The sequence below is a fragment of the Euprymna scolopes genome, chromosome 6 (genome assembly GCF_053919585.1).
Source record: "Euprymna scolopes isolate OS-2025 chromosome 6, ASM5391958v1, whole genome shotgun sequence".
NCBI lineage: Eukaryota > Metazoa > Mollusca > Cephalopoda > Sepiida > Sepiolidae > Euprymna > Euprymna scolopes.
This window is the reverse complement of record NC_136487.1, coordinates 74,516,725-74,586,406: the sequence shown is the minus strand read 5'-3', so window position 1 is coordinate 74,586,406 and position 69,682 is coordinate 74,516,725. Positions and strand designations below refer to the sequence as shown.

Sequence of the window (69,682 nt, the reverse complement as noted above, 5' to 3'; positions counted from 1 at the left end):
TTATATATATAATGATTAAATTAAAGTTTAAAATAAAAATCTCAAGTACCATACTTCAATTGTGTTCTAAACAGAAACATGTCATATCAAAGAACCTACTATCAATTTTATATGTTGGATCTTCCGGCTTGTATGGTAATAAAACTTTTCAAATGCATTTGTGATGTTAGGCTATGTAAAGTGTTGTATTTATTTGCTTCCCCACTGAGCAAATTAGGCACAAGGCCGTTTTTTAATGTGGAGAGAGGTGGGAGGGAAAGGGGGACCAACTCCCGACGGGTGGGAAAATGGGAGCTGGATAGTGAGAGTTGGTATGAAGGGTTTCCCCTACATTGGCCAAGGTCTGATATGTGGTGGTGGGGGGGCATATATGGTCTTTGCTTGCAGTATCCGCCGGAACAGATGGTATTTATTTGCTCCCCCACTGAGCAAATTAGGCACAAGGCCGTTTTTAATGTGAGGTAAAAACCAGCTCCCCTAAAAGTAGGCAAAAAGGGGGCACTCTGGTTACCAAAAATAATAATTGTCCCAGTATAGAGGGTTTCCCCTCCATTGACTGGTACAAATTATCTTAAGTGCAGCATCTGCCGGAACAGATACTACACTTTCATCTTGGCCAAAAGGCCACAAAGGTCCCCCCTCGTTGGGAGGGGGCGTGTTCTAAGGCTATGTAAAGTGTTAACTTTGGTTAAAATCGCCTGTTCCTTCTGTTGCGACTCTGTGGGTATCGATGTTAGTCCCGCAGACGACAAAAAATAAAATAAATAAATAAAATAAAATAAAAATAAAAAATTTTTTTGAATTGTAAAATGGGGAGTTGAACAACCAAAACAAAGATAAGACAGAGAATAAATTTTATACAAAATTTATTTTCTCAAAATCGTAAATAAGTGAAAAGAGAATACCAGAAAGTTCCTTGTTAATTAAGAGTCTCTTCGTGCGACTGAGGTAATAAAATGTTCTTTATGAAATGAGGTAGAAAAAGTTCCTGTGACTGAGGTAATAAAATGTTCTTTATAAAATGAGGTAGAAAAAGTTCCTGTGACTGAGGTAATAAAATGTTCTTTATAAAATGAGGTAGAAAAAGTTCCTGTGACTGAGGCAATAAAATGTTCCTTATGAAAGGAAGCAGAAAAAGTCAAAGTTCTAGGTTAAAAATAACCGGTCCTTTTTAGGAATAATAAAACAACATAAAAGTCCATTGCTTACTTCAGCCAAGAATCAGAAAAGGGTAAAAAGTCTATTTCCACGTCGAGAATCAAATAATGGGTGCGCACAACGCAAGTTTAGCATCAACGATGGCAGAGTCAAGCTATTTGTTTATGGCGTGCTGTCTGTGCTGGCGTCAACTGACTCTTTTTGGTGCATGATGAGTTCTTTAAAGATGTCAACCGGCTCCTGGAGATCATCGAAAACCATTTAGAAAAATGCGTTTATTTTCGAACAACGACTGGACAAAAAGTCAGAGTCTGTGTCACATGGGGTGCTTACAACTACGTCCGGGCGAAAAGACAAAATCTTAGTTTTGTTGCTTGCAGAATTTGCGTGGGTATAGAAAGGCAATGTGCGCGTAGCTGAAACGATCTTCATACAGCCGCACGCGTGCAACTGTGTTTTACAGTTGGAGAGCACACACACACTGCGCACCAGTAGTAGATCCCGCTGTCGTTTGCTGAGGCGACGGCGGGGCTACAATACTTCTTTCATCAGATTATTTCAGATATCAATTATCGATACTTATTAAAGACATTTCGATACAAAACTTACAGAAGAAAGCTGCCAGGCACATAAAGTACTTTCGTGTGAAAAATTAGAAAAAAATCTGCCATACTGTTTTCAAGTCCATCGGGAACACACACACACACACACACACACAGAGTTCCTTTTATATAATAGTAAAGATAATTTTATTGTTTTTTTTTGTGTTTTTTTTTTTACATTTACTCAAATTTTTGTTTAAGAAAAATTACAGTACTGGCAATCATGAAAGATGCGATTATTTTTTGTTTCAAACAAAAAATTGCTGTTTTTTTAACTACTTTATTTCATGTAACAAAAAAAAAAAAATGTAAGTAAATGCAATAGATAATTTTATTTCATTTTTATTTATTTGTTTATTTATTTATTTAAAGAAAAGTTTGGCAATCCAAAATAAATAAATAAAATAAACAATAAAATTATATATATTTACTTTTTAAATGTTTTCGTTATCTATATATCTATAAAAGTGAAAGTGTCTGTCTGTCTGTCTGTCTGTCCGTGTACACTTCCCTACACAATAACTCCGTCAACTTTCAGTCTACTAACTCGAAATTCGATATACAGGGTAGTGAGATTTGGGAAAATCTTTGTAATCCGTTTTCGGTCAGAAATTTGGCTGTTAAGGGGTCAAAGTTCAATGATTTGACCTTTGAGAACTCTATCAAACTCCTCCGCCAATTTTGGGTCTAAACACTTGAAATTTTAGATATAGGTTCCTTGGACATGGATCTAACTTAACTTGATTTGAGCCCAAATCAATGTTAAGAGGTCATAATAGGGGTCAAAGTTTTAAAAACAATGACCTCTGCGGTCTACCAAATTACTAAAGACAATTTTTGGTCTAAACATCTGAAATTTTACATAAAGGGTATTCAGAGATAAGGCAGGCTTGGATCGAAAATTTGAGCTACAAATATATAAATCTATGTATGTATGTTTGCATGTCTGCCTAAAACTTTTGATAGAGGCGACGGATTTTCACAAGATCAGTATCGTTTTGGAGCTCGACCCTTCAGACGACAAATACCGAAAAATTGGCTAAAAGCATTAATTTCTTTACCCTCAACTGGGCATTTTTCTACAAGGAGGGGTTGCTTTTTTTCGACAATATTTTCGAAAGTCATCCTCTCTTTTCGATTGTCTAGCCTTAATTTAAACCGATGTCACTTCCGGTTTGGCAGTGGTTGTAACAGCAAAGACGTCACGTTTTTTTTTTTTTACCGTTCTTTTCCTCCTTCGCGGTACGGGTTCGAGCCTGCCTTCCTACTACCATTTTTTTTTTTTTTTTTGCTCAACATACACCTCCAAATACCCAGGCAACGCCGGACACCCATCCTAGTATTAAATGAAGTAGCTGGCCAATTTGAAATCTTAACTCGTTGTTCTAAAGGATATAACTCTATTTTACTAGGAAAATGATTTTGTTTTTAGCTACTTTATTTAATGTAACTCTTTTATAACATAAATAAAAAAAAATGTAAAATGCGACAATATTGTGATTTTTCTTAAAGAAAACATTCGAGTAATTGTAAGAAAAAAACGATTTTTTTTTCAACTACTTTAGTAAAATAGAATTATCTCCTTTGATTACATTACATTATTGGTTTTACTTGAAATTCAATTTTCGAATTTCGCTCTAATAATGACGAAGCACCAATAAATCAAAATAACCAAAAAAAGAAACAAATAAAAAAGGGAGATATCTCCAAGTTTTACATTATTTAAAAGGCGCTTCTGCACTCTTGGGACGAAATTTCGGAGGTTGTAATACTGAATTTCACATGAAAACAATGGTGCCTACGTATTCTTCATATTTTTAAGATGATTATATCAAATAATTACGAAAATCAATAAGGTAGAAAATTATTTATTAAAGAATATAAAAAGTAAAATTTGATGAAAACGATCGTAAGACACAGGAGAGTTCAAAAGGGAGGTAATTTTACGTTTTGAATTAAACAAGATGGCAGCAAATTTTCATCTACTAACACGATTAAAGTTGCTTTGTTTAATAATTCAGTAATATTCGACTGCATAATATTACTCTAAATACTGTTTTTAATTTGTGGTCTTGTCTTTACGTTTTTTCCTTTCGCTTAGAATTTACCCCTTCCCCCTCCAATAAACCTTACTTTTTTTACGCCAATGCCCGGTGGTAGGGAGGGGGGATTCCAGTTACATGTGGCATATTTAGCTTCTTTTGACGTTTTTTCGTTATTGGAAAACAAGATGGTCGCCATTAAAAATGATAAAGATTACGTTGGATACTGAATATCTTCAAATATGGATAACTGTGTGTTTGCGCATAAAATAAATGCGATATTCGTTCTCAGCGTACCCAAAAACTTTTAAAAGTCGACAAATTAAGGTAAATGCCGAGGGGTCGGTAAACTAAAAATTTACCGAAGCTACTATTGTAACTTGTTAGAATTGACAAATAAATAAATAAAATCAGTTGAAACGACTGTTTTTTATCTGAAAATTCCATCTATCGACTACAAAACATCGTCCCAATTCTGTAGAAGTGCCATTTTAAAAGCTGTAAAACGTGGTAAAATAGTGCTTCCCTTTGTTATCGATCACCTGCAGAGTACTGCAACTTGCTTAGCCTGCTCATTACAAGAAAATCTTACTCGTCCGTTCCCAAGAACTGGAAAAACATGGAAACTCTTTTCTACCTAGGGATGAGATTTGTGAGTAAAACCCTCTGAATCTACGCTATGGCATAGAAGAAACTTCAGATCATGGCAACTTTTGAGACAGATCCAGGACTTGGAAATTGACAACCCCAAGAACTTCTTTGACACTCATGTGTAGCAATCACAAATAAAGATCTATTTTCTCTCATGGTGTTTTATTCTTTATTCCGTGCTTTGTGTGTGACAACTAACTATTTTATTAGGGGTATGCGAACTACCTTGCATAACGAGTTATGGCTTAGCTGTCAGAAATAGGACCAAAAAGAATGACAAACACCTGAGTTAATGATTGATATGTTACAAAGTTACCAAAATAGTAAATCCCATTTTGGTGGCATAAGCCTGATAGAAGGTTCCTTAATTGTCGATTCACAGGCAAGGTCCATGATTACAATGGAAATTCGGTCATTCAAAGAGTGAGTTCTCAATCTGAGTTTTCTACAGTTGTTGTAAACATAGCAAGATATTTAATTCAATAAATGGAATTCCATAAATTAAGTTCATGTTATTCAACAAGGAGAATTATGCTATAATATTGGGGGTGAAACCTACCATAAAGAATTGAATAAATACATAATGTGAGCTGCAAACGGTGCAGGAGGGGGGGCGTGTGCAAAATACGTTTAAATATGATATTTTAATTTGTCCAAATTTTGTATATATTATTATAGTCGTGATTTCAAAAGTAAAAATAAAATTATTTGGGTGCCATCAGCTAGAATTAAATCGAAAGCAAAACTGTAGCATTCAAAGCTGGTGACGTTACCACTGCACCAACGTCACCCACATATGAACTGATTAAAAATTTAAAATAAACTCAGATGAATCTACAAAATGTATAACGATGTTTTCAATTTTGACCCTTTAAAAACTATTTTAACTGGCTAAAGACCCATGAAAGAATGCTTCATAGAAATTCCAATCCGTTGAGGCCCCTTGTACTGCTCTGCAACTTTTAATTTCAGAGGAGATAGAGTTTGAAAATATGGAGACAGACAGACATACAGACTTTTATATATATTAGATTTGGTGGTAAATTCCGCTTAATTACCTTCAAACATTGAAGAGTGGAGTAAGAATTGTGAAGAAGAAGGGGGAGGAGGAAGAGGAGGTGAATAAGGAAGGTGTGTGTCACAGCACGGTACAAATTTCTGATAGGGGTGCCAACAAGCAATCCTCTAAACCTGCTTACTGACAACCTTTCTATGACTCAAACATTGGATGACGGTGGTGGCTGCAAAGAAAACGATCTTAAATCTGCGAGGCATGCAGAAAGAGCATTCTTCTGGAACTGATCTGTTAAGTAAAGGTCTCTAGTTATGTTAATTCCTCTTTTTATAGAACCTTAAAGGCTAATGTTTGCCTTCATATTAGAAATACTGCCCAAGGCGTGTCGGTTATTCTTTAAACTCTTGGACAACAATTTTGAAGAGGCCTGTAGCATTCTCACTCCATGGGACTTTAGGTTTGTGTATGACACTGAGTATGTTCAGTGATTCATGGCCTTTTATCCGAGTAGTTTGAATGAAAAGAAAATGAAGTCTCAAAGTCGTGCTATTTGCATTCAAAGAGATCTTGTCGAAATAGATGCAGCTCAGATCAAAGATAGCCACTGTTTCACCTAGAGATTGTCAAGTGCTGACTTTGATGTCATCTAAGCATGTAAGAATGTTTGAGGGTAAAGATGTAGTTCATATTTTCCCCTCCCACCACACCCAGTCATCACTGGGAAGAAGTACACACATTATTACCATACTGACCTTGCAACCTTTGTAATTGGATCAAAAACTCATATACACACCATTAACTTTTCGATTTCACATTACAAAAATAACAATTTCTAACTCATTTCCTGTTGGCTGAGACCTGACAAACTGATTATTCCGGAATACAATCTACGTGCATAAATGAACACGCTCGACATTTACAAATATGGCTGCTCTCTCTAGATGATGCAATCGTGAAAAAATAAATTAATCCAAGTACAATCATATCAAACTCCCATTATCATAATTTTTGGTACTGATACACTAACACATGTAAACATGAACTATTTGCAACAACCACACCTCCAATAAAAATTACCCTGAAAATAAAGTACATTACATTTAACCATGTTTACCTTATACGATTTCCAAGTGGCGATTTTTTTGTCTACTTTGACTTAGTTCAGGCCGTTCCATTTCTAAATATAGTTTTTTTTTCTGATAAGACTAAACAGTGCCCCCCCACACAAATTACCATACACTGAACCCTATATTTTCTGGATTTACACTATATACTTATTCTACAAACGCAACTCCTTCCTTGTGTTTTCCTTTTATGCTCCCTGAGCAGCGATGTTTTCCTTTTACTGAATAAATCTCTTAGTAAAAGACAGTTTCTCCCTCAGAATAATGACAAATTGTAAAACAACACCGGTTTACGGGGATGCTGAAAACGATTACCACAATTAAATTTGTTTTCATGATATGAAGATATTACTAGGTGTCCAGAAAGTGGGAGCTCATTTTATGTCATATTTATATAGAAAAGTGATCCCCGACTTTGTAAAAAAGTCATTTCTTCATATCATGAAAACTAGTTATCTGCCTCAAATTTATATGTGATATTCGTTTTCAGCACCACCAAAAGCCTGTAAAAGTCGACACTAAAGATTTTTGGGGAGTTGGAAAGAAACTCTACACTGACCATTTTTATTTTTTTAACACCATACAGTTCTACATCTAACAACCCCCTCCCCAATACCATACCCTGAACCCCATATTTGCTGTATGTATGCTATATATTTACTTATTCTACACACGCTACCCCTCCTTTGTATGTTTACTTTTACACGAGTTGTACTTTTTTTTTGCTTTGAAGAAAGGATAATTTTTTTTTATCTTACTTCCAACTTCAAACTTTCTTAAATAATTACGAATTTTATAGGTTTCCCTCTATGCTGATTCAGAAAATATTTATATTTAATAGATATAACTACTTTACGACATATAATGCAGTTATTCAGTTATTCTCCCACTCTCAAAAAAAAAAAAAAAAAAAAAATAGACATACTCTGAACCAAATATTTTATGCATATAGGTTAAAAACTTACTTTGTATAAGAGAACACTTATTTGTTATGTCTACATTTACACCAGTTTTTTTTTTTTTTGTTTTTTTTTTTAAATATAAATTTTACCTTAGATACTGCAACCACCAAAATTTTTTGTTGGTTCAGAGTATTTGTGCATGGGAATCCTGTCAGCAATTGTTAGGGTTACATTTTGAGCTACTTTTTTGAAAACCCCACCACCCACTCACAAAATGGACTGACTGTATTCCGAAAGCCGTTCTTAACACGAGGTTGGCCAACAACAACAGCTGTACTTTAATTTTTTTTATAAGTTGGGGGAGATGCTTTCACCAGGCAATGACGGTTAACAGGTCCTGCTAGTAAATAAATACCCAGCAGACAATGGGCTTTTCGTAATAGATTGTAAATAAATTATAAAATTCACAAAAGTTATTTTAAGAAATTGAAAACTGAAGAATAAAAGAAAGACAATGCTTTTGTAAACCACTTTAAGATGCATATACTTCTTTCTAAAAATCATGTATTCTTTATCTGGACTTGTTCTATTATTATTTATTTCGGACAATAATATGTCAATCCTCAAAGAAAATAGACATATATTACATTAGGAGTGGTCCTGAATAGCAACATTTAATGAACTAGTATTCAAAACAAGATGTCAAATGACTTAGACATAACAAAATGAAGTATCTCATGACTTGTTGGGCTGAGAAAGAAACTAAGTTTTCTATGTCAATGGGAGATATGCAATGGAGATTGGTAATAATGGAGGTCTATCTACAAAAATCAGATGAGACACAATCCTGATATTTCTGTAAGGAAATTTTGATATCGCCAAGGGCGAAATATCTCCCCTAAAACCTCTGCTTACTATGTTCACCCATTAGTTTGTAAGAAGATAAGAGAATTTTAGTTTCTTTTTGTGATTCAATTCTCTCCAGAAATAAAAACCATTAAAAACTCTCAGCAAATGTCTCCTTTTTATATGAAGAGAAGTTTTATTTGTCTAGCACTACTAATGACGAATCATGGCCATATAGAAAGCATAGTCAATCATCAAAGAAAAAGAAAAAAAAAAGGTAATTCATATATCATATCTATAATGGGTATTTAATCTTGTTGGGTTAGGCTTATAAAAAAGATATAATGAAATGTGAAAAGTGTGTGATAATAAATACCCCAGAAAAGATTTTTTAATTAGTGAAAATGTTACACGTTATTGTCTCAAATAATAAAAAGAACAAGATATAAAAAAAAATTAAATGATTTTTTATGAAAATATTTACATCTTAAACATGGTTTACAAAAGCATTTCACCTATTTTTCAAAGTTTATATATATATATATATCTTTTTTAAATATACACATGTAATACATTTGTTCTCATTTTCACATTTATACAGAAAGAAAAAAAAAAAAAAAAAAGACTTTGTTAATAAATAAAATAGTTTTAAAATCTAAAATATTCTTTATTTACAAAAATTTCATAACAAAAATTTCATATAACAATTCATCTGGTCCAGTGTTTTTATATACGTTTTATTCCTGGTTCAAAATTTTTTTAAATCAAAACTCAGGAGCGAACTAGTGATTTGAAATGAGGGTGGGTGGGGGAGGGGGAAGGGACAATATTTTCATGTTATAAAAATTAAGTAGAAATCTACTCAAATGTATGAAAGAAATGAGGGACATTAAAATCCAGTTTAAAATATTTACATTTCATTTAAATTATGAATAATTTTAGTTTGGATCCAGAAAAAGACTCCTCATGAATTTAAAAACATGAATTGTGGTTAAAAAAAAAAAATGCTGGAAATTGGTAATATTTTTTAGTTATATTACAATTCAAAATTAAAATTGTAAAAAGAGAGGGGGAGGAGGGGGGGGAAGCATGTACCCCACCATATTTTACTCAATTCTTAAGAACACATTAAGAATATTTTGAAACAATTCATTTTTTTTATTTTGAGGCTAAAAGTTGCATAAAAAGAAAAGTAAATCCGAAAGGATAAAAAATTTTCTATGAAAGTCAAAAGTTTTCAAAACAATTTCATTTGAAAAAAAATTATTTTTTTTTTTAGTAAATCTAATATATTGCTAGGAAAAAAAATATATAGAGATAGATAACACCTTTCACCTACATTAAAAAAATATGTTTCAGAAATATTATCTAAAAATGTTTTAAACCTATGTATAGTTCCTACCTTATATTCATTGAATTAGACAATTTTTTATAAGAAAAAAAAAGTCTAATTCAATGAATACCAATAAGAAACTCAAGATTATAGGTCAGATTAAAAATTTTCGTCTTTAAAAGAACAGAGTCTATGAACAAAAATAATTGACATTTCACAAACCGGCATTTATTTTGTTTTTTCTTTTTATGGGAAATGAAGAGATTTTGTTAAAGTGACTGTTAGTTTAAAAAGAAAATATCCTGTAAAACTTGGTCTTCAAACTTCAATTCATTTGGAGAGAAATTAGTATTTCGGTTCTGCTCTGAAAAATCTTTAACCCTCAATGAATTCTGGGGTGTGGTGCAAGGCTCTGGATTTTGGTTATCTTCTTCAGGCTTCAGTTCAATTGAGTCAATTAAATCAATTAAGGACATTGAAGATTGCCTAAAATTAGATCAATAAATAGAAATTATCAAAGAGGTGATACAGATAGACATTTCTGGTGCTAGTGGCTATAACTTGTCAAACAAAAAAAACAAAAAAACAACAACAAAAAAAAAATTTTGTTACTAGAATTTATACCAGCTTGTGACAAACAATATGTACACTGCAAAATCAGAGTGCTCTTATTTTATTTTTCCTTTTCCCCTCTCTAAACTTGGTCTAGTTACAGAGATAAAGCTGTCCCTCAAACAAAAATCACCTCTTTATCTGTTAGGTTTCAACCTAAAAAGAAAGAGTTACTTTCCTTGAACCAAAGATATAGTTATTGCATTTGAGTAGAGCAGCGTCGACCATGACAGTTTAAGAGGTAAACAAAATTATGCCCAATCACTTTAATCACTGCCCAAGACTTTTGGCCTCTACATTATCATTTAATGTGCAAGTTGTTAAATAAATGTGTTAATGGTTATACTTTATCTGTTGATCATGTTTTGTGTGGTTATGTACCCCGTTTTCCTCCTCCAACAATGTTCAGTGAATTCGGCTGTCTGGGTTTTTTTTTTTTTTTTTTTTTACATAGACGTCACCACTTATCAAGGCCGATAGGCCACTCAAGGATAAGGGTTAAAGAGTGTAGAGTAGTCAAAAGGACAATATAGTAATGAAAGTTCGGTAAATTTGTTAACCTAAGTGGAACGGCTCATCAGAAACTTGTTCACGTTGGACTTGAAGACAACCATATTATAGAAAGCTGGAAAGCAGGAAAACGGAAGACAATTCCACAGGCGTGCAGTTCTAAGGAAGAAACTTTGATCATGGAATCTATGTTTAGGTTTAGGTACAGATAAAGAGTGGGGAAAATTATTGATAATGTTTTCAGCTAGTCTAGTGTTTCTTGTGAAAGTTTGGCAAGGGGGGACCATAGATTGAAGCTCAGTCGAACACTTTCCATGAAAATAACGATAAAGCAGAGACAAACTCGCAACATCTCTTCTGTATTACAGAGGTTGCAGCGAAGAGAAAAGGACATCTCCCACCAAGCCCCGAAGTCTATTTTGAACTCTATCAAGGCAGGACAAGTCTTTTCTAGCAGCTCCTGCCCATATGTGGCAACAGTACTCCATCCTTGGACATATCTGGCTCTTATATAGATAGAGAATTGCATCAGCAGTGAGATATCTACTGGATCGATAGAAGGATCCGACCATTTTTCCAGCGGCCTTGGCAACAGATTTGATGTACGTATTCCATTTAAGATCAGGAGTAAAGGTCAAGCCCAGAAGCCTGTCAAAACTTGAGGCCTCCCCAAGACGAGAGCCATTCATTTCAATTGATGCCAGATGGGGATCAGAACGTTGATGATGTAAAGATAGAAGCTTGGTTTTAGATGCATTAAAAGTAACTAGTTAGTTGCTCTGTGGTCACTCCAGTGAAGACCCTGGACATTAAAAGGTCCTGTCCATTGAATCACCACTTTCACCACGTTACGAAAGATTGAAAGGGCAAATCATTCAGCACTAGTCACTAAAATCTGTACCGTTGGGGAATAAAGGGCAATAAGAAAAAAGAATAACACTTTGATGACATTTTGGATAAAATAATTATTCGTTGAAAAATTGCACACTGATTCTTCACAAGTCTCTGCTTAATCTCTTGATATTCGTGTCTGGACAGCACTATTTGGTCTCTCATAGATGTGAAGTCCAGTGGAAAGAGTAGAGGGAGTTCTGTAAGCTCACTTATGCGTTAAATTATATTGATAATTAGCAGAGGATAGTTCACCACCCCCAACTTGATAATACATTAGCATTCTAACTTATCATTCACTAATTCTATGTGACGATTCACCCTTTTGACACTGGAATAGTCAACGGATCTACAACACGCCCTTTCTTTGCTTCCTTTCCATCTATTTTCTATTTCCCCCTGCTACTATGACAGAGGCAGTCCCCGAAATATGGTTCCTTAATTTGCATTAACATAACCATTCTTTGTTAACTTGTTATCAAATTGAATCATGACAGGGATCCGGGTAATTCACTTACCAATCCCATCTTATCTACGACGAGGCATATGGTCCCCTCACTTTGACAAGCAATTCTTACCACTTAACTCACTTTCAGAAAAAATCATCAATGGCATCTTGTTTTCAAAATCGGCCAAGGATTTAACACCCTGGTTACAATAACAATAATAATAAAAAGCAGATAGCCAAATTTTCTGAGATGTCAAGACCACCCTTCTTAAAGAAGATTAACATAGCTGAACAAAGGGCTATTATTATGGTTATCAATATTAGCCAATTTTTCTTTCATAAATTCTCGAAAAGTGAATTTATTATCAAATCGATATTTCTCTTCAAGAATAATGAAAAAGAAATTAAAGAAAAAGGCCTCCTTGAGGAAGAAACAGGATTTTGTTATCAATTCCAGTTTTTATGACTTCTACAAGCATTTAACACAGTTCCAACTTATTCTTTCCTTCCTTTCTTTTTCTGTTCTTTTCTCTTTTCCATCTTTGGAATTTTGATGTTTGTATCTGTGGCATATCAAACCTTTTTTTAACACGTCAACATTGCCACAGTTATTAAACAGATAACACATATAATCAGACATAACATTATCCCTTCATCTTGAGTGAGAAATGTGAACAAATCAAATCACGAAAGAGTAGAGTGTTCTGAAAGATGGAGGTCTTAGTATAATTGTGAACTATTACAAAGGTATGGAAGGAAATCACAGTAGAGGTAATTACAGAGGCTTAAAGTTGATTGATCAAGTCCTAAGACAGGTTGCGAGAATAATTGAATAGTAAACAAGTCAGATAAGCATGGATAAAAAGCAATTTGTTTTATGTTTAAATAAAGTATCACTGGTGCTAATATTTATCTGTAGACAAATGCAAAAAGAACCCATATTTTTCTTTTGTGGATCCGAACAAACTTTCTGATAGAGTGCTAAGAGAGGTCTGATGGGCTTTGCATGAACTACAGGCAAATGAGTAGTTAGTGAAGATCATTTAAGCGATGTACAGAAATACTCAAAAGTTATGTTAGAATTGACAGAAGATTTAACGATAACTTAAATGTTAAAGTGAGAGTACATCAGTGTTCTGTAATAAGTTTTGCTTTTCATTGGTGTCTTAGAAGGATTGTACAGGGAGTTTTGTACGGGTTGTCCAGAATATATTCTCTATGCTGATGATTTTGTACTTGCCTGCGAAACAATAGAAAACCTATTTTTCAAGTTAAAGACTTGGAAAAATGCTTTGGACAATAAACGTCTAGAAAGTGAATGTTAGCAAAACCAAAGTGATAGTCAGTGGTTGTAGTGTTAGAACGCCCCCCCCCATCCTCCCCAAGAGGAAAGTCCCTTTGCTCAGAGAGTTTTCTTTTTTTTTGTGGTAATTATAATTATTGGTTACACAAAAATGCAGTAGAATTACTGGTAAGTCGAGAAAGGATAACCAAATGGTGTACAAGAAATATAAGACGAAGGAGAACATGGATATGAAAAAGATATATATGGACTAGCAGCGGTACCTGGTGTTGCCCGGATATGGAAAGGTGTGTGCGTGTGTGTGAGGGGTTAAAACAACAGTAGGCAGCCACTGTGGAGCGAGGTGTTAAAAAAAAAAAAAATGGTAGTAAGCAGGCAGGCTTGAACTCGTGACACGGAGGCTGACATCTTACTGATGCTCCATGATGTGACCAGAAGTCAAAAGCGTTCAAATGAAGTGAAATCAACGCCACCGATACGATGATTTTCAAAAATGGCTCAAAAAAAAAAAAAAATCGACCTCTCCTTGTACAAAATTACTCAGTTTAGGGTAAAGGAATTAATTTTGGCAAATTTTTCGATATTTGTCATCCAAAGGGTCATGGTTTAAAACGATACCGGTTTCCTCAGGTTCTATCGCCTCTGTCAAAGGTTTTTGCAAGATATACAAACACACGCATACACTTTGCTCATTTTATATGTTTTATTTTTTTTTATTACTGTTTTATCTGTTTGGCTACATGTTTCAGATGTTGGACCATGTTTATGATCTAACAGCCCTGTTAGATCATAAACATGGTCCAACATCTGAAACATATGTAACCAAAGAGATAAAACGGTAATAAAAAAATAAAATACATATTTGCTCTGCAATAGTATTGAGCACTCTCTTCAGGTTTTTACTAATTACCAGTTTTACCATATATATATATATATATATATATATATATATATAATAATTTTTTTTTTTACTATAATAATTAAATACCTACAGACACTAATGTTTCATCCTTTCGGGATTCTTCAGTGCAGGGTGTCACGATTACTACCAGTCGAACGATTCGAACCCCGCGACACGAGACATCTCTGGCTCGATTAGCGGAGGCCGTATCCATTCGGCTACCATTAATCATGTGAAATAGCGTTGAATTTTAAACATTTTAATTTAAATGTTCATTACGTCAGACAGACAGTGATCAAATCGTTATACGATGATCTACGCATAAGAGCTAAATTGACCGACTTTTTAATTCAACAGAAAGTGCTCAACGATAAGAAACGTATTTCTTAAAGGGGCTGTCATAATTATTTTTTTTTATTTATTTTTTTTTTTTTTTACTATAATAATTAAATACCTACAGACACTAGTGTTTCATCCTTTCGGGATTCTTCAGTGCAGGGTCGGGGTACCCGGCTTTGCCTGGGTATTTGGAGGTGTAAAAGAAAAAGAAAAGTTCTGGTAGGTAGCCTCGAACCAGAACCTTTGAGGTCAATGGCCTGATAATTTACCACCACGCTACACGGACAACTGAAAACAGGTGAAATTAAAGCATTAAAAAATCAAATGATTAAAAAGTGACGTGACAGGTGCGTAACTTCACACCATAGGAGAATGAAATGCACTTAACTTTATCTGCAAGCCAGTTTCTACGTATGTTGTTTGTTTCCCTACCAAGATGTTAGGGAAAACCAACTCCCCATAAAAAGGGGAGTGAGCAATTGTCTGATATAAGGGATTTTCCCCACATTGATCAAACCTCGTTGCTTTCTGGACGTCCTGAGCATGAGTGCCAGGGAGACTCATTTTGCTATGGGTTCAGTTTCACATATACAGAAAAGCCAAATAAACATGTGGAGACTAAGAAATACTGTGAAAATAGCGTGTAAAAGTCACCCAAATAAAAGATACACACCACCCACTTTCGTAAATCTTAAATATTATAATCTAAGTAGCATATAACAGCCCCCCCCCCCAAAAAAAGGCTTTTGCCAGACATACACAAAAAATGCACACACACACTAACATGCATTTTGCCTTTTATATATATATATATATATATATACATATACATACTAGCGGGGGGTGCCTAGCGTTGCCCGGGTGTTTGTAGGTGGCTGGGGTAGATGAAAACAAAAATAAAAAAAAATTTTCGTAGGTAGGTAGGATCGAACCAGAAACCTTGAAGTGAAGGTAGAAAATAAAGTGTGAAAAAAAACCTGACACGTTACCAACTCAGCCAGCAAGGGAAAGTAACAGAAAAACGTTTGAATTTAAGGATTAAAATAGAAATCCCGCAGTTACCTTTTACTGCAAGGCAGATTTTGGGATTTGTTTACCCAACTTTGGCTGGTTTTGTTTCCCCAAGATGTTTGGGAGGGGGGGGGCGAGCTCTCATAAAAAGGAGATTGTCCAAATTGAATAGCAATTGTCTGATATAAGAGGTTTCACCCGCATTGATCAAAAGCTCATTGCTTTCTGGACGTTCCCGGCATGAAAGCCGAGGAACCATTACCATTTCAACTTAGTTTCACTTTATTTATACGAAAAAGCCGAACCAATACAAGAGGGGCAGAAATAGCAAGAATTTCGTAAAAGGCGATGTAAATAAATCTAGATGCGACACGCGTTCGCAAATCCTAGATATTACGATCTAGACGATATATAAACAGTTCTAAGAAATAATGATATATAATATCATACGATGATAATGATGCAAGTAACTGATCGCACAAGGTGCAGCTTCTGCTTTGAGTATGTGTAGGTTAGATTTGTTAGAGTCTAATTAATATAATACATTATCTTCAGTAAGGTCACAGTTCCATGTTTTCTCTTATAACTGTTGGTTGATGTTTGTTCAGTTTGTTGTTTGGGAATATATGCTATAATGCTTGCCATTTTATTTTCACATTTTGTACACGAAAGTTTAAAAGTTATTGTCATTTTAATTGTTTCTTTTACAAATATTTCAATCCTTTCATTTCCTCTAATGCCTATACAGCTTAGAAGTCAAACCAGAATCATAACTACTGGTGTTTTTAAAATATATTTGTATATAAAAGTATATCGAAGTTTAATAGTGGTCATTATCATCTTAGTCACCTCTTATGAGACTATGTAATCATATTTATTGCTTTTCTTTTATAAAGTTGATCTAGCTCATCACTCCACTCCTCTCAATGATGCATTAATTATAGGGGATATAAAAAAAAGAAGAAAAACTAAGGAAGTTTCCAGAGCATTATTGAAATCATTCTACAGGATGGAGTAAACGGATTAATAGACTCCATTCTTGCCGACTTGCTTGATAGTTTGGAAATGTGTAATGTCAACTTTGTTAGAATAGGCAACACACTCGTGTTAACATTCAAGAAAAGAGGTCTTCACTAAGGCAGGAGGGGAAGGTGTAAAAAGTAAAATGAGGGGAAAATAGATAAAGAGAAAAAGATGAGAAATGCATATACTTTTCAGTTTGGTTTGTTTAAAAAAAAAAAAAAAAAAAAAGAACAAGAAAACATCTGTTTTAAAATTATTCAATTACTGGAAAACTTACTTGGAAGTGAAACTGCAGTTAGATTGTACACTACAGCACTCATCAGCTATGGTTGGAAAGTCTTCAACTTCATGGGAACTAATAAAATAAAAAGGAAAATAGTTTCTAGTAATAGAACAAAACAGTACTTTAAAACTTACTTATTCTTCACATAAGGAATCTGTCATGCACATAGAACAAAACAGTACTTTAAAACTTACTTATTCTTCACATAAGGAATCTGTCATGCACATTCATGAAACAGTTGACAAACAGATAAAAATCTGATGACCTCCCCATGTACCAAATTTTCAATTTTGACCCTTTAGCAGCCTGTTTTTTCCAGACACAAACTCTATTAAAAAGTTTTCCACGGGTTTGAATACCCTATATACCAAAAGTCTGTAGGATAAAATTTCATTGACTATTTAGGTTGAGAAATGTCCTCTCACACACACATTTTCACTTTTATAGATATATAGATTTATGTGACTGAAAGATGTAATTAGATAATTCCTATTTCAGTTATGGGTGCTAGTGCACTTACTGATCCATGCTATTTTTTAAATTATATTTCCAAGTTTAAAGTTTAATATGTTTTTTTTTATTCAATTGTAAGGTTAAAGGTCAGAATAGGTACAAAACACCCTCCCCATGTTAAGAATGGCTTTTTAAATAATAAGATTATTTCAGCACAAATCAATAAGTGCACTAGTACCCAGTTATGTAAATTATTTAGATCTGAAAGAAAACGCACTCATCCTGAATTATTTTGTTTTTTCACTAATGACAAAGACGTTCCTTATTCGCATAAACAGCAACAGTCATTTTCTTTTTTTTCACAAAAACACATGCAAATGATGTGGCATCTAAAAACAATCTCTCAAGCAAAAATCTGTCTCCTTGTATTCTGCCATTTTAAACTCCCAAAACTTGTATTCTGCCATTTTAAACTCCCAAAACTCTAAACTTGTATAACAACTTTAACCTTATATCTAAATGGATCTAAGTTTGCATATCACCGTTTCCTTATAATAAGCATATGTTAACCTTATTTACTTATTTCTATGTTTCTCCGCTACAACAACCAAGTAGAAATATGCCTCGTCAACAGTTGTTTCTTTCTATTGTCAAAACAATGAAGACAGTAACATTATATAGAGCAAAATAAAATTACATTTTTGTCTGGGTGTAAATCAACAGTAATAATGGAGACTCAACTATAGCAATATACTCCTCTAGCAAACGACGAAGCATCTCCAATGACAAAGAACCATCAAACATAAGTTTTAACCAGAAAACAAAAAAAACAGCATGAAACAAAAGTTTATAACAAAACTTGTACAGGGTGTTCAAAAAGTGACTGAAGAGTTTTGAACTTATCATCTTTTTGTAATTTTAACACAATCTGACTAAGATATTGGGAAATTTAAAAAAAAATGCAAAATTCAAACAATCTTTATGAAAAATAATGTCTTTTAAATTTAAATGTTCCCGATCTTAAGCTTCACATATTATCTCTTGCTATGGCAATGTCAAATGGCGACCATGTTTCCCAGACTTGACTAACCTTGACTTTTTCTTGTGGATATATCTTAAAGAAAGAGTCTATGTTAACAAACCCTAAAACCCTGCAGTAATTGAAGGAAAACATAAGAAACGCAATATGGGAGTTAAATCGCAATCCAGAGATTCTGCAATCTGTCATGAATAATGTTTTGGAAAAAGCATGAATATATGAAGCTGAAAATGGACAACATTTAAAAGACGTTACTTTTCATAAATAAAGATGGTTTGAATTTTGGAATTATTTTTTTTTTTTTAATTTCTCAATGTCTTAGTCAGATTGTGTTAAAATTACAGAAAGATATCAAAAATAAAAGAATCTATTTAAGTTCAAAACTCCTCATTGACTTTTTGGACACAATCTATAATATAAATCTCACCTGTCTGTTTTAATGTATATTTTCCTAAAACTTTCGACAAATATCGAAAAATTAGCTAAAAACATTAATTCATTCATCTTCAACTGGGCACCTTTCTACAGGGACGGGGTCGCTTTTTTCTACAATATTTTTAAAAGTCATCCCCTCTTTTTGGTTGACTAGCCTTAATTTAAACCTTCGCTTTGTGGTGATTGTTACTTCTTGACAGAAGACCATCTTTCCCTTGCTTTATTGTTGATTATTCATTCATTTTCATGTACTTTTGAAATATTGTTAGTTTTTTTTTTATTTATATATATATATATATATATATATATATATATATATATACACGCACATTTATACAAACATACATATATACATGTGGAGATGTGATCAAGATGCATCAATTTCTATCTACTGTGGGAATGAAGGTGGCTCTTCAGACCAGCCCTGCTCTTATACAGTCTGTTGCAATGGTCACACTTAAGCTGAGATTGAGGGATGCCAACTGGTGCTGCTCTACTGTGGACGTTCATGTGACGCTTCAGGCCTCCACTCGATTTACAGACCACAGAGCAAACAGAACATCTGTGCCCCGCAGTGTTTTCCCCATCAAAGAAAGATTGATCTCCATGTGATCGCTTACGGCTAGCTAGGCCAGCTCCGGATAAAGTCATTTTACCGCATAAATCACATGTGGTTCTGCACAAAAGCCTCCGACAGACCTGATAGATCTGACAGATTTTTCTTTGGATATCACGCTTCTTTTTTGCATGCTCATATTTTTTCTTCTCAAAGGTATCACAGCCATGATAGACCAAGGAGCGACACTTTTTATGATCATTTGAAGCACTTTCCCAACTCAACACAATTCCAAGAGCTTTAAGATTATCTTTGATGTTATCCCTAAAGCGTTTCCTAGGTTTATGTTGTGGACGCTTTCCTTGTGTAATTTCACCATAGAACAGGTGCTTGGGCAATCTCTCGTCGTCCATCCTTGTCAGATGTCCAGCCCACCTCATCTGGTTGCATATAATCAACTTCTCGATACAAGGTACGTCATCTCGTATGAGAACATCGATATCAGGTATGAAAGAGCTCCACCTGATGCCCAGAATGTGACTTTTATGTGTCTACTATAAGTTGTCCAGGCCTCAGAAGCGTAAAGCAAGGATGATAAAATACAAGATTGATAGACACTGATCTTTGTATGAAGAGTTATACCCCTGTCAGACCACACTCGCTTCTCTAAACCACCAAAAGCCTTAGTGGCACACTGTATTCTGTAGTTGATTCAGCATCCAGGGTTCCATCTCTGGCAAGAGTACTACCCAAATACACAAATGTGTCAACCACGGCAAGTCTCTGGTTGTTGACAAAAATATTTGGTTCCACATACAAACCACCGGGTGGATGTGTAAACATGACCTTAGTCTTCTTAAGGCTAATAGTAAGCCTAAAAGACATACAGGCCCCTGAAAACTACCCTGTATATCCCTCTCACTATGGGCTACAAGATCGGCATCATCCGCATAAAGCAATTCACGAACCAGGTGCTGAAAGGTCCTTGTAGAAGCATGAAAACGATGAAGATTAAAGACCTTACCTGTGGTTCTGAAACGCAAACAAACCGCCAGAAAACATTCCCTAAAGGCATAGGAAAGCATAGTTGCAAAATAAATAGAAAAAGTTAGGTGCTGGGATATCACCCTGCTTCACACCATTGTCAACCGAAATGGGTTCTGATAGGCATCCATTGAAGTTCAGACGAGTCTTTATATTAGTGTGGAGCTCCCTGAGTAATCATAGAAATTGAGGTGGGCATCCCAACTTCCCCAGAATTATCCATAGGGCATTTCTGTTCACTGTATCAAAAGCCTTAGTCAAATCAACAAAAACCTGATAAAGCGGAACACGGTGTTCAGTATATTTCTCCTGCAACTGCCGAGAAGAGAAGATCATGTCCGTGGTTCCTCTACCCGGATGAAAGCCACTTTGGCTTTCTGGAATGACGGATGGACAAATATACTTTAACAATCTATTGAGTAGAACTCTGGAAAATACTTTGCCAACTGCTTCCAATAAACTTATCCCACGATAACTTCCACAGTCGGTCCTGAACCCCTTTCCCTTGTACAGTGATATAAGAATTGCATCAACCCAATCCTGATGAACGGGAACACCCTTCCAGACATCATCGATAAGATGAAGAATTTCATGAACAAGCTAATCACCCCCATGTAAGAGGACTTCCACAGGAATACCATCAAGCCCTGGAGCCCTCCCAATGTTCACTTCCTTTATTGCATCTCTAATTTCATTCTCAGATGAGAACTCAGACATTTCATGGATAAGCTTCTGTTGTGATAAAAATTCATTGATGACGTCCTCATCAACATTAGAGGGGTTGTCAAAGATCAGAATAATGCTCATCCAACGAAGGAGAATCTTGTTAGAATCCTTTATAAGGGCAATTCCATCACTTGAGAGTAGGGGAGATGTAGATAGTGTTTGAAGACCAAAAGCTTTTTTAAGCAAATGGTACATGCGTTTGAAGTCTTTACGATCAAAAGCCATCTGGATTTGGTTGGCAAGTTTAGCCCACCACTGATTCTTCATTTGGCGGAATCGCTTTTGGAGAAGACTCTTGCTTGCTTTAAGTGAATGTTGGACAGATTCTCGACCTCCATGAGAGGCAGACAACATTTTATGATGCAAATCACTTTTAGCACTTAAGAGTTGAGTAATTTCAGAATCATCATCAAACCAATCCTGATGTTTAGATTTGCGGAAGCCAAGAACATCTGCACTTATTTCATAGAGTGTATTTTTAAAATGCGCCCATGACCCATCAAAATCAGTAGAATTAACAACAGATCCAAGCTTTTCACGTACACTTGGATCATCCAGCTTGGACACATCAACCTGCCTGGGAATCTTAACACCACCCGACCTACATTTCCTCCTTATACAGATTTTTAACTTCCCACGTACCAAAAAGTGATCTGTGCCACATTCAGCTCCACGCATAACACGCACACTACAGACGTCCTGCAGATCTGCCTTCCTGGAAATAATGTAATCAATCAAGTGACCTTGTTTTGAACGAGGATGGGTCCAAGTAAACCTATGGACCTCCTTGTGGCTGAAGAAAGTGTTATAGATAGCAAAGCCAAACTGAGTGCATAGATGGAGAAGATGCAGACCATTACTGTTGACTTTACCTACACCAAACCGGCCGAGTGAGTCCCAGGTGTGATGATCCTTGCCAACCCTTGCATTTAAATCACCCATGAGTAAGATCTCAGATAAAGGAATAGAGGAAATGGTACGACTGAGATCTCGGTAAAACGCTGTGATGGTGTCTTCATCATGACCCATGGTAGGGGCATACACAGATAAAATTGTCATATACCTACTGTGTGCAAGAGGGAAACGCATCATCATAATTCTGTCACTTACACAGATTGGCTGTTCAATCCTCTTCACCAAATCAGAACACACTACAAAGCCAATTCCACCTTCTCGTCTTAGCCCCGATGGTTTTCCTTTCCAAAAAAGTGTATCCCAAGCCCACTTCCACCAACTGATCCTCACCACTCAATCGTGTTTCAGACAATGCCGCAATGTCTATGATGTACCTAGCGAGCTCTCTTGCAACAATAGCTGTCCTACGCTTAGGCCTTTCACTATTCAGAACATCTAGCAAAGTTCTCACATTCCCCATAGCAACAGTTAGGTTATTCCTCTCCTGATAAAATTTTGATTTTCCTTGTTTATTATTTTTCTTCAACTTTATCTTGTTTCACCTGCATATATAGAGCAGCCGCCAACCGCAGGAAGCCGACCAGCTAATAAAAGGGTAGACAATTTATAGGCCACCTATATAGGCACCCTACCACTGGTTGCACTGTGACAAACTGAAATAGTGAGGTGGCAGAGTGTGCATGTTTTATTATCACAAAGTTTTAACCTCTCCAGCAGCTGGACATATACATAAGCAAACAAACATGCATATATATATATATATATATATATATATATAATCTCCCTAAGGCAGTAGGTATACCCGCATACCCGATGATATGAACGCCTCTGTCTTGCATAGTTCCAGGTCACCCTTGGGCAAGGTGTAGTACCTATTAGTCTCCCTCTCAAGTTCTGGAGGGTTACTATATTGTGAGAACTAGGGATATATATATATATATATATATACACACACACACATACATACATACATACATACATGAATTGGATTGATAAATGTGAAACTGCATAGCTGGTTCCATCATTATATCTTAAGTTGCACCAGTTTGAGTATCTGTCACACCTTTGCATTGATTTGCTGTTTATAAATTTAAATTCATATATACACATTAAACAATGCTTTAAGCAAATTACTTTAACCTATTAAGAAAACTTGTGTTTTACTTACTTGTATGTTTGTGGTGGAGTCAATGGTGATGTGGGCATCAGTGGTTGTAGTAGTTGTGGATCAGTTTTGTTTGTTTCAAGGATTGGTTCACTCTTTGAGAGTTTTTCTAAACTATTTAAAGGTAAATTGTTTGTAATGAGTGAAACACCATCTAACCCTTGGATGATGTTAGTTTTAGATTTAATCTGCGAATCAACTCTCACTCCTTCACAGCCTTCCCTAGGGTAACCTGTATGAACGAAAAAAAAAAAAAAGAAAAGTATTTAACAAAAATGATTGCTTTGCATTTATTTTGCCATATACAAAAAAGATACTTCCCACTATCGAAAGAAATTAACCAAAATGATTAAAAAAATAGACTTGTTTTACAACTTCCATTTTTTTTATTTCTTTAACCTCTGCCAAGTCAGAGTTTATGTTTTTATTAATGTTTGCATACATACAGCTTAGTGACCAACTGTCACCAAACTTGGCCAAAATATAGGTCATTCTCTAACTTGGAATTTGTTTAATTTGATGATATCTAGGTAAAAGGTCATTGTTAAGGTCAGAAAAAAAAAAAGAAAAAACAGTGAAAATCATATTTGCTGACAACTTCAGTTCTGTTCACTGTAGAGATTCATACTCAACCTATATTGTAGCCAATAGAGTCCCATATCTTATATAACTTTGATTTAGAAAAGTTAGGCCATGGTCGAAATTGACAAAATTTCAATTTCCAATTTTTTTTTCCAAAATTTAATGGTCAATAAGTGTAACCATCATGCAAAATTTCAACCTAATCAGATAAATAATTTTTTTCAATCTTTCCATGGCACAACTTTGGAAATACTTCACTTTGGCACATTTTTACATTGTTAGGTGGAAGTATGAAATCTTACAACTCATGTTCTTGTTTTAAATATAAAAAGATAAAAGTAATGGTGATTACTGTAATTTAAAACAAACAGGTATATATTTTCTGCTTATATATAAAAAGCACTGTGTGTGTGTGTGTGAGAGAGATTTTCCTTTTTTTTAAAATTTCACACAAATGTATTTTCTTTATCTTGAAGTGTTCTAAGATGGTTTTGTATTAAAATAAGTCAACCTAATTTCAACCTAATCAGATAAATAATTTTTTTCAATCTTTCCATGGCACAACTTTGGAAATACTTCACTTTGGCACATTTTTACATTGTTAGGTGGAAGTATGAAATCTTACAACTCATGTTCTTGTTTTAAATATAAAAAGATAAAAGTAATGGTGATTACTGTAATTTAAAACAAACAGGTATATATTTTCTGCTTATATATAAAAAGCACTGTGTGTGTGTGTGTGAGAGAGATTTTCCTTTTTTTTAAAATTTCACACAAATGTATTTTCTTTATCTTGAAGTGTTCTAAGATGGTTTTGTATTAAAATAAGTCCAATAAATATTGAAAATCGAAAAAAAATCCCATTAAAGAAAGAGCAGTCTGATTTTGACCAAAGTTAACACTTTTATACAACCAAACACCAAAGTGCATTTGAAAAGTTTTATCACCGCACAAGCAGAAGGACCTAGTGTATAAAATCAACAGTAGGTTCTTTCATAAGATAGGGATGCATTTGAAATGAGTGTTTCTGTTTAGAGTACAATTGAAGTATGATACTTGAATTTTACATTTTAAACTTTAAGTCAATATACAAAAATTTCATAAAATCAATGGTAGGTTCTCTACAGTGCAATGTATTGTGCAATAATGCATTGTGCAAATGTATTGTGCAATGAAATTTAATCAACGCAAAACAAAACATAGAATGCAATGTCACAACAGGTCAAAACAAAATGGGCGAAAGAATGAAGTCAGCAAGTTAACCAATGTCTTTCTTTTTCTTTTCTTATATAAAGTAATATTTAGTCAACCGAAAACAAATGTCTGAAGATTTTAGTTTGGCTATTCATGAGAGTGGACAGATTCGGAATAAAAAAAGGTGGGAATTAATAATCACAGAGAACTTATCTCTTAGAAAAGAAATAATTCGAATGAGATGAAATATCCCTGGAAATAAAATATTCAAGATATCAAGATAGCATACCAACTATTCCAAGTTCTTTGTCCTCCATCTCTCTATCTTAAAAAAGGAAGAACGAATGTGGGGAGAGTAAGGGGATAAAGAAATATGTGACGTGATGGGGGCATGAAGGGGCTCTGTTTGTCTGTCATTTCTGCTACATTTAAAATGTGGGCATCTGAGCTTTTTTGCTTTTTCCTGATCGAATAAAAATCTAATCAAGAAATGGAGTGGGAGTGGGGGTCTTATTATCATGCATTTTAGCTGACTCTTGTACCGGCATCAACACTCAATCGTGCTTGTGCATATCTCTTTAGGTATCCTTATTCTTTCATGTTTTCTCTATACTAAACACATAATTTATAATTCTCTCTTTAAATATTGCTAATTCTGTTTCATATCACCATCGCCAAAAGGACCATATGAAATCACTCTCTAACACACATTGATAGAGGATAGAATTGTCACTTAAAGACTAATAGTTTAAAAAATTAAAAATCGAGTTTTAAAATTAAAAAAAATTTTTTTAATTCAAAGTTTTTTCTAATAAAAAACAAACTTACTCATTGACGATGACTTTTCAACAGACTGATTCAAATCTGGCCTCTTTAAAAGAGCTAAGAGACGATGTTGCTCCTCTTCTAAAAGAGCCCTTTGTTGTAGGAGAAACTGGCGTCGTTCCTGATTACTCATTGAATGAAAGCAATCTGTGTCTGGTGTGCCTGGGACCTTGATTCCTTTACCACCATGGACAGATCTAGTAGGTGACACAGAGTTTGACAAATCCTTGTCAAAGTTTGCAAACGACACTTTACTGACTGTAGCACTACCTGTATCTTGTACGGCAGCCGGAGGAGCCGAATGCAGCGCTGTTCGATGCCGTGTAAAGTCTGTTGGCAAACTCTGTACAGAAGAAGAAAAACTCAATTTTCTAACATAGCTATAATCAGTGTCACTTTGGGCAGTTTCAAATTTTAATGGAGCACAAACATCTGCACTCTCATTTTTCTTTGATTGGAAACAAGCTGGCAAACTCTGGACAGAACCGCTTGGACTTTGAAAACCGCAAGATTGGTTGTTAGCAGTATTCTGAGACACAAAGGAAGCATTGGAGCGCAGCTCAGAACTTCTTCGAGTACTGGACATAATTGGATCCTGAAGTGGTCCAAGAGAGAGACGTGTTTTGGATTTGTTTGCAAAAGTGGCATTCTTAGGAGGGAAAGAAACATTCGGCGACAACATCTTGTCAGTGCTCCAATATCCTCGCTTGTTAGACTCTGGAGTATGCTCCGAATTTGCAAATACAGAATTATGTGGACTTGCAGAGTTATTGGAACAAATGGACAATGATGTGGGAGATCTTTGGTAATGACGTGGAAATTCTGAGATGCCCTCAATGTCTGAATTGCTCCTATCGCAAGGACGTATTTTATCATATGGAATTGGTGCTGAAGGACTGGTCTTGAAAATAGATGTAGCTGGTTTTAAGTTTGGTCTTATGGTTTCTGGTATAAGTGGCCGCAGTTGAGACATTGGTGACCCATCACCAAGCTGACGATCGGAGAAATGAGGTGAAGTTTGTGGAGATAGCCGGCTGACAACTTCGTTAGCTCTTGGAAGAAGGTAATTGGAATTTAACTTTGGATGCTGAGTGCGATACGAGCTGTCTGGTGGAAAACTGGAAGGGGATAGACTGCGACGTTGTCGATGAGTACGCTGATGGTTATCACAAGTTGCAGAAACTAAGCTGTCTGGTCGGGGATAACGAGGAGAGAGACTTCGACGCTGACGAGAACGCGCAGGAGGGTGGAGACTGTTTTGATATAGAGGTGAAGGGGAAAGACTGCGGCAGACAGAGTTTCTTGGTTGTAAATTTTCACCCAAATGAGTGCTGTTACCCAGTGGCTGTGCCCTTGGCAATGATCTTGGAGGTAGTGCTGATGGCAAAGAATGATTTTGACGTTTTGCTCTGTGACTTGTATTTTCCTAAAACACAAAAAAAAATAAATAAATAATCAATTACAAAAGAAGGGATGTTTAAACAATAAAAGAATATTATGGCATATCAAAACTTTGGTACTAATCTAAGACCACATCGGCATCTTCTGGCAGTTTACAGAAAGCAGGCACACACTGCCAGATGATAAATTCAAAATGCCGAAAACAAAACTTTAACATAAGAGAAGTCTTACTATAAGTTTAATTACATGAAAAAAATTTTTTTTTCAGCAAAGCATATGACAAAATAAGTTTTGTTTAAAATGAAAACTACAAACAAAAGCAATTTTTTTTCAAGGCAACAGAAAAGAAAATGATCAAATGTCATATTTTTACTATTAACGAACATATTGTCTGCTGAAAACTGATTGTCGATTGGCTAATCACCTGGTTTTTTCTGGCTGCTTTTCCAGCATCTTACTGTAAATAGCCAGAAGATATTGATGCAAAAATGGGTCAGGTTCTGGATAAGTACCAACACTTTTATGGTAATTTAATTTACTTTATTTATATTTATTATTTTTATGGTAATTTACTTTAATTTATTTAATTTAATTGATTATTGAAACAATACTTATTGGACACAATTTGCTGTTGATTAATAGCTTCGCCCAATGTTGGTATTTAATTGAACATGGTATGCAATAGAACCACTGATGCATATTTAGCAGCAGCAGTTGTATGACATGTATGCAAATAACCAAGCCAGTGCACAACTGACATCACAGCAGAGGAAGAGAAGAAAATCAGAGAGAAAAACGGACACACATAGACAAGTGAGGCAAAACCATGTGTGCAGTGACAGCGAAGGCATCACCTGGTGAGAATACCAACAGGAGATGGACGTGTGGCCAGATGGTGGCAAAAGAAACTTTTAAAGCACATGTTCAACACAGCAAGGTTTTGTCAAGTACATGGCCAACCAACAGATTTTTAAAACAAGATGCAATGCATTATTTTGGAAAGTGCCATAATGGGCAGTCAACGATTCCCCAACTATCAAACAATCATGAGGTAGCTTGTACAGCAACCAACAAGGCTACTCTACTTGCCAGTCGGTTTGCCTCAAACTCCATACTGCACCCGGCACACCACTCCCTCCCCGACTTTCCTTTGTGGACAGACACCACACTAGACGATTTGAAAATCACCCTTTCTACATCGTATCATAAAAAACCTAGACACCTCAAAAGCATGTGGACCTGATCTCATCCTGTGCTATTAAAAAAAATGTTCTGCTGAGGTTGCTCCAGTTCTCTCCAAACTTTACAAGAAATGCCTTAATGAATCTTCCTTTCTCGACTGCTGGAAAACCACTTCTGTGGTACCAGTCTTCGATTACTGGTGAAAGAACTGACCCATTAAATTATCGCCCCATTAGCCTCCGCTTTTCGCCAAAATATTGAGTCCTTAGTAAATCAAGCCCTAGTCCAACACCTAACAGCTGCTAAACTCTCTACCCACAAACAATACGGATTTACGCAAGCTCATTCAACAGCAGATATCTTAACTGTAGTCTCTGAACGTATACACCGTTCACTAGACAAAAAAGGGGAAGGTAGAGCGGTAGGCCTTGATATATCTAAGGCTTTTGACAGGGTATGGCACAATGGTCTTCTAAGGAAAATTAGATCATATGGTATCACTGGAAGAATACATAATGTAATTAAATCCTTAAGTAAGAGAAAAATCCAAGTTGTCCTCGACGGTCGTACATCTAAATCATATGATATAAATGCGGGAGTATCTCAGAGGTCTATCCTTGGACCTTTATTATTCCTGGTATTCATAAATGACCTCCCTGAGAAAACTGTTTCAGAGATGGGTATATTTGTCAATGACACCACTCTCTATAACAGGCATGAGAGGAAAACAAATTAATATCTAAGGACATGGCAGAAACACTAGATGACCTCCAATCTGTAGTGGAATGGGGACAAAAATGGATGGTCACATTCAATGCTGCCAAGACTAAGCTTGTTTCCTTCAATAACTACAAAAAACTTTCTCTACCACCAATAGCAATGGCCAAAAATACATTACCTGAAAGTACTTCTTTTAAACTCCTCGGCCTAACGTTTACAGGGAACATGAACTGGAATAGATACATTGAGAGCATTGCCAAGGCTGATGCAAAGAAGGTGGGCTCTCTCTACCATGCTAGAAAATTACTTACGCCTGAAAGTATCCTGTACCACTATAAGGTCACCATTCGCCCATGTATGGAGTACTGTTGTCACATTTGGGCTGGTGTATCTGCTGCTTGTCTCACTCCTGGACAGGGTTCAAAAGAGTCGCCAACCTAATAGATCCTGAACTGTCATCTAGGCCTCTGTCCCATTGATGAAATGTTGCATCCCTCTGTCTGTTTTACAAATACTTTAATGGTGAATGCTCTGACGAACTACAAGCACTTGTATCTCCTCAACGTGACTACCCCCCCGACAAACCCGACAAGCAACTAAGTTCCACCCCTTTACAGTAGAGATCCCTAGATGTAAGAAAACTTTTTACTCCAATAGTTTCTTCCCTAGAACTGCAAGTCTTTGGAACTCCCTTCCAGGATTCTGCTTTCCCAACTGTACTGATATGCAGAAGTTCAAGTGTAATGTGAACAAACATCTTGCTACTCAACTCCCTTCATAGTGCCACTGCAAATTATGCCCCCAATAGTAACCCCCTACTTCAAAGTGGCACTGTGCCTCGTTCGGGGTGAAAATTGATGCCTTTAATGGTGTGTGTCCTGATTTCTACTAACATGTTTGTATACTTGCTTTTCCACTATGCCATGAATCGATTTTACATATATATATAATTTTACTGTAATGTCCCAATTGTATTTAAATTGCAACAATACTGCTGATGAATGTATCAGAAAAGAGAAAGATAATTGGGAAACACTAACAAGCAAAAAGTTTTTGAAACAAATAAAATAAAAATTTTGTTTAATTAAAGACAGTTTTTCCTTATTTATTTATTTATTTATTTTTATTAAATCGCAGAGGTTGAGAGATGATATCCAGTTTGTATGCAAGGAATGCAAGACAGTGGACACCGATGAGAACTCGGATGTGAAGAAAGTAAACGTAGATTCCATGAACAAAGCTTCTTAGAACTGTGTATACGTGGAACTCTCTTTCGATTGCCTGCTTTCCAGCTGATTACAATATGGTCGTCAGCAAGTCCAACATAAACAAATTCTTGAGTCATTCCCTTTAAGTAATCCAATTTACCAAATTTACAATTCTAACGATTACTATATTATCCCTTTGACTACTGTACACTCTTTAACCCTTATCCTCGAGTGGCCTCTAGGCCTTGATAAGTGGGGATTCCTTTGTTAAAAAAAAAAAAAAAAAAAAAAAATGGGTAAGAGTAGATGAGATGAAGTTGAGGGAAATTCTACTGTTACTAACCAGAAAAGTATTACCACTGCAGACCAACAGAAATGTCCATCAGACATGTATAAAGTGTGATGACGTATGAAAGTGAACTCCTGACCAGGAAGGATTGAGGACATGAGCTGCATAGAGAGAAATGCTATGAAAATGATACAATGGATGTGTAATGAGAGTTTTAAAGTCAAACTCTGATTTGATGATATCTGAGAAAAATTAAATCTGGAAATTAAGGTAACAAAACTTCCGTATGAAATAAATCTTTAACGAGAGCATCTTTAGAAGCACCAAGAACTTCAAGCAGTTCTAAACAAAACACACATGCAGACCTCGAAATTGCACCAGTTTGATGCACAGAATTTTAGTTGAAAAACTAAGATATTTACTATAACGAACCCGTTTTTTTGTTTTTACATTTTTTATGAGCTATTCAGTCCAGTGGTGTGGAGATGTAGAAGCCCACATTAAATATGAAGAACTTATGGTGCTTATACTGATGAAAATTGATTATAGTCAGCTAATATATTCCTAACTTCTGGCGTTGTGCTACAGGAAGCAATGAGAAGGCAAATTAGTTCCTTCACTTTTATTGTTCTCCAGTATTTCTTTTGTGAAGTGATTTATTGAAATAAAATATAAGAAAAAGACATTGAAAAATATAAAATAGAGATTCGCAAAAACATACAGATAAAAATAATTAGTTTTTATTTGCACTTTTAATAACAAAATTAATAAGTTTTTATTTGAAATTTTATAAGAAATGTTTATGAAATCATGAAAATAAGTTTTTTATTTGAATATATATAATAAATATACATTTATGAAAGTATGAAAATAAAATTTAAATTAAAATAAAATTTCAAATATTATGAAAAAAAAAACAAAAAAAAACAAGCCTATCTAAAGCATAATATTCCCAAAATAATTTTATAAGATTTTCAAGGGTTTTCAATAATTCTTAAAAAAAAAAAAAAAAAAAAAAAAAAAAATTCAATAATTCTTAAAATAAGACCGAAAAAACTTTTCAATGATTCTTAAATAAAAAGAGAATGATCAGAAAAATGTAAGAAAAAAAAAAAAAAAGAGAACATGCACAGGAGAGATATAGGCATGAAAAAAAAAAAAAGCAAAGAAACTGATTGGCCTTGTCACTGCTCCCGGTAGCACTATGCTGAAAGTTAGGAAGTAATAACCTAAAATTGTATTCCAAGTAAAGTCTCTGATAAGCTTACATATGCAAAAATAAGTATTCTCACCAAAAATAAGGAAAAATTATTGAAGAAAATTTTAATTAAAAATAAAAATTAGTTTTCGTATTTTGCTGATCCGACATTCATTATTTCTTGGTTCAATAACAGACTGATTTATCTGCCCTTGTTTTACAGAATTTCTGCTCTTGTCAATGGCAGTTCAGCAAAAGGATGAAACTGATTTTTATTTTTAACTAAAATTCTACTCAATAAATTTTTCTAATTTTTAGTGTAGATATCTACTTTTGTCTGATATGTACGCATATCAAAGAGTTTTCTTGTTAATTTATTTGTAAATGCGATTTTCACCTGTGCACCATGTACATGAATATAAAGTAGTAGCATTCTAGTATTTGTGTGTACAATATTTCTACAGCCAATATCACTGGACCGATCATGATCAAACCTGACATTATGATGGTCTCTGACCTAGGGATGGTGCACACCATTTTTCAAGGTGAAGATCAAAGGTTAAGGTCATATTTAGTGCAGCACTTACAACATCCACTAACTGCAAGAGTGCCCACAAAGCAGGTACCCGAGCGTACAGCAAAGTCCCACGTGAAGCGTTGGTACTTTTGCTAGTACTATACAAGCATCAGACTTACTGTAATTAATGACTCATTTTAGCATTTAGTTTTTGATTTTCTATTTACCTTGTTGTGTTTGGATGTATTCGTCATCATGGGCATACTATGGCGTTTCTTTTGTTGTTGCTCAATAAGAATGTGTTGGTAAAGATTTAAGAGATGATGGCAGTCAGTCATTTTGCAAAGAGTTTCTGAAAAAAAAAAAAAACAACCTTTATGATGAACTCCTACATAATATTGCAAGAACATGCTGGAATCTTTATAAAAAAAAAAGAAAAAGAAAAAGAAAGTAAATATTCTACAACAATGTTTCTTAAAGTTTCACAAGAATAAGAAAAGCAAATGCATTTTTTTCTTGTTTAATTTCCATATGTAACGTTTATTTTTGTTTTTTTTTCAATTTTCTTATCAGTTTGTTCAAGCTGGGAATGCCAAACATTCACTCGCTTTCTCATATATTCCAATCAAGAGATCTTTTTAAGATTCTGATTGTTCCTTTAAGTGCAATTATTTGAATCTCTCTTGCACTTGGTTTACCGGGTATATTTGCCAGATAGTTTTTTAAATTTGCTGAACTGCCATTGACAAGAGCAGAGATTCTGTAAAGCAAGAGTCCAACAGAATGATTTATCATGATCTTCCTAAGATTCCAGTTTCTTTTCATGTGTCACAAACACACACACACACACACTGTAATCTCTTCAGCATCAGACAAAGCCAAACTCTTTGCAGCTAATTCTACCCTATGCCATCATGGCCGCCAACTCCCTCTATTTCCTCTTGTATTTGAAAGCATGCTATGCAACATACAAATATCTGTACGTGATGTTGCCAAGCTAATCAAAAATCTTGATTCCAGTAAAGCAACTAGCCCTGACAGCATTCCAATTATAGTGCTGAAAAAGCTTCAACCAGAACTAGCTCCCATACTTACAAAGCTGTTTAAGTGTTGTCTTAAGGAGAAATTCTTCCCAACACCCTGGAAAACCTCATCAGTATGCCTCATATTTAAAAATTCAAGTTATCGGTTATCGCCCTCTCAATACAGACCAATCAGTCTCCTGTGCGTCATAAGTAAGTTGCTGGAATCTCTTAAACTGAGAAGTAGTCAACCATCTCAGCAAAAAATAATCTCTTCAGGGACATGTAATATAGTTTCCGTTTTGCTAGATCTATAGCAAATGTGATGTTATATCTCATAGGATTAGCAAATCTCTTGACAGGCAATTGCTCTTGACATATCAAGGGCCTTTGATAGAGTATAGCATAAAAGTCTATGCCACAAGATCTCCAGCTATGGTATAGCTGGAAATGTCTTAATTATTAAATCATTTCTCTCTGATAGGTTCATAAGAGTAGTGGTTGATGGGCAGAAATCAAAAGCTCTCAGTATTAATGCTGGAGTCCCTCAGGTGTCCATCATGGCTCAACCCTCTTCCTGATCTACATTAATGATTTTCCAAATCACATCCTTACATCATTCATAGACATTTATGCTGATGGCACTACCGCCTATAGCAACACTTCAAAGGCCGTAAATGACCAAGAGCTTTCTGATTCTCTCTCCTCTGATCTTGAGCATGTGGTGCAATGGGGAAAAGGGTGGTTAGTTAATTTTAATGCATCTAAAACCAAGCTTCTATCTTTCCATCATTAATACTTTGACCCATTCTGGCATCAATTGAAATAAAATGTTTTGGTAGGTGAGTATGAGGATCGAACCCGAACCCTTGAGGCAACGTTGGAAATGAAAGTGTGAAAAAATGACGTACGACGTTAACCACTGGGCCACGGAGACATACAATAGAAATACATTTGAATTTATTTATTTAACTATTAACAACAATAAAAGTTAACTCTGCTGCTTCTATTTGACCTAATTATTGAGGTCAAATAGAAGTCACGCAGTTAACTTGGGTTTGTTTACCCAATTTTGATTGATTAGCAATTGTCTGATATGAGAGGAGTTTGTCCCCACATTGATCAAAGCTGATTGCTTCTGGAAGTTTCCTGGCACGATCCCGAGAACATTGTTTTAGTTTGAATTAGTTTCGCTTTTTATACGAAAAAGCCCAATCAACACGCGAGAAGCCAAAATAGCAATAATTTTGTAAAAGTGGATGTAAATAAATCTATACGCTACGCACTTTCCCAAATCCTAGATATTATTATCTAGAGCCTATATAAACAGTTGTAAGCAATAGTAATGACCCCGGGAGCGTGTGCGAAAGAAGCCTTTGCGAGACATACACGAAATGGTCACACACATTTTGCCTTTTATATATACAGAAGACTAGCGAGACATACAGAAAAAGCGAACACAGATACATACATACATACATACATTTTCGCTTTTATATATATAGATAATTAGGCTCAAAGAAAAAACAAAATGTTTAACTTACGCTTGTGCTCATCGGACAACAATTGAACTTGGTCAGTCAACTCACTGACTCTTTTCTTGTAGTCTTCTCGTTCTTGGCTTAATTTTGAGATGGCATCTTCACGTTGTTCACCAGCTCTAGAATGAAGAAAAAAAAAAAAAAAGAATAATATTGAAGAATTGTTTCAGGAGATATATATATATATATATATATATATCATTCAAATACTACAGTGTTTGAATATACTGTTAAGTGGCAGTTTTAGTCATTTAACGCTCCACCGCTTTCATTTTTCGACCAAATTTCAAACAATACTTACAGTTTATAGATCACCTCAGCTATATTGTGAAAAAAGTTTTTTTTTCAATTTTCATTCAGTAAAACAAAAGTTATGAATTTACTGATATTCAAAATCATAAAAAAAATGTTAGGTTAGCGACGCTTTTTATGACTGGTTACCATAGCAACCACATCACTTCAGTGACTATTGTTGCTACCAATTCACCGCTCTAGCGAAAAGAGAAGTAACAAGTGAAGCAGACAGAATGAAAGCATGAAAGGGAGATAATTAGAGGGATTTTATTGACTGCAGGCAAGTGCCATACATCGTTATTACATATATGCATGTTATGTATAGGGGGAGGGCAAAAAATAAGACAAATTAAAATAAGTGAATTTACTGGAAGCCTGGAAAAATCATGGATTACAATGGAAAAATGTGAGCATGAAAAGTAATATGGTTAAGCTTAAACATGGAAAAGTAAAGGACTAGTTAAAACTGGAAAAGAAAAGGACAAGGAAACTTATATGCAGCAACCCCCACTCCCAAATTACAAAAATATAGTCATGTAAAGTTAAAGCAATAAATAAGAAGTAATCAGAAACCTCTGCTATTCCATAAGGGTATCTCTTCTGCCAGTTTAACTTTGCAGATGATGATATATTAAAAAGTACACATGCCATAAGAATTGGAGAAGATGTTCATTTCTAAATACCATTAACACTTTGTTAGAGATTTCACTGTTTCTTCATAAAAGCAAAATTTGAAAAATCAAATATTGAATTTCAAGTAAAACCAATGGTATCTTTAACTGTCATGTCATAGTAATGAACATATCCAAAAATTACAAAAAACAATAAGACAAAAAATGAATTATTCATGCAAACAGTTTCGTAATTGAGTTTTACTAAATTGGCCTAAGATTTTCAAAGTTTTCAGAAAATAATTATCTCCTTCGTTATGATTCAAACTCTCCTGTTTATTTATTTATTTTAGCAAAACTCAATTTTTGCCATCTTCGAAAAATTGTTTTCATTAGTAATTAATTTTCTACCTATCGTTTTTCAAAATTTTTGGATATATTCATTATTGCGACATAAAAATTAAGAGAGCAAGTAAAGAATAGAGACCCCGTAGCAGAAGATGACAACCGACTCACATTTCAAGTGGCACCGGTGGTTCAGGCTTGACATTGCCGTTGGTTGTTTGTAAACATGTCAGATAACAGATATAGTCGAATGTTCATGAGCAAAATTTTTTAAAATATATTTACAAAACTTTTTAAAGTTTAAAAGAAAAAAATATATATCTACAAAAACATTTTTTTTAATATTAAGTATTTACAAAACTCTAAAGGATTAAAAAAAAAAAAACTTTTCTATTTACACAAAGCTTTTTAATGTAAGTAACAAAACAAACGTATTCAAACAAAATATATTTAAATAAATGGGCGTTTCTGAGTGAGTTTTTTTTTAAATATATTCACACAACTTTTACAAACGACCAATGCCAATATCAAGGTCGAACCAGCGGTGTCACTTGAAATGCGTGTTGGTCGATCATCGTCGTCGTCTTCTGCTATAGGGTCTCTATTCTTTACTTTGTCCCAATTAAGTAGATACTATTGGTTTTACTAGAAATTCAATATTTCGATTTTTTTAATTTGCTCTTATAACGAAGAAGCATCAAGATTTCTCAAGACTGTATTTTTTCAGAGAGAGATAAAAACTTGTAGTAGAAGGCTAACATTTTAATAACACATAGAATAAAGATCAAAAGAAATAAGTAAATCAGCAGAGTAAAATGCAAAAAAATAAATATTTGTACTATTTATTCAGACCAACACGTGTCTTTATGTTTTTGAATTTTTTCAGATGAGAATTGATAATTTGGATTGCTATTTAAAAGGTTCCATTGGAAATTCTGTGCAGATTCTCTGAGTTTGACAAGATACACCTCAAAAAGGTCAGAAATTACATCAGCTGAAACATTGTGCAATAACACTCCAGATGAAAGCAGTAAATAAAAAAAAAAAAAAGTCTTTATACGTAATCATGAAACAATATTTTAAAATCAGATTGCTTAAATAGATTGAATAAAATATAATTTTTTCCCCCATGAGTCATCTCATCAGATTATCTTGAATTCCTGTATTCATTTCAATCAATATAAATAAAACAGTAAATGCATGTGTCTTCTCATACTACTAGTCATGTAGCACGGAAATCAACAGGAGATAGTAATCATACACCAAGGATGGTCTATAATGAGTAAAATCTTTGTTTGGATGGATGAATAATGCATAAGGAAATTTTGTGCATGCAGAAATTCATTTAAAGCTTAAAGTGGTTTAATTTTAAATCTTTCTAGTCCATCTGTTGATAGCTCAAATAGTAGGTAACACATCTGGAATGATAAATGTTTTGGTTCAGATTCTAGATGATGGCACAGAAGTCATTTTTTTTTTAAAATATAATATTCAATAGAGAATTGGCTCTCTAATAATATGAAATCTGCATCAATTAAAATATATTAAGGCATATTTTACAAGTTAGAACAGGAACAAAATCTTTATGATTTATACCAATCATACGTATCAAATTCACATAAAATATGCACATAGATTAAGAAAAAAATGCCTCACACTCATTGAGCTCAGGTTAAATTGTTTAAAAATCATGAAAAAGTGAATTTGCAAAGATAGTTGATTTCTTTAAACAAAGACAAAATCTAAAATTAGTCTTTCAATTCACTATGTATCCCTCCTCTCTTTCTCACTTCCACTTTGGGTTAAATGTTAGTAATACTTGTGGTGATATTTCCTATTCTCTAAAATAGATAATTTCAAGTTTCTGTTTAATTTTATTATCTTTTAAGGGGGCAAAAGAGAGATAGAGACTATAAAGATAAGAGCAAATGAGAGTGTGTAAAGAAGAGAGGGTGAGAGTAAGAGATATACTTAGTAAGAAATGGGTGATTTGGTGAGTAGATCATAAAGTTTTTTTTCAAAGATAATCAGTCCCAAAATCAAGGAATATATTAAGTATTTTGTAGGATTAAAATATAGAAAAATAGCTTTCGGAATCCAAAGAGTGATTAGCGCAGCTTTAATATAAATAATAACAGATAATACTGTAATATTGAAATAAATGTTATTGGTTTAATAACCACTCAAAAATGACCAACAGACAAAGCATAATCATTAGCATATTTATTCATCAACTTAAAGATTAAATGGTAGAGTAGAAGCCGCTGGATATATGATACTTTAAAGTCTGTGTTAGAAGACACATTTTTATTTACCTCTGAAACTCACGGCTAACCCTCTCTACCCCGAAGGCCAATAACTCTCCATTCTCTAGGTTAAGTGAAATAACTTCTTTTTTTCTTTTAGGTATCCCTAACAAATACTAAGATTTTTTTGTCATTAACTGGAAACTGTATCTAATGTGATTAAAAAACAAAAACAAAAAAATCTCAACAAGAATGGTATTCTTAATATGCAAGATGTGTCCATCTAATCTGAAAGTTTCATGATGAAAAATGCTATTTCAAACTTAAGTGTAATAGAACGACCAATTAACAAAGTCTAAATGTGAGAAGAAATAGTTTTTTTTTTATTATTATTTTAAAAACAAACAAATAAGCCAACTTACTTTGCTAATTCCTGGATGAGATTTGCAATTCTTAACTTGTCCTCATGGCATAAATCTTTGAGAAATACCTTCTTGGTCTCTAAGGAATCAAAACTGACTGATCTTTGAGATCCACTTTGGCTTCCCGTGCAGTTTTCATTCTGAGACAAACAACAAGTATATAAAATTAAAACATTTTTTAATATAAAAAGCTGGACTTAAAAGCAAAATAAAATATACAGTGTATCACAAAAGTGAGTACACCCCTCACATTTCTCCAAATATTTAAGTATATCTCTTCATGGGACAACACTGAAAAAATGATTTTTTGACACAATGAAAAGTAGTCCATCTGCAGCATATATAACAGAGTTAATTTATTTTCCCCTCAAAATAACACAAAATATAGCCATTAAATAGCTAAATCCTTGGCAAAAAAAGTGAGTACACCCTTTACGAAAAGTTGTCAATATTAAAATACAACATGTCAACTCTCAATATTTTGTGTGGCCACCATCATTATCCAAAACTACCTTTACTCTCCTGGGCATTGAGTTTACCAGAGCTTCACATGTAGCCACTGGAATGCTCTTTCACTCTTCAATTACGACGTTGCGGAGCTTGTGGATATTTGGGACAGCGCACCTCCACCTTCTGCTTGAGGATGTTCCAAAGATGTTCTATTGGGTTCAAGTTTGGAGACATGTTTGGCCAGTCCATCACCTTTACTCTCAGCCTCTTCAGTAAAGCAGTGGTTGTCTTGGATGTGTGTTTTGAGTTATTGTCATGCGGGAACATTGCTCTGCGACTCAGTTTCTGGAGGGAGGGGATCATGCTCTGCTGCAGTATTTGACAGTACATGTTGGAGTTCATGTTTCCCTCAATAAAAGGTAACTTTCCAATATCTGCAGCACTCATGCAGACCCAAACCATGGCATTCCCACCATCATGCTTGACTGTAGGCATGACACACTTATCTTTGTACTCCTCAACTGGTCACCGCCACATGCTTAAAGCCATCAAAACCAAACAAATTAAATTTCGTCCCATCAGACCATAAGACATGGTTCCAGTAATCTATGCACTTTGTTGACATGTCTTCAGCAAACTGTTTGCAGGCTTTCTTGTGTATTGCCTTTAGAAGAGGCTTCCTCCTGGGGTGATAGCAATGAACACCAATTTAGTGTGCAGCGTATGGTCTGAACACTAACAGGCTGAGCTGCAACCTCTTTAATCTCTGCAGCAATGTTAACAGCACTCCTATGCCAATCTTGTAAAGAAAGCATTTGGATGTGATGCTCAGCATGTGTGCTCTGCTTCTTTGGATGACCTACCCTGTGTCATGCCTACAGTCAAGCATGGTGGTGGGAATGTCATGGTCTGGGGCTGCATGTGTGCTGCAGGTATTGGAGAGTTAACTTTCATTGATGGAAACGAACTCCAACATGTACTGTCAAATACTGCAGCAGAGCATGACCCCCTCCCTCCAGAAACTGAGTCACAGAGCAGTGTTCCAGCATGACAATGACGCAAAACACACATCCAAGACAACCACTGCTTTACTGAAGAGGCTGAGGGTAAAGGTGATGGACTGGCCAAGCATGACTCCAAACTTGAACCCAATAGAACATCTTTGGAACATTCTCAAGCAGAAAGTGGACTCTGCTCTTTTAAAATGCTGGATGATCTTAGCCACTGTGCTGCAGCTCAGTTTTAAGGTATAAGCAATCTTCTTGCAGCCTTGGCCATCTTTATGTAGTGCAACAATACATTTAAGATCCTCAGAGTTCTTTGCCATGTGGTAATGTTGGAACTTTCAGTGACTGGTAAGAGAGTGAGAGCTGCACTACAGATTTGAATACACCTGCTCCTATGAACACATGGTAGAGTTACACTAATGAGTCATATGATATTTTGGAGGGGGGGGGGAAAAAAAAAGAAAAAAAAGCAATACTCAATTTAGACATTTAGGAGTGTATTTTTTTTTTTTTTAGAATTGTACTCACTTTTTAGGGGTGTACTTATTTTGTTGCCAGGGATTTAGCTTTTAATAGCTATATTTTGAGTTATTTTGAGGAGAAAATAAATTAACTATTATATATGCTGCAGACAGACTATTTTTCATTGTGTCAAAAAAATCATTTTTTCAGTGTTGTCTCATGAAGACATACTTAAATATTTGAAGAAATATAAGGGATGTACTCATTTTTGTGATACACTATATCTATAACATTATGGAAGGAAAAAAAAAATTATTAAAAAAAATAAAAAATAAGGCTAGTCTGAATCAAGTATTGATATGTCAGACAGATTGATATTTGAGCCCGACTTTGAAAATCTGACATAATATAATTGTTAGATTTTAGTGTAAAAAGAAAAAAAAAATGAAAGCACAAAGATTGCTAGGTTTTGTTGTAACAATTAATTTATGTATCTGAAGAAAGTCTTGTAAAATTTCTTTTTTTTATTGTTTTGTTGCATGGAGAATCAAATTCAGACAATTAGCAAAAACCATCTGGCTACAACCAGTATAAATAATTTCCCTTTCTATACCTAAAATTATACTTAACTTCCATGAAAAAAAATTTCTTTCTAAGAACTAACTGTCTGTGGAACACAATTTGTCTGTGTTAAAGCTTTTGAATAAAAATTCTTCGGAGATACTAGACTTAAATTTGATGACTACATAGCTACTGGAAAGGTTTTTTTGTTTTATGGCATATCAACTTTTTGGGGTCATTTAAATGCCAAATCCAGTAATTTTGGAAAAGGTTTTATGCTTAAAGTATTTTATATATTATTGATCCCCTGACAAAAGGAGGGTGGACCTGTAAATTCATCCTTGTTCATTTGTCTGTTCGTCTGTCCACACTTTTCTCAATAATTACGCCTTGGAATTTTTTGAAATTTTGCACAAACATTATACATGATAGGAGTAAAAAAAAAAGTAACAGAACAGATTTTCTGGGAAAACTCTGGTTGCCTTCCTAGGGGTGCCTTTTGGGTTAAAATAGCTAATATCGACATTTGTGCTCATTAAAAAAAAAAAAAAAAAAAAAAAAAAAATCGATGCCTTGGATTTTTATAACACTTTCTAAAAAGTTGTAACTAACTGATTTCTATATAATTTTGTTTGTCTATACTTCACAATAACTCTTGGGTATGCTCCAGGGGCTCTTTTAGAACTAAAAAGCACTCCATTTTGGGGACTATTTTACCATATTTGTCAAAATTTTTCCGTGTATATTTATTTAGCAATTTTGCTTGGTGCTGAACTCAAATTTAAATTGGAGACTTTTGGGGTTAAATGGAGGGGGGGCAAGTGATGGATTTAGTCATTTCTTTTTTTGCATGGTGTAGAACTCAAATTTACATATGTTAAGGCCTAAAACTGCACTGTCTGGAGAGCTTTATGATTATTGTTCATTTCCAGTTGCACCTTCTCATGTTCAGAAGGTTTTTCTCAATAATAATAATGTTATTTAGAAAAGCCTTTCTTAACATAGGGAAGGGATATCCTTTACCTATTCTGTATTTTTACCTAACAATTTAACAAATAAAAGATACTGTTAAAAAAAAAAAAATAAATAAATAAAAATAATTAAAAGTGAAGGAGCAATTAAAATGAAGTGGTAACAGTAATTGTAAAAATAACCAAGAGTCTTTTTAGATTGAAATATATGTGGACTTAAATTGACTACATTTAAGACATAGTTTTCAGGAGACAGTCAGTCAGAGAAGGAGACAGGAACTTAGATGAACACATTGTCAGTTTTACAAGAGATGCCACAGAGACTATCATCCCGCAAGAGCTTTGCCTCTGTCACAGGCCTCGAACGAACAACATCGATGTCCTTCAACTTGGGTTGGTGGAATGAATTCGTCAAACAGCAAGGCCCTTCCAGCATCAAAAAGGACCTCTCAGCAGTCTCTGAACTTCCATGGAAAGAGTGAGTAACACTCAATTGGGCCTGAACGAAAGTTGTCAAAACATGAAATAACCTGCACAAGCGAGACCATGTACAGGACAATCTGTGTCCTTGAGGTGCCGACAAGCAGAATATTGCACATCCTCACAGACTGTGCCCTAAGCAAGAAATACTCTGATGTGGACCTGAAGGATAGCTGAGACGCCACCCAACAATGGATCTTGAGATAGAGTGAAATGCTATGATGACAAGATGGAAACAGATCATGGACAGATCAGGGGGGGGGGGGGCTCTCAGACACTAAACATTTTTATTTTTTTCAACTCAAAGAGAATAAAGCAATCATTGGCAGAATGAGTAAATAAGTTGTAAAAATAATGAAGCTTTTTTTTTTAATTTGAAAAAAAATTTTTTTTTTAAAAGTAGGATAAAACTTACAGATTCGTTTGATGAATGTGATATGTCTTTTACAACGTGCTCTGATGAAATAGTTGAAGACTTGGGTTGCACTTTGTAAGGCTGCCACTTAAGCTTTTTGGATTTTTTACTGTTACAAGGATTGTTAACACCTAACAATATAAGAAGGTGGAAAAATATTAAAAGAAAATAATTAGCAAAGAAAAATGAATTCATGCAATAATTTAAATCAAAATTTAAAATGGAAAAAAAAAAAAATTAGAAATTAGCAGGTTAAAAAAAATTTACCGGTAATTCTGAACTGGACCTTTCCCAAAAATTAACTTATGATAATAAAAGACACCTAAAAGAAGGATGGAGAGAACTATGGCCAGAATCTTGTGAGCAGGACAAAATATTCTCTTAAATCATTATCATATCCACGTTATTGTTTTGATTTCCTTTGGTCAGAGTCTAACATTTTCTGGCAGCTTGCAATCCAAGCTTATCACTCTTGAAGATGGATTCCATTAAAATTCCATTGTGGAAAATTTGAATGCAAACCAACAAGATATTTGTTGCTGGTTTATATCATAGTTTTCTTGGTTTGTACCACTTCCCTCTGGTCTTTCAAATTGAGGTTTCTACATTATATATATATATATATATATATATATACACACACACACACAGGAATCACTCTCAACATGACTGAACCAGTTTAGTGAACTGATTGTCAGGAACTTCAAGCTTTGGTATATTCAATCTTGCTAACATATTAGATGTCAATCCTGATTTGACCAAAAAGACAAAGTAGGGAACACGGACCCCAATTAACTTCAACGCAAAGACAGAAACAAAAGAACCGATTTCAATTGACACTGGTTTGACCTTGACCTTAGCACACACCTCTGTAAACAATAAGAGTGCATTTTTTTATATATTTACACAACTCTAATTTTTTCTTTTTTTTAATTACATTTTCACTCCAAACAAGACACATTGCCACTTTCGTGTAGGGGGCTACTATCAGGGGCAGCAACTACTGGGGCACTATGTTGGGATTTGGGCGGCAAGATGTTGGTTCACGTTACACTTGAACTTCTGCATGTCAGTACAGTTGGGGAAGCAGGGACCTGGAATGGAATTCCAAAGTCTAGCGGTTCTGGGGAAGAAACTACTGGAGTAGAAAGATCTTTTACATCTAGGGATCTCTACTGCATGGGGGTGGGATTTAGCTGCCTGTCGGGTTTGTCGAGGGTGTCTACGTCGTGGGGGCACAAGTGTCTGCAGTTCGTCAAAGCATTCACCAGTAAAATACTTGTAGAACAGGCAGAGGGATGCAACGTTTCGTCGATGGGACAGAGGCTGAAGCTTAGATGCTAGTTCAGGGCCTATCAGATTGGCGACTCTCTTTTGAACCTTGTCTAGGAGCAAGAGAATAGCAGCAGATGCACCATCCCAAATGTGACAGCAATACTCCATACATGGGCGAATGGTGGCCTTATAGAGGTACAGGATACTTTCAGGTGTCAGTAGTTTTCTAGCACGGTAGAGAGATCCTACCTTCTTCGCAGCAGCCCTGGCAATGTTTTCAATATAATTGTTCCAACTCATGTTTCCTGTGAACGTTAGGCCAAGCAGTTTGAAAGATGTACTCTCAGATAGGGAGTCACTGGCCATTGCTATTGGTGGCAGAGAAAGTTTCTTGTAATTATTGAAGGAAACAAGTTTAGTCTTGGCAGCATTGAATGTGACCATCCATTTTTGTCCCCATTCCACTACAGATTGGAGGTCATCCTCTAGTGTTTTTGCCATTTCTTTAGTTATAGCTTGGATTGATGTTTCTATTAAAAAAAGTAAAAACGAGTTGTATTATTTATTTGCGACAAAGACTGATTTTTATGTAGAGTGCATTTATATACTTAAAAAAAAAAAAAAAAAAAAAAAAAAAAAAACAACACCTTTACTCTTCAAAAATACACTCTACATAAAAAAATATCAATCTTGGTTGCGAAAATTTGTGAAGCCTTCACAAACATCTGAACAAGTCAGTTATTTTATATTTGTTTCTGACATTAAAAAGTTGGGTTTAAATAGTTTTAAAAATTATGTATTTTTTCAAAACTTACTTGTTGCTTATATTTCTCATTTTATTATGCACAAATATTGATGCAGTCTAGGAAGATTTCTCCTTCACTGACTGCCGACAGAAGAGATCAGCGTTCTTGTTTCTTAATTATAACATTATTTATGAAGGCTGACAGCAATGCAGGAAAAAAAATGGAATTGTGAAAGAAATTATAAACAAAAACAATCTAAGACAGTATTTGTATTACGAATCTCTACAACAATATCCAGGATGGTGTAACATTTTTTGATAATTTGGGAAATGCAAGAGTAGAGTTGTCAAGCAGAGTAAAAAAATTAAAGGTGGTTTCCTCTCTGAAAATACAAGGCTTGCAGACAAATAGCAGGAATGCAGCAAGGGAGTAAATAAATTACTATAAATATATGTCTTAATCTTATTCATATTGGTTAAATTATTCCTATTTAATATTTTTCTATTTAAACGTTATTTCAAACTTAAGTGTGACAAACTGAGCGAGAGCTTCAAGATGCATTAAAAATAAAAAGGAAAGTGGGATATATCTTTTAATTTGATACATACCAGGGATATAAGCATCAGCATTAGGTTGAGAATTCTTGGATCCTGTAAAAAAATAAAAAAATAATAAACTGAAAAGTATTTTGAATGCTGAAATAAAATGCATCCATTACTAATAGAAATTTAGTATCTGACTGAAGCAGATATAGTATTGTTTCTATTAATAGACTATTATTGTACAATCTTTCAATGCTCAATTCAAGGGGAGTGGGAAAATATAGTATCTGTTCTGTTGCCATGAGACCATCCTCTTAAGCTTTACCTTGTCTTTTGTGGGGGAGGAACAGTGTATTAGGTTGGTGCAAAAATAATGTCGTTTTTTGATGTTCAACTTCAAAAGATCATAACTCCTTTCAAAATAAACTTTATTAATCGAAATGAGAACCATTAGAATTGGCACATTTCTGCCAACAAGAAACAAGTTTATTTATCTCATTAGCATAGAGATCCGGAGTTCTGGAAGCGATGAAGTCATTGAAGGCTGATTCAGTATGATCCCGGCTTTTTCGCACAGGAAGTTGTCGAGATGCTTGAAAAAATGATAATCGGTGGACGAGAGGTCCAGTGAATATGGTGGATTAGGCAGTTTCATAACCCAATTTATCCAGCTTCTGTAGGGTCAGTTGAGCAATATGCGAGTGAGCGTTGTCATGGAGGAGAATTGGTCTTTTTATACTGACCAATCTCAGACACATACATTGGAGTTTCTGGTGCATTTCATCAATTTGTCAGCAGTACTTCTCCATCGTAATTGTTTCACCCGGATTCAAGAAGCTGTGATGGATGAGACCAGCTGCAGACCACCAAACAGTCACTATAACCTTTATTTGGTGCAATTTCAGCTTTGGGAAGTGTTGTGGAGCTTCTCCGGCATTCAACCACTGTGCTGAACATCGCCGGTTGTCAGAGAATCCACTTTTCATCACCCATCACAATCCACTCGAGAAATGGGTCATTTTTGTTGCACAGAAAGACACCTCAAAACGACAATTTTTTTGATTATCGTTCAATTCATGCGGCACCCATTTACCTAACTTTTTGACTTCCCTATTTGCTTTAAATGGCGAACGACTTAAGTGGTCGACCGCAAGTTCAACAGCAACTTCTCGTGTGGTTTTACAAGGCTTCAATCAAGACTTTCAAATGTTTGTTATTAACCGCAGTTGGCCGGTCACGACTGTCTTCCCCTCCGAGGCTCTCGTCACCATTGCAAAATTTCTTGAACCACTATTGTGCCACATGTTCGTTAGTGGTTCCTGGACCAAATGCATCATTGCGGTCTTGACAACTTTTCAGCCTAGTTTGAACTGGAACAAGAAAATAGTGTGGATTTGGATTTTATCCGTGCTGTTGAAAAGCCTGCAAAAAAAATGAAGAGATTGAGAATGGTACCGAATAACACAATTCGATAGAGCAAAAAATCACGCTTCAAAGGATATATAACATGGCTATATATATCAATGAATCAATTCAGAAATCATATGAAAGTAACATATGTGAGAAAACGATATTGTTTTTGCACCAACCTAATAGTATATATATTTGTTCATCATGAAACCATTATCCCTCCCTATATATATATATATATATATATATATATATATATAAATAAATAAGAATATAGGTTTGATAAATTATGTTGAGAAACACTTTAACAAGAGTTTAAAACGTTTATTACTCGGAAAGGAAACAAATATAGAGGTTATAGTCCTTATTCCGCAGAGTTTCAAAGAATGTAAGGATTCTTCTGTTCAGACGAAAGAAAACTAGTCAGCAAAACATATAGGGCTAAAAGGCTTGTTGGTTTTATCATTTCAGAAACTGTATTCCATGATTGTGTTTGTAAAATGTAAAATACTGTTTATAAAAAAAGTTTGTGTAAATTATTTGTGTAAAGTGATGTTTGTACAGAAAGGGGGAGGGGAGAAATAAAATATTTATAACATTTTTAAGTTTACTGTATCATAAACTCAATTGTATTACTGCCTCATATATATATATATATATATATATATATATATATATATACACTAGCAAAACTATGCTAGTGTTAATAGATATCGATAGACAAAATATCTCAAAGAAGTAACCGATATTCTTAAGATGCATTCATTTAAGCTGCGTAGCTAAATAAATAAATGGTAAAGTGAAAACACTATTTCAAGTTTATACAATTTTACACAATAGATGCACCATCTTTATAGTAAAGCTTATGTACATACGATATCAGTCACAAGGTTAATCAATATGCATAGTTGTTTGGAAAAAGTTAATTTTATTAACTGTTGTTTTCAATAAATTCATTGATCATTTTGATTTTAATATAACAATTAGTTCAATTTAAAAAAAATTTTTTTATTACATTTTCACCCCAAACAAGGCACATTCCCACTTTGATTTAGGGGGCTACTATCAGGGACATAAGCTACAGGGGTACTATGTGGGGAGTTGAGCAGCAAGATATTGGTTCACGTTACACTTGAACGTCTGCATGTCAGTACAGTTGGGGAAGCAGGAACCCCGAAGGGAATTCCAAAGTCTAGCAGTTCTGGGGAAGAAACTACTGGAGTAGAAGGCTCTCTTACATCTAGGGATCTCAACTGTGAAGGGGTGGGATTTTGCTGCGTGTCGGGTTTATGTTGAGGGGGTACAAGTGCTTTCAGTTCTTCAGAGAATTCACCGTTAAAATACTTGTAGAACAGGCAGAGGAATGCTACATTTCATCGATGGAACATTCAAGTCAATGAATCAAATACAAGGTGAAAAAAAAAGAAAAAAAAAGCCACTCATGAAATTGTTAATAAAATTCATAATCTTTTCTGGGTTATAATCATTTAATATACTTCCTAACTTCCGGTGTATCTGCTACCAGAAGCGGTGACAAGGCAAATCAGTTCCTCCACTTTTATTGCTCTTCAGTATTTCTATTGTGAAGCGATTTGTTGAAATATTAGCAGGCTGCCCGGTGTTGGTTGGTCATAAAATATGCATGAATATTATATTTTAATTAATGCAAGTACTTGAGCTGAGATCAGAATAAAAACATAGACAGTGAATCAAGTACAATAATATTTAGACCAGCTTGACACGATCTTTACAAAATGTTTTCAAACCTTATTCTTAACATAAAGAAGCTGTCATGTTTCACAGCCATGCATGCGCATTAGTGAAACAGTTGACAAAGATAAAAATCTAAGTACGACCAAGTACCAATTTTGACCCCTTAGCAGCCCCTTTTTTAGGATGAAAACCGATTAAAAAGTTTTCCATGTGTCTGATTATCCTATATACCAAATAGCAAGTCTGTAGATCCAAAATTCATTGAGTATATAGGTTAAGAAGTGTTTTCACACACATTCTCACTTTTATAGATAAGAAAAGGACATTATTGAAAACTATACAATAAAAATTAACCTAACACAATTAGTTTTATATGCACTTTTAATAAATTAAAAAATAAGTTTTTATTTTATTTGAAATTTTATGTTTATGAAATTATACAATACATAATATTCAAAATAGTTTAAGAGATTTTAAGCATTTTCAATAATTCTTAAAAAAATAAATAAAATAATTTTAGTAATTCTTAATTAAAATAAGAAAAGAGTACATGATGAGGAGAGATATAGGTGGGAGAGGAAAAAGCGAAGGAATTGATTTGCCTTATCACAGTTTCTGATAGCAGATACACCGGTAGTACGTTAGTTGACTATTACCCCTTTCTGTAATGCTTATTTTTCCCCCCTGTCAGTTGCCCCTGTATAAGCCAAAAGACTTATTTAAATTCTGGTCAATAGAATTTATTGACCAGAGTCGATGGTAATCACTTGTGTGCTGACCGGCTGCAAAGGAAATTTCAAAGAAACCAACTCTGTTAATGAATGACAACAGCTTTATGAAGGCAGGTGACAAAGATGTTCACTAGAGTTGAAGTTAATAATCTACAAACTATTGATCTATTGCTTTCATCCACAAGTTGTAAGATGGATCAGAGCTTTCTTTGATGACTGTACCCTTTCAGTGCAAGTCAATGGTCCTCTATCTGGTATTTACAATGTGGTTAGTGACATTTTCCATCTGAGATCCAAATCAAAGTGGCACTCACCCTAGGCGGGTTAAACCGGCTTCCTCCAAAGGAAGAAGTTTCATGGGAATATCAAATTCACAGTCTCCAGTCGCTTGTACATTTCCCCCTCTGTCAGATGTCCCAACAATTCAAGGCAGCACTATCACATTGTGGCCCTTGATCTTTGGATGATCACCTCATATGCAGCATTCTTTTTTCGTAACATAACAGACATGGCTCTAGTTTTCTGCCAATCTTTTCCCAATATTTAATGAATTAAAATTCAATATACAAATATTCATAAAGATTTAATTAAATATCAATTTTTTTATTACCATGTAATTTTAAACTACAAAACGAATAATCTTAACTTTTGAAGAGCGGTCCTGGATATGACCTTAAACTATATCCGATGGTGAGGCCCCAGCTTGCGGACTTTGGGGAGTGTGGAGCCACCCTTTAATTGCCATTGCTCCCAGGTCCACTCTGACCCGGAGTGGTAGTACCTGTTAGGGTCCCAACTATGGGTTAAATAGAAACCGACTTGCAAAAAACAAATATATTCTATTAAAAAAGTTTTCTTCAAAATCACCGGATTCGGCATTAAATAACCAGGAAAGGGTTGATATGCTGTAAAACAAAAACAACCAACAACTTTTGAAGAGAATTTATTATGCTGAAAACATGAATCATTTCAAAATCAACCTATTTAATACAATAAATATTCTCATACATGACTCTTAAACCTTTTGATAAAAAGATTTTTTTCAACCTCTCTCCGATTTGATTGATGACATTATTTTGTGATGTCATCCACTGCACATGTTATACCATCTGTTTTAATAGCTCATCCTTTATGATGTCATTGATTGGGAATTAGCAAATAAGATAACATCCAAATTTTTTAGCAATAATTTAACACATTTGTCTTAATTCTAAAGTACATGTTAAAAGGATTTCTTCTTATTAAATGCATAAGACAAGCAACAAAATCAAAATTAAATGCACCAGAATGCATTTAGATTTCTTTGTAACCAAGTTAGTCATTTTAATAATTTGTTATGACTCGCAAAAAAAAAAAATAAATAAATTGCTTAGTGACTTTGAAAATTGAAAGGAATTTGGAAGTATTTAAACTATCAAATAGAAAGCCACCTTGCTTTAAATCTTTAGTTTGGAAAATTAGTTACACTCAGGAATCTTAAAAATTGAGATTAACATAACCATTCATCATCAGTAAAAAAAAAAATAAAAATATAAATAAAATAAAATAAATAAATAAATAACATAAAAAATAAATAAATAAATAAAATCACTCCTGGTTTCTTTCTACCTTGTTTTATCTTTGATTAGGCATGGTCAAGTGGAACCTAGTTATCTATCCAGATCGTCTTTTTTCAGAGTTATTGGCCTTCCTCAATGTCTTTTCCATTGCATTAAGGTCCATTCTGTCACTATATATATCTGTCTTGTCTGTATATCTTGAAAGTTAACCTGCCCATGTATGCTTTGCCATTTGTATGATATCATTTTACTCCAATTTTCTTTTGAATAAAAGTGTTTCTTTTTTTTTTTTCTTTTTATCATGTCAACTGATGCCAAGCATAACGCATCCCATTTTGCAATATGCCGCTCTGAGCTTTTCCATTGCTGCATTATTAAGTGGCCATGTTTCACTATCATGTTATAATAGGCATGATATATACATTGAACACTTTCTGCTTAATGCTCATAGTGAACTTTTTACTGTTCGTGATGTTTATTTTATAAATGGCTGTCTATCCAAATGCAATTCACCATTTGATTTAAAGCACGATATCAGTATCACTTCTCACCATCTTTCCTGAGTAGATGTAGTTGTCAACTTGCTTGATATTTTCACCTTTCATTGTGACTGGGGGGTTTGTGGCATATTTGTACAACATGACCTTAGTTTTTTTCAGTGTGCATTTTAAAGGGCAACTATGTGGCTAGCATTGTGAATGTCATTAAGAATCTCTTTAAATTGTTGAGGTGTGTGACTTGTGACAATCATATTGTTGGCAAATCCGTCTTCCCAGTCCATTTTATTGATTACTGAATCTTACAGCCAGTTCGTAAAGAGGTTTGTTAAACTTATCTAGTCTGGCATTGCTTTCTATAATGATCTTTTCACTATCCTGCGGGAGTTAATGTCACTATCATAAACATCCTGATAAAAGTTGATATAAACATGCTCAGATGGTAATGTCTTCTCATTTCTGTCTGATAGATTCATAAGAGTAGTGGTTAATGGGCAGAAATCAGAAGCTCAGAGAATTAATCTCAGGGGGTCCATCCTGGGCCCAACTCTCTTCCTAATCTACATCAATGATCTTCCAAATCACATCCTTAGATCATTCGTAGACATTTATGCTGATGACACTACCATCTATGGCAGTACATCAAAGACCGTTAACGACCAAGTTCTTTCTGATTCTCCTTCCTCTGATCTTAAGCATGTGGTACAATGGGGAAAGAAGTGGCTGGTTACTTTTAATACATCTAAAATCAAACTTCTATCTTTACATCAACATTCTGATCCCCATCTGGCATCAATTGAAATGAATGGCTCTCATCTTGATGAGACTCCATGTTTTGACAAGCTCCAGGGCTTGACCGTTACTCCTGATCTGAAATGGAACATGTACATCAAATCTTGCCAAGGACGCTGGGAAAATGGTCGGATCCTTCTATCGATCCAGTAGATATTTCACTGCTGATGCAATTCTCTACTTATATAAGAGCCAGGTATGTTCAAGGATGGAGTACTGTTGCCACATCTGGACAGGAGCTGCTAGAAAGATCTAATCCTGCCTTGACAGAGTTCATAACAGACTTCGTAGCCTAGTGGGGGAATCCCTTTTCTCTTCCATGCAACCTCTATCTCACAGAAAGAAGTTGTGAGCCTGTCTCTGCTTTATCATTATTTTCATGGTGAGTGCTCAGCTGAGCTCCAATCTATGCCCCCCCACAGCAAACTTTCACGAGAAACACTCGTCTAGCTGAAAACACTATCAATAATTTCCCTCACTCTTTATCTGTGCCTAAACCTAATTGTAGATTCCATGAACAAAGTTTCTTTCTTAAAACTGCACACCTGTAGAACTCTCTTCCTTTGGCCTGCTTTCCAGCTGACTATAATATGGTCATCTTCAAGTCCAACGTAAACAAGTTCTTGATAAGCCATTCCCCTAGAGTAATCCAATTTACCAAATTACCACTGCTAACAATTATTACGACATTGTCCCATTGACCACTGTACGCTTATTAACCCTTATCCTCGAGTGGCCTCCGGGCCTTGATAAGTGGTGACTCCTTTGTAAAAAAAAAGCTGTGAAAATAGGAGTGAATTTGATGGAGTCAAATGCTATAATCGAAAAAAAAATGAAACAAATGATGTACTGTGCTCATTTGCTTTCACTTGAAGTTGGATTACAACTTGTGGTCCATGATGGAAAATCCTGGTTGGAAACCTGTTTGTTCTCTGGGTGCGTTTTGCATTCTTTTGAGAATTTGGGAAAATACATTGTAAACAACAGCATGTAAGCTTATTGGTCTGTAGTTTTTTTTTTTTTAATATCTTTCAAGTCTCTTTTCTTATGGAGATTTATAACTGATCAGTTCTTTCAGTTTGTAGTCACTTCGCTGTTGTTAAAGCATTTGTTGCATAAGCAGGTGAGAATCTCTGCAATTGGTTCACCACTATCTTGGAGAATGCCTGCCGTAATTCCATGTTCTCCTGGATCTTTATTTCTTTAGTTATTTGATTGCAGACTTTAGACAATATTGCAAGAGGGTATAACAGTCCTTTCTCTAAAAATTGACTTTGGGGTGTCCTGGTTTTGTAGAGCACTGATTAACCAGTTTAAGTCAACTGTGAGGGTGCCATCGTCTTCTTTCAATGCAATAACCCCCACCTCCAACATTATTTCATTTTAGTAGCCTTAAGATCTTTGCTATCCTTCAAAGCTCTTAGTTTATTCCTTCTCATTGTAAGGCCTTATTTCTTCATTCATATGGCGACAGAGTCTTGCATACTTCAGAATATTCCATGTCCTGAGTTTCGTACTTCCTCTTCTCATCAGTTTCATTTTTTCTCTTACTTTGATCTCCATTGAAAGCTTGTCCAGTTTTTCATGGGTTTTTTATCAACAATGTCCAGTGCCATTTCTAAGATGGCAGAGATGATAAAAAAATCATATCTTTTTCTGGTAGTGTTGTTTCAAGTGTTTTGACCCCGTTAGTTAGCTCCAGTTGGAATTCTCATGCTTTGGCAGATCGCAAATAACATAACCATTACCTCAACAAAAATGTTTTAATTTGATTCAATGACAAAATAATATTGTAATAATTTAATCAATTTTCAAAATCATTTATGAAAAAAAAAAAAAAAAAAAAAAAAAAAAAAAAAAAATTTAGGTGGAAGGGGCACAAAAATCAAAGTAAAAAGACACCTATCAACATTGGGTAAGTATAACCAGTGTCGAATTAAGTAAAAGGCTCAATTACAATAAAATTTGAAAGTGTGTGTGTGTGTGGGGGGGGAAGGTCTTTGAAGCCGAATTTGGTGATAAATTATTTTAAAAAGAAAATGCAATTGAGAAATTAGTCCCAAACAATTTATTTTTGTTTTATCCTTTAGCAAAAAAAAGAAAAAAGAAAAAAAAAAATTTCTATTTTTATTTATTTATATACTAGCGTGGAGTACCTGCCGTTGCTCGGATAGAGGATATTGGCACAAGGACAAAGTGATGTTAAGAATGACTTCCACGGGGTTAAAATTTACAAAAGAAAAGAGAGAGAGAGGCGGGTAATTAGTTTTCCACGCTAACCATTAGGCCAAAGATGATAGTGAATTCAAGGAGTTGGAAATTAACCTTTGCCCAGGTGGAGGATATTAGGACAAAGACGAAATAAAAAAAATAAAAATAAAAAAGAGAGAGAAAGGTGGGATCGAACTAGAAAACGTAGGGTAATTAGTCTTCCTTGCTAACCATTAGGCCAAAGAGGATTGTGAATTCAATAAGTTGGTAATCAACTTAATAATCATAGGAGTCGCCACGCATGCGCAGAAATGAATGTTACTTGTAAAACTAGCTAGGGGCCAGGTAAGCTTCCTTTCTGTTGGTATTTTATTGGTTTCCCACGAAAACAAAATGTGACACAAGGTCGTGTTTAATGTGGGACTAAAAACAATTTGCTTAAAAATGAAATTTTCTCAGTAAAGAAAGGTTTCCCTTTCCATCAACAGAGAACTAATCTCATTTTGGTGCAGCGCAAGAGTGGACACGCCACCAGGCCGTCATTTGCGCTCAAATAGTTTCACTTTATACAAAAAAGCCAAACAAACACCCGAGATGATGCCACAGTGGAAATTTTGTTTAACTCTTATCAAAAATAAAAAAAAAATTCTTTTAAAAAGATAGAGATGATGTCCGCGAATGCGAGATATTACGATCTGGGAAGTATGCAAAAACTTCTCACGGAATCGAACCGACGTGAGAACCGATGCAAAAAGCCTTTCACAGACATACACAAACGCTCACGCCCATTTTGCCTAATACATCTATCTATAAATATAAAAGCAAAAATGTGTGTTTGTGTGTGTGCATTTTTCCGTATGTCTGCAAAAGGCTTTTTTCGCCGGTCTTCTCGGTTGGCTCACTCCTTAAAACATTTTATATCACGTCTAAATCATAATATCTATGACTTAAGAATAGGGGTCGTGGCTATCTTTAATTTACCCGACTTTTACAAGCTATTTTCAAGAGATTTTTCGATCGTCACGTCTTCGAAAAGCGAATAATGGGCGGGGGAAACAGAAATTGGCTTCCAGCGCAAAACTAGGTCAGACATCATGCGACTTAACTTTCTTGCACCTGTTAATTTTGCTTTATAAATGTCAACTTAAGATACTTGTCACTTCCTCTCCCCTCATGGCAGAGATGGTTCGGTCACAGGGTTTTTCCCATTTCCCTTCCACCTTCGCGTCAAGGCTTCTGGGTTCAAGCCTACCTTCCTACTAAAGCTATTTTTTTTCTTTTACACCTCCAAACATCTGACCAACATTTATTTTTTTTTTTTTAAACTGGGTTTTTTTGATCAACCCCCACCCTCCAACAAACACACCTCTAAACACCCGGGCAACGCCTGGTACCCCCAAGCTAGTATATATATAAAAGGCAAAATGTGTGTGTGGGGGGGGTGTATGCATGCATGCATTTTTTTTGTATGTTTGGCAAAGGCTTTTTGGAGTGAGTTCTCCGGGGGGGGGGGAGTTTACTACGTCTTAGAACTTCTTATACTCCTTAGATTATAATATCTACGATTTACGAAACATCATAAATATCTTTTATTTCAGTGACTTTTATCTGACAAAATTTGCGCTGTGAATTCTTTTTCTCTACTACTGCTATTGCTAGGACGTGATATTTGACCTAGAAAACCATACGTTGACATTCAGCCACCTACGTTTTTAAACGCTTATTTTCGACTGTTCTCAAGTCCTGCCTCCGTGGCATCATGCTATGTCATCAGACTACTAACCTTTGAGCTTACCTCCCTCCCAAAACTTTTTTGTTGTTTTTTTTGTTCGTTTTTTTTAATATTTAAACAGGGTTATTACTTTACTTATTATTTTTGTTTTGATCTAACACCACCACCCAAACACACACACCTACAAACACCCAGGCAACCTCCACTAGTATTAGATAAAAGGCACTCTGTACACGAGTTCGTTCCTATGAACTCCGAAACAGTTGAGCCAATTTAAAAAAAAAAATTCACACAAATGTACTTTATGAGTGGTTCTTAGGTTTTGTATTGGAATGCCTCCGATATGTATCAAAAATCGATAATTGAAAAATTCCTCTTCAAATAACAGTCCAATTTTGACCAAAGTTAACACCCTTATACAGTCTAACATCACAAGGGCACTTGAAAAGTTTTATCACTGCACAAACAAAAGGGTCTGGCATATAAAAATCAACAGCAGGTTCTTTGATAAGACAAGGATGCATTTGAAATGAATATTTGTGTTTAGAGTACATCCTTGACTTTTGCATTTTAAACTTTAATTCAAGCCATAATATAAAAATAATTTTATAAAATCAACAGTAGATTCTCTATCGTGCACTGTAAATTACAATGTATTGTGAATTAAGTCACTGCCGAGAAGCATATGAAGTTGCTCTTAGTGCACCACAATGGATCTCCGACAAGAGTAGGCAATCAATTGATTTGATTGAAAAATTTTGATGACAATAAAAGTATTGGAAGTGTAGAAGAGCTGTTGATCTTCATTCAATCTGGGGTAACATCAGGTCTCCCTGCTACTATTTAATAGAAGATATAAGCAGTTTTAGTTATCGTAAATATCGGTTATAAAGTAAAGTAGTCATTTTGCTCACTTTTTAAAAATCATTTGGAACCAATTTTCACAGTATTTTCAAGACAAATTCAAGTTTCACAATATCTTTTTATTTATTAAGTAATTAGGTGGCTGTACAGAATAGTTACAAAACACCCTCCCCATGTTAAAAATGGCTTTCAAAATATAACGTTATTTCAGCATGGTAAGATAAATGCATAAGTACCAAAAATAATTAGTATTTCTACAGTATTTGAATCGAACTGGGCTTCCTTTTTTTTTTTTTTTTTTCTTTAACTTATGCCGGTTCAAATTCTATAGTGTAAGAAATTGTGCAGAAATAAACAGGCTCCTCATTGGTCGGTTTGTCTGCCCACGATTTTGTTTAAACCTATCAGATTGCTTATTACTAACTGCCGAGGGTATTCTTGGCACCAAATTTATCTTTTCAGATCACCATAGACACAGGTTGAAAAGGACATATGAAATTCACTTGAGGCTTGTAGCCTCAAAATCACTTTGTTTCATTGAGACGTTTTAATTTAAAAAAATTTTTTTTTTATTATTACATTTTCACCCCAAACAAGGCACATTGCCACTTTGGTGTAGGGGGCTACTTACTATCAGGGGCAACAACTACTGCGGCACTATGTAGGGATTTGGGCAGCAAGATGTCTGTTCACGTTGCACTTGAACTTCTGCACGTCAGTACAGTTGGGGAAGCAGGGACCTGGAATGGAATTCCAAAGTCTAGTGGTTCTGGGGAAGAAACTACTGGAGTAGAAAGATCTTTTACATCTAGGGATCTCTAGAGTGTGGGATTTTGCAACCTGTCGGGTCTGTCGAGGGTGTTCACGTCGTGGGGGCACAAGTGCTTGCAGTTCGTTAGAGCATTCACCATTAAAATACTTGTAGAACAGGCAGAGGGATCCAACGTTTCGTCGATGGGACAGAGGCTGAAGCTTAGATGCCAGTTCAGAGCCCATCAGATTTGCGACTCTTAATGCCCTAATGTGGGGCAAAATGTTATCTTTTGCAAACACCAATGCCCTTAAGTTGGGCGAATTATTATATTGTACACGGTTGTGCTCTGTGAATCAATTGACTTTCATCATCACAATATAATGTATGTCAGAGACGAAATTAAGGTCTACAGTTTGACCTGTCATTTGGACGGTTATCTACAGTGAACTCCACGAGGTTACTGGACTAGCAGTATCCATGTTGGAAGGCATCACTCAATTAAACTTGTTGCAGTGTTTTTTGTCAGTGGAGTTTTGTATCCAGCATATCACGAAGATGAACTATTACTCTTTTAGGGTGTTACCGGCCCAGTACAGCAGATAGCTAAAGATGACACATCTTTTGCAATTTGGATCTTTTTGCTTTAATAAAATTTACGTTGAAGTTTAAAAGGTGAGTCTGTTGTAATTTCTGATTGGTTTTCTTTCATTCTGCCAATGGCAGAAGCAATGTGAGAGAATTTCTCACAGTAGAAGCGCTTCCTAACCTTACAATTTAATCTTGACGATCTAACTTCAATTCAATGTTTTAAACCATATTTTTTTGTTTTGCTTTTCGTATTACCATATTTTTACAATTTTAGTTTCACGAAAGTAATCTGAACAAATTGTCACAAGGGGGGGGGTGAGTAAAAGCAAAAAAGCTGTTAAAACACAATCGGTTTTCAGAAAAAAAAATTACTGAATTGACATATCAGTTTAACTTTATATATGTTACAAAATGAATTTATTTTTGGTATTCTTTTTGGAAAATATTTACATTAAGGCCCGTCTAACGTCCGTATATAACAAAATAATTTTTTTTGTAGATTTCGGTGTGCTAAAAACGAACCTGAAAACCGTTTCCGTCGCAAAAAAATAGGGGTTTGTATTACTGTACACATAGATTCGAAAAAGTTGTCAAAAAACAAATATATAACAAATAAATGTTATCAAAGGCAAGATAAATTACTTTTCTACCAAACTAGATATAATTTTCGTGTTTTTATTCAATTTAACATGTTTATTCAGCTCAAAAAGCATGCAGTGTTTAGCGATGTATTGGAAAATTCAACATGGCGTCCGACTCTCTCTTTAACACGGTAAGTTCGGGAAAAGGTGTTATAAATAATAAACTAGACAAAATACTATTAAAAACCCACCGAATATATGTCAAGTTATGTCACGGTAATATATATTGAGCAAATTTCTAACAGTATTTTCTCTAGTTTATTATTTATTACACCTTTTTCCGAACTTACCGTGTTAAAGACAGAGTCGGCCGCCATTTAAAATTTTCCAATACATCGGTAAACACTGTATGCTTTTCGAGCTGAATAAACATGTTAAATTGAATAAAAACACGAAAATTATATCCAGTTTGGTAGAAAAGTAATTTATCTTGCCTTTGATAACATTTATTTGTTATATATTTGTTTTTTGACAACTTTTTCGAATCTATGTGTACAGTAATACAAACCCAAAAATAGTTTTCATGACATGAAGAAATTACTTTTGCGAAAAGTGGGAGATCACTTTTCCATGTAAATTTAACTTAAAATGAGTACCCACTTTCTGGCCACCTGAGAGAGGGGGGCATTTTAGTATTTATTGGCTAAAAGGTTGTTTCGAGTTTTTTTTTTTTATCATTCAATAAAGACACGAGGAAATTAAAAAAAGAAAAATCGGTATTATTTTACTTTAAGGCTCGTTTCACATTCGTATAGAAACAAAAATAGTTTTTTGTAATTTTCATTGTGCTTTCAAAAAATATGGTAACCGTTTCCGTCGCAAATTTACTGGTTGTACGGTATTAACCCCTTAGCTCTGGAATTATTTTCCATTTCACAGCCCAGCCTTCATTTACGCTACGCGCGAGTATAAAAAAGGCTGTTAAATGTGCACTCGTGTACCAAACTGCCTTGTCACAGTGTAGTATTGGCAAAAAATTAAAATTAGGCGAAAAACAAGTACTTTTCCAAATCTTAAACAATGTAATCACGTACGGGTGGCCATTTTGTATGTGCAAGCGCGCGCACATGGCCTTATGCGCTATTTTTAAAAATCGTATTACCAAGTTTAATTAAAGTTTTATGATGTTTTTTTTTATTCAACTGTAAGGTTAAAACACCCTCCCCATGTTAAGAATGGCCTTTAAATAATAGCGTTATTATTTCAGCACGGATCACTCTCTGCATGAGTACCTCAACTTTATCAAATAAAGCGAAATTGGCGACATATTCCAACTCTGTCTCTAGTACAAGGGAACCGAGAATTTTAACGAGTCTATTCGGTTGTGATTATATTTTTATCTTTTGCCCCCATGATGTCAACAAGAAATTATTTGTGCGTGCAGGACGGGCGATGCATGCAATGCATGCACCCAACACTATAGAGATATGTGGAAAATCTTCATTAAGCAACACGAACACTAAGATTGAGTTTACACACGCACAGATAAATAAATAAATACCTTGACTGTTAGGAACAACAAAAATGGGGGTAAAATTAGAAGTATTCATCTTTTTCTGAAGATTAAACGGCAATAACGTGAATCATTTATGACAAGTTCGTAAACATTTCACCACAAAGATATCATTTTTACGTCATACAAGACTAGTGACAAAGAAAAAAAAAAAAGTTTTTTCGGAAATCTTTATTTTCAAATAAAATTATCTAATCACATGAGGGGGAAAAGTTGAATTAATTTATTAAATTAATTAAAACTAGTAACGACTGGAACGGGCTGCATCCCCCCCCCCCGTTCAAGGAAATGTACCTTAGCAACGAAATGTTAGACATTACTCGTTGTTCAAAAAGTTCATTTTTTTTTTCGAGTTTCAAATTAGACAAATAATCGATTTTTAAAAGTTTTGTGAAGTTGAATGCTTTAGAAACTTTGATGTGCATGCCTTACTGAATAGTTATCGATCTTGGTTCGTAAGAATAGCTTTTATTAAAAATTTACTCACTTCTTTTAAAATATTGTTTGTTTAGGTTTGGAGCAAGAGTGGAATAAAAGTACAAGTTAAAAGCTAACGGAACTTCTACAGAACTTAAACCAAACTCCCCCCCCTCTTTTATTACTTAACAAATCCTAACCTTAGTTCTAAATCTAGTCCGGTAAAAGTTAGTGGGTCGATTCAAATTCTGTAGAAGCACCAACTTAGTTCGTTGTCGGCTGGTTGTACTTAATTTAGGCAATTTCCTTTCTTTTTTGTTATTATTGTTAGATATCTTATGATTTACATTTATTATATGCAAGTTAAAGTTCACAAGTTTAGACACCTTTCTTTCTGAAAAAAAAAAAAAAGATTAAAACAGTAATATGCGCTGGCTGGCAGTAGGGACAGGAAATTGTTTGCTTTTTTTTTTTTTTCATTTATGCTTAAGCTTTAAAAAAGAAAATATTGCTTGAAGACATTTTATCAATTTACCTTCAGCTTTCCAAAAGATTCCGTTGGCTTCGCATGAATGTTTTCTTTGGTCATTGTGATAAAATGTTTGGCTGTTGGTGTTATTACTCCTGGAGGAATTGTATGAGTATGAATTGAACAGAGGTAGAGACGCCATTTCTACAAACAAGTGTCGGTGTCAATCTCGACGCGCGTGCGCTTTATTTTGGTCACTCGGGAGAAGAGCGTCTGTTGTAAGAGGAACAGTGAACACTTGTTGCACACTCAACATATTATTTTTATTAATAAGATTTTAATTAATAAAATAAAACCGCATTAACGGCTCAGATACGATAAATTCTGCCGCCTACGAAACTCATTTTCACCAGAATATTTACTTTTCATTTATTAAAAAAAAACAAAAAACTGAATAACAAGAATAAAATTTTTACAATAAAAATGTTATCAAGTACTTTTATTTTTATAAAGAAAAACATTTTAAAGCATATTGAGTTTTTCCAATATACCCATGTTAAAAACAGTTATCAAAAACTTTGATTTAGAGTTGTCTCCCTTGTTTTCAAGATGGCATCGCGAGACGGTCGCTCGTAGTTTAGCCATAAAATGTTATTTTCTTATATAATAATAAAACTACGTGATCAATTTTTAGACTATACGAACATATTTTTCTTTCTTTTCTTTTTTTTTCACTATGGGAGAAGTTGACGCTTCTTTGTTATGAAAACAAAATTTGAAAATCGAAATATTGCATTTCAAATAAAACCAATGATATCTACTAAATTGTCATGTTGCAGTAATGAAAATACCAAAAAATAACGAAAAACGATAAGGTAGAATTTAATTATTAATGAAAACAGTTTTGAAGACAATTAGCAAAAGTTGAGTTTTGCTAAATTTTCCTAAGATTTTCAAAATTTTCAGAAAATAATTATCTCCTTTGTTACGATTTAAATTATCTAATACCTAGCAAAACTCAATTTTCGCTAAATGTCTTCGAAAACTTGTTTGAACATGTTTTCCCTCACATATACACACCCACATGTACGCACGCACGTACGCACACACACACACACGCACGCATATACACAGCCTCATACACACACTCACATTCATGCGCATACACACACACATGCTAACGTGCACACACACACGCACACACACCCGAGCTGTGACGTCACTTCCTTTAAAGTGAAAGCCAGACATGTACACCCAGAACACTAACTCCAGTATAAAAGTCAACAAAACCTGTCAACTTCCCTTTTTCGTCCGGACCAGCGTTCGAGCGCCATAACGTCACTTTCCCTGCTACTGTAATGTGCCATAAGCGCACGTACACTTTATACTTTTTCTCTCTCCACGAACGGGATTGACTTTCTCACTCTATCTCCCCTTCGGATTTGGTCCATCAAAACAGACATGTGCGCGACTCTCTACTGAGCTTAGCCCTCTCTTTCTACAGGCTGGCTTGCCATTTCGCGTTTCTCAATTGCATTCCCCTTTCCTTCCATGCGCGTAGTCGTCAACGGCTGAATGAACACGTGTACACCCAAGACTTTCATTTCTCATCAGAAAATAAACATGTTTATTTTATTCCAGCATTTGAGTTCTTTGTTTCCTTCATTCAATTCGTTTCATTATTTTTTCTTGTAGCGAGTTTAGGGTATTTATATCCTGGTCTGCAACATGATGGTCCGCAACAAACTATTTTCATTAATAATTAATTTGGTAATCGTGAAGAAAGAGAGAGCCTGTTTCCTCCGTTTGACTATAGGTGGCGTTACTGTCTGTCCACCAGTTACAGAAGCACAAAATGTATATAATGGCACCCTTGAAATAAAAATAAATGTTTTTGTTATGTTTTTTTTTTGCTTTTTTGCAAACATATTTAAGCTTTATTTTTTTTCTTACATATTTACCTTTTTTTTTTTGCGAACATATTCAAGTTTTATTTTTCCAAACATTTACGTTTTGTTGCTTGTTTATTTTCAAACATTTACGTCTTTTTTTGTTTTTTTTGTTTTTTTTGCAAGCATAAACTAAATATTTTTGAAATATTTTTCTTTTTGAAAAGTTTGCTTATGCACTTATTGTACCGCGGTATTTTTTAATAGTAGTAAGATTCAGGTTTTACAATATTCTTTTTCAAATATATATATATAAAATACTCGCGGAAAAGGTAAAATAAGTGCAGAAAAATTAAGAAAAAAAGGGGGGGTCCATAAAAAAGATAAAAGAAAAAACGCTGATTTTTTTTTATCATAAGAGCGTAAAAAATACTCGCGGAAAAACGGTTGTACCCATAAATATGTTTAAAAGAAAAATATAGCAAAAACATTTAGTTTATGCTTGCAAAAAAAAAAAAAGACGTAAATATGTTTGAAAAAAAATAAAACTTAAATATGTTTGCAAAAAAACAAAAAAACAACATGTTTAAAATTAAAATATAACAAAAACATTTATTTTTATTTCAAGGGTGCCATTATATACATTTTGTGCTTCCGTAACTGGATGGACAGACAGTAACGCCACCTATAGTCAAACGGAGGAAACAGGCTCTCTCTTTCTTCACAATTATCATTAATTTTTTACCTTATCGTTTTTTTTTTGTTTTTGTTTTTTGTTTATTTTTTAATTTTTTTTACAAGGTGGTCACCACTTATCAAGGCCCGGAAGCCACTCATGGTTAAGGGTTTTGTAATTGTTGGATATGTTCATTACCGTGACATACCAATTAAGTAGATATCATTGATTTTATTTGAAATTCAATATTTCGATTTTTGTATTTCACTCTTGTAACAAAGAAGCACTGGGAAATTCTAGGCAAGCTCCCCCCCCTTTTTTTTTGTACTTAATAAACTTAAAAATGTGGTGTATGCTTTCATGGTAAAAAAAACCCAAAAAAACTCAGTGACAGTTAATCATAATGATTTTATACACGGCATAATCATGTTGATACACCGGTTCTCGTTATATTGCCAAAGTTGAGCAACGCTGACCCTGATCAGTTCCAAATCGTCATCCATTTGGGAACCGCATCAGGCATTGCATGTAAGAGGACGTCGACACCTCCCTGCAAAAGCCTAATGTCATCATCTCCTCTGGCCGAGATATGCATGCGACTGAGGATTGTTTTTGAATTTAACATTCCCTTAACACTTCCTCCTTTGGAGGAAGCCAGTTCAACTGAGACCAATGTAAATATATATACTATAACAAAGGCTGTGCTTCAACCCGTCCAGGGTGAATGATACTGTCATACATAATAATTTTTATTATCTCTACTTATATATAAACTAGCCTGGGTGCCCGGCATTGCCCAGGTGTTTGGAGGTTTATGTTGAACAAAAAAAAGAAAAATAGGAGTTAAACACAAACTGTCTTACCGATGTGCCTTCCGTAGTTGTGACAACACGTGCGGACGAAATAACGCCTTTTGTGAACATCATTTACGCAAGCTTTGAATGACTTGCAAAAAATGTCAGTGAAAAAACCGACCTTCCCTGTACAAAAGTTCCCAGTTGAGTGTGAAGGAATTAATGTTTTTGGCCAATTTTTCAATATTTGTCGTTCAAAGGGTTGAGCTTCAAAATGATATTGATCTCATGAAAACCTGTTGCCTCTGTCGAAAGTTTTTGTGAGACATACATACATACATACATACATACATTTAAACAGACAGGTGAGATTTATATTATAGAAGAAGAAGAAGAAGAAGAAGAAGAAGAAGAAGAAGACAGCACTGTGTGTGTGTGTGTGTGTGTGTTTCCCTATAGACTCCAAAACAACATGGCAATTCTTTTGAAAATTCACATATTTGTGTGTCTGGGAGTGTTCTTAAATAAGCTTTGTATTGGAATGCCTCTCTGCTAGTTTTGAAATAATAAAAAAATAAGCGGACAATCACTTATGATGGTTTAGTTTTTAGTCCATTTTTATTTTTGTTATAGTCTTTTGTTATAGTGCTCGTTTTTTTTATGGTTTCTGCTCTGCAGATAGGATGGCAGTAACAAACAAGATATGATTCTTTCTGATTAATGATTACCTTCTTCTCAGATAATGTGAAACTCCCCCATCCTTTTCACCCATGTTAAGAATGGCTTTCTTGTCTGCTTGTCCACATCTAATTATCCAGCCAAAAAGACAGCAGAAACCGGAAGTCAAAAAGAGTAGACAATCTTGTCTATAACTTTTTATTTTTATTTTGTGCCCTATGAACCATTTTTGGGTTATGCAAAATAAAATACATTCTAAATTGTAGCTTAGATTGCTTTTCTAATTCTACTTGTGTTTCATACATTTTCCCAATATAAATATATAGAAGATGCTGCCTAGTCTGCTGCAAAGAAAGTAATCTCTCTCTCTACCGGGATAGAAAGTTTCTCACATCTGCCAGTATCCTATATAAAAGCCATTACAGTATTTTCTTGTGTATAAAACATTATTGCAAGATCTGGTTTGCTGCACCAACCACTTCTCCGTTGAACACGAAGCACGGAATAAATAACATAACGTCTTTCAAAAACAAAACAACAAAAGGATTTTATTTGAGCAGCAGAAAGTTGAAGGTTGGACTGTGTCTGGGTTGAAAAGAAGGAATAGCCAGTTCTTTGGTTGTGTTGATCAGGCAGCCATTCTTTGTGTGTAGTCTCGGGTTAGCCAGCAGTTATCTTCAGTGAAAATCAATGCTGGAATGTCCATTGGTAATAGGACAAGAGAAGAAAGAGAGAGGTGACGTTTCTGAATTTTTTAGATGAGGATTTTGTATTGTTATTTACCAGACTACTGTTCTCATCTTGAGTGTGATTTTTACAATGTTTTGGTTGATGTAACCTCCGATCTTCTTCAGGTGTATCTTGTCAAACTCGGGAACTTGGAACCCTTTATTTACATCACGGGAGTAGCGTGCGCTTGTTCCGTCATGACTCGATAGAGGTCCTAAGCAAATGTATTTTTTTCAGTCGCCCACACTGAGGATCGAACCTTCAACCTTCAGGAGAATATCACTTTTTTTACCATTGATTTTTCTCAGTACTCTAACCACTGTGCCACGGATCCTTGCAGACAATTCTAGTACGAATTTTAGGAACCTTAAACCTATTTTTATTTCTAATTGTAAATATCACTATTTATTACTAAATATTACTATATATTAATGTATATTAATGTAAAGGAGAGAGGTGTTTAGCTTCGCTGCTGGTCAGGTTCTTTCTGCTTGCTGACCAAGGTTTCTTTAAGAGCTAAAGAAGGTTTCTTTAGGGGACAAATGAATCAACACACCCTACCAACTGATTGGTTGATATGTGTTTAAATCACTCAGTGAGGGGGAGGTATTAATTCACAAGGCAAAATAGATCTTTATTTGGTGACTGCTACAAATATTCAGTTCCTACAATTGTTATATTTTCACTTATGGAGACGTTTATAAATGATTACACACCCATGTCATCGTCGGGACCCCAGGTGCTTGCTTGTTTGTGGACACACTCATTTGGACATTAATGTTTACTTTTGATAAAGGTTTATTACAAAGAGAAAAAAGTCACAGAAAACATTCAGAGAGACAGATTATTTTCAAAAGGGTGAGAGACACACAAAGAGAGAGAGAGAGAGAGAGAGAGAGAGAGAGAGAGAGAGAGAGAGAGAGAGAGAGACGGATCCTGGTGAACCGCCTCCTTAAGTAATGACACTTTATCAAATCTCCAATACTAATGAATACTGCAACACTATCCCATTGATTACTGTACACACAATAACCCTTATCCCCGAGTGACTTCTGTAAAAAAAAAGAAAAAAAATAGGAAATAGGGTTTGTCAGTAGAAAATAGATAGGAAGCTGTTCACTGAGGTAGACAAAAGAAACTTGGGATGGGATTGTTAATCAGGGTGTAGTAATGACTAACAAAAGGATCAAACAATGGACCTGAGATATATTTAGATTTGATTTGCAGATACTTTTTATTTATGGGTTTATGACGATGAGGAGTGGTTATTGGTTAATGACAGTAGGAATGGAGTTTTTATGGCAGTCATGAGTTGAGGGCAGTTGTGATCTGGAGGCAGTTGAACACAGATTGTAGCTTGGAGAAGATGGTGTGATGAACAGATCTACTTACAAACCCAGCCTCAACAGCAGATGTACATGTGGACTTCAGCATTTAGAGGGTTGATGGTGTTACACATATTCACAGAAAGTTTTTTTTTGTTTACTTGAGTTTAATTTTATTTTTATACTTATGGACCCAAGCGCTCCCATTGACAGCCACCAGTGTGAGAGACTTCAACGATATGGCCATAAGAAGATAAGACGATGGAGAACAAATTCACGGCACACAACCTCCATTACTAGTGATTCCTACGAGATTATCCCATTGATTACTGTACATGCAATAACCCTTATCCCCGAGTGGCCTCCGGGCCTTGATAAGTGGTGACTTCCTTGTAAAAAAAAAAAAAAACAACCTTGAGGTTGGTGGACTGTCGAGCAGGGGACACATCGCCTTACAGTCACATAGTTTTATCAACTTCTGTCTGGAGTCACCTTTGACCCTTAAGTGTCTCTCAAACTTTTCCATTCAAATGTGACCCTCATTATGTAACAATACTGTCCTCTTCCTAATTTTATTTATATTTTCCAAACTGTTATTGTTATGACCTTGAATACTGAATAATAATTCAAACAACATGGTGGTATGTTTGCAAAAGTATATTCATAGAAGTACAAAAAGATGTTACAGAAAATCTGTATCTGCCGATACTGTGATTATGATTGCTACCATGACTGCTACAACACTTCATCATAACTCTATTCATAGAAGAGTTCATCTATTCTGAAATAGGATAAATAACCATTATATCATACCACTTTATTTTAGCCTTGCACCATATGCAGTCCAGACCTTTTTCTTTTCTGGTTTATTCTAATGAAGGTCTTAATGGTTTCTTCTTGATGTGAGTTTATATATATATATATATATATATATATATATATATTGTCATCCGGTAATGTACTTATCAAGGAGATTAACAATGACTGAATACAGTTAAATATAGTATAGAAAGGGAGGCACTAGCCAGTGTGGACAACGGACATGACAAGACAGTTCTTGATGGGAAAAAAATTCTTGTTGAAAAGTGATCACAGACCACTGGAATTTATTTTCAACCCAAGAAAAGAACTACTGAAAGTTAAAACGTCCAGAATATTGCGTTGAGCGATCAGACTGATGGCATTCGACTTTGAGTATGTTAAAGGGAATATGATACCACACGTTGATGCCTTATCTAGATTGAGGTTTTATAGACAGGATGAGGACAAAAACGATGAGGAATTTAAAGACACATTCCTGCACCTTATAGAAACCGATATAATATCTGTAGATAAAATGGCTACTCAAACTACAAATGTCCCAGTGTTGAGTATAAAAGAGAATCGTTGGGGAAATTGTTCAATGGCTGAAAGACCATTCAAAGAAATAAGGCATAAACTGACTATAGAAAATGGGGTAATATGTAATGGAGACTTGGTAGTTCCCCCAGAAACAGAGAGGAGACAGGTTATAAAAAGTGTACATGATGATGTACATTGTGGAGTAGTAACTATGCAAAGAAGATTAAAATTGGAAGCATTGTGGCTGGGGTACTCAAGAGACGTAGAGAACTATGTAAAAAGATGCACAAAATGCACAGAACTCAGAAATTTCAAGCAAAAGAAAATACATGCGTGGCCCCGAGAAGCAGAACCGTGGAGTAAAGTACACATGGATCATGCATATATAAATGAGATAGGACTATTATTAATATTAGTAGATGCATATTCAGGTTAACCTGAACTGGTAAGAGTACCTGATAAAAAAAGTACCACCGTAAAACAAATATTAAGAGTAATATTTTCGAGAAATGGGATACCGAGAACA

The 69,682-nt window shown here is 34.8% G+C and overlaps 1 protein-coding gene across 2 annotated transcripts; it reads right to left on the bottom strand.

The window, feature by feature from the left end:
* Nucleotides 1-8,982: 8,982 nt before the first annotated feature.
* On the bottom strand, nucleotides 8,983-62,022 carry LOC145277702 (uncharacterized). 2 transcript variants are annotated; one of them, XM_080129396.1, is made up of 10 exons: nucleotides 61,791-62,022; nucleotides 45,900-45,941; nucleotides 43,271-43,401; nucleotides 38,925-39,064; nucleotides 35,010-35,125; nucleotides 32,671-32,795; nucleotides 25,932-27,354; nucleotides 23,331-23,559; nucleotides 16,989-17,066; nucleotides 8,983-10,159 (listed from the first exon to the last, which is right to left on the bottom strand). In XM_080129396.1, exons 1-10 carry the CDS (start codon nucleotides 61,924-61,926, stop codon nucleotides 9,955-9,957), a joined length of 2,625 nt encoding a protein of 874 aa, XP_079985522.1. In that variant the 5' UTR covers nucleotides 61,927-62,022; the 3' UTR covers nucleotides 8,983-9,954. The 2 variants fall into 2 exon arrangements, with proteins under 2 accessions (XP_079985522.1, XP_079985523.1); XM_080129397.1 differs by lacking the exon at nucleotides 61,791-62,022 and adding an exon at nucleotides 60,827-60,936.
* Between the last annotated feature and the right edge of the window lie 7,660 nt (nucleotides 62,023-69,682).

Excerpts from the sequence above, each read along its gene's own strand:
- LOC145277702 (XM_080129396.1), bottom strand. The coding sequence starts at position 61,926 with ATGGCGTCTCTACCTCTGTTCAATTCATACTCATACAATTCCTCCAGG. Across the intron at positions 32,796-35,009 it reads GTTGTCCGATGAGCACAAGC|AAACTCTTTGCAAAATGACT; the intron begins GTAAGTTAAACA and ends TTTTTTTTTCAG. Across the intron at positions 17,067-23,330 it reads ACTCCACCACAAACATACAA|TTCCCATGAAGTTGAAGACT; the intron begins GTAAGTAAAACA and ends TTATTTTATTAG.